Source organism: Girardinichthys multiradiatus, chromosome 6 (assembly GCF_021462225.1).
Source record: "Girardinichthys multiradiatus isolate DD_20200921_A chromosome 6, DD_fGirMul_XY1, whole genome shotgun sequence".
NCBI classification, from domain to species: Eukaryota; Metazoa; Chordata; class Actinopteri; order Cyprinodontiformes; family Goodeidae; genus Girardinichthys; species Girardinichthys multiradiatus.
This window is the reverse complement of record NC_061799.1, coordinates 991,875-1,063,816: the sequence shown is the minus strand read 5'-3', so window position 1 is coordinate 1,063,816 and position 71,942 is coordinate 991,875. Positions and strand designations below refer to the sequence as shown.

Sequence of the window (71,942 nt, the reverse complement as noted above, 5' to 3'; positions counted from 1 at the left end):
CGCTCCATTGCCGTCAGCAGTGACATTAAGGGAATGTTCCACCAGGTGAGACTGCTGCCAGAAGATAAGCCACTGCTACATTTCATCTGGTGTGATTTGGAACCAGATACCCACCTCAAGGTGTATGAATGGCAGGTGCTCCCATTCGCGACAACATGTTCACAGTGCTGTGCTATTTATGCTCTGCAGTGACATGTGTGCAATCACAGTGCCCAAGGAGATGATGTTCGTGACTCCGTTGAGAGGAACTTTTATGTTGACAATTGGCTACAGAGTTTCTCTTCTCCAGATGTAGCTATGGAGGTTGCGGATAAATTGAGAGGACTGTTATCGTAGGGAGGATTTGAGCTCAGACAGTGGGCTAGCAACACCCCAGATCTTATCAGCCATCTGCCTAAGGAGTTAAGATCAGAGAGCAGCGAACAGTGGTTGAATCACACTGATATGGCTCACCAAGAGTTCCAAAGTACAAGTTTGGCAAGGCAGTGAAAGAGGCCAAACAACTGTACTCTGAGAAGCTCCAAAACCAGTTCTCAGCCAACGACTCTGCGTCTGTCTGGAAAGGGCTCAAGCAAATCACCAACTACAAGCCGAAAGCCCCCCACTCCATCAACGACCGACGCCTCGCCAACGACCTGAATGCTTTGAAAGACAAAGGGACAGTCCTGCAACCATCCCCCACGACGCCCCCCAACAGCTGCAGCCACAATCCACAGGGCTTAATGACTTCAGACCCGTCGCCCTGACCTCTGTGGTGATGAAGTCCTTTGAGCGCCTTGTGCTCGCACACCTAAAAGACATCACCGACCCCCTCCTGGACCCCCTGCAGTTTGCCTACAGAGCCAACAGGTCTGTAGATGATGCAGTCAACCTAGCCCTTCACTTCATCCTCTGGCACCTGGACTCCACAGGAACCTATGCCAGGATCCTGTTTGTGGATTTCAGCTCTGCCTTCAACACCATCGTCCCAGTTCTGCTACAGGAGAAGCTCTCCCAGCTGAGTGTGCCCGACTCCACCTGCAGGTGGATCACTGACTTCCTGTCTGACAGGAAGCAGCGCGTGAGGCTGAGGAAGCAGCGCGTGAGGCTGGGGAAGCACGTCTTTGACTCCCTGACCATCAGCACCGGTTCCCCCCAAGGCTGTGTTCTCTCTCCTCTGCTCTTCTCCCTGTACACCAACAGCTGCACCTCCAGTCACCAGTCTGTCAAGCTTCTGAAGTTTGCGGACGACACCACCCTGATCGGACTCATCTCTAATGGTGACGAGTCCGCGTACAGATGGGAGGTGGACCATCTGTTGGACTGGTGCAGCCAGAACAACCTTGAGCTCAACGCTCTAAAGACAGTGGAGATGGTTGTGGACTTCAGGCAGAACCCAGCCCCACCTGCCCCCATCACCCTCTGTGACTCCACAATTGACACTGTGGAATCTTTCCGCTTCCTGGGAACCATCATCTCCCAGGATCTCAAGTGGGAGCCAAACATCAGCTCCCGCATCAAGAAAGCCCAGCAGAGGATGTTCTTCCTGCGGCAGCTGAAGAAATTCTACCTGCCAAAGACTATGATTGTGCACTTCTACACAGCCATCATTGAGTCCATCCTCACCTCCTCCATCACCATCTGGTACGCCGCTGCTACAGCCAAGGATAAGGGCAGGCTGCAGCGTGTCATTCGGTCTGCTGAGAAGGTGATTGGCTGCAGTCTACTGTCGCTCCAGGAACTGTACACCTCCAGGACCCTGAAGCGGGCAGGGAAGATTCTGGCCGATCCCTCCCACCCCGGTCACAGACTCTTTGAGACTCTCCCCTCTGGCAGGAGGCTGCGGTCCATCCGGACCAAAACCTCACGCCACAAGAACAGTTTTTCCCATCTGCCACCAGCCTGGTTAACAAAGCCCGGAAACCACCCTGACACTGTCCCTTTCCCCCACACCCCCCCTTTTTTTGCTGACAGGACACTTGTAACCTGTAACTCTATGCGTTACATTAACGCTCAGCTTGGACTCCTGCTTTACTTGCACTGCCATACTTGCACAATGATCACCTGCACTGTTGTATTGCTCTTGCATCTTATACTGCTCTATATTTACTCTCACTCACTTAAAACTGTGCACATATATTTATATTATATTGTAGATATGTTTATACAGTTTAATTTGTATTGTATTGCACCGACTACGCCAAAACAAATTCCTTGTATGTCCAAAAACATACTTGGCAATAAAGCTTTTCTGATTCTGATTCAGAACCAGCTCTGGGCCTGCGCTGGATGTGCCACTCTGACACTGCAGTACAAGTCCAAGAAAATTGCGAGTAGTCCTCCCACAATGAGGAACATCTACCTGGTCTTGGCGAGCCAATACAACCCACTGGGGTTTCACATCCCCTTCACTACAAGGGCCAAAGTGCTAGTCCAACAGTTGTGGGATAAAAAACGTGAATGGGATGATCAACTGTTGCCAAGTGACCTGCTCTCTGCATGGAATGAATGGGAAGGTGAGCTGCAATACCTGGATAGCATCAGTCTTCCACGTTGTTATGTAACTTCAGACCTGGACAAACCTGATAGTAAGCGAGAGCTGCACATTTTCAGCGATGCTTCTCAACATGCTTATGGTAGTGTTACATACTTACGGACAGAAGATGTTACTGGAAATGTGGAAGTTGCTTTCTTGACCGCCTGCTCAAAGTAGCTCCCAAACGGCAGTTATCCATGCCACGTCTGGAACTATGTGGAGCCTTGATCGGAGGTCAACTTGCCAGTTTGCTTGTGGACAGACTCCACCACTATCCTAACATGGATTCAGTCAGATTCCTGTCACTTCAAGGTGTTTGTGGGAACTCGGATAGCTGAAATCCAGGAACTAACAGATAGCCAATCTTGGCGCTATGTGATGACATCTGACAATCCTGCCGATGATCTCACAAGGGGTAAAAGGCTGCAAGACCTAACCAGCAATTCCAGATGGGCATGTGGACCTTACTTCTTACAGCTACCTCCTGGACAATGGCTACAGTACCCTATTCCATCATGTATAGATTTGACTGAGGAGCGTAGACCAATAACTTGCCTTGTTACATCTATGGACTCCCCCTCCCTGCCTGATATGCGAAAGTTCACCAGCTTTAACAGCCTTTTGAAAGAGACTGTCAGGTGGCTTCATAAGGCGGCTGGTTACAACTCTACAGCAGAGCACTACAAAGAGGGAGAACTTATTCTCCTACAATCAGCCCAGAGAGACAGTTTTCCTGACGAGATTCAGTATTTGACTACCAAAAATCCAGTTCACTCATCCAGCTGTCTGGTCACATTGGCACCAGAATTTGATGAGTCACTTGAACTCATTGTAGTAGGTGGTCAACTTAGACACTGCCATGATTTGGATGCTGCTGTAATCCATCCAGTAGTATTGGATCCAAAACATCCAGTGACCAGACTGCTTATTCAACAGGCTGACAGTGACCTTAAACACCCTGGGGCGGTGAGACTTTATGCAGAGCTAAGGAGGAAATATTGGATTCTGCAGGGCCGTGAAGCCATTAGATGTGAACAGCGTTCATGCCCTGAGTCCCAGAAATGGGGAGCACAACCATTCAACCCAAAGATGGCAGACCTCCCCCTTTCACGCCTTCGATTGCATAAGCCAGCATTTTTCTCAACAGGCATTGACTGCTTTGGCCCAATGCAGCCTGCTCTTTAAATGCTTGACAACTCCTGCCATTCATATTGAGGTGCTGTCTAGTATTAGCACTGGTTAATTTTTGATGGCACTGCGCCGATTCATCTCTTGTCGTGGGAAATAATGAAGCTGTTCCCCAGAACTCCTGCGTGTTTGTTTGTTTTGGAAAAACTAAGTCATATGCTATACTGTTTTAGTAAAACTAAATAATAAAAGAAAACACAGAGACTGCGCAGTTTCTTTGCCCGGCCGGGGAGAGGTTCCAGCTGCGTCACCACAAACACTTCTGATCTTTTCTCCCCAGAACAGGGTTTTTATTCAACAGCAAGGCGTATACATTTGCAAAGAAAAAAACACACATTTTATCGAGTGTCAGTTGAAGTCTTACAGCTGGCATTCAGCTGACTGTCCTTCACACTGTTCAACCTTCACAACGTTTCCTGTTATTCTACTTATGGCTGTTATCTGCAGACATGTACAGAAATATCTTCATTGTTGCAAAGCAGATTATAGCTAAGTCAAACACACACACATAGGCCTGTTTTGAGCAAGCCACTAAGTTACACAATACATTTTATTTCACACATTAAACATAACTTGAGCATAGCAATGCAGACCCTATTAAGTATTTTAAATGTTTTCCAACATTACCCCTTTTGAAGTCTTAATAAGACTTCACCCTAAAATGTCCGCAGATTATATTTTAAGCAACTTTAAATCTTCAGCATGTCTTCCACACTGAACCATCCGATGCAGTGTTGTTGGGAATAAAAGTGCAACACATATCTCCAAACATCGCACAAACGCCCCCTTTTTCTGCTAACAACATATCGAATGCCATTCGGTTTTGCACAGCCATGAGGGAAGTTGGTGCCAATTGTTCAGACAGGCCTTCTACTGCATCCCTTGTTAGGTTAGCTAGACGTAAAACATTGTAATGGATGTGGTTGATGCGGTCAACATTCTTATTTGGGGTCACCAGGAAAAAGGCTGCAATTATTGGGATATTTTCAAAACCTGCTGAGACTTGATCTGCGATTTTGTATTCATTTGGCACTCCCCGAGGTACTCCTATGGCATCAATGTAAGTGGGGGAGCCCTGACTCAGGTCAAAGGTTCCTGCGCTCCTTTTCATAACGTGCCTTCTTCTTCTACGTGTTAACGCCCTGGTCTTATCATGAGTGGTCGTAGCAGATGTTATATTAGGTCCTATCAGGACCAGTGGTTCCTGTAGCCTAACCATGGCACACAATCCTACGGTCTTTTGTGGGATATTAGTGAGCAGTCTATGGTCTCCGCAATAATAGTAGAGTCCTGACCTTGCACAACGTCCAATGCCCCCGCCTGAAGCAGTCCTATTACACCAATCTAAGGGGATCTGTCCCACATTGATTTTAGGGTTTTGAGCAGTAAAATTAAAACAAGTATAAGTGCCATTCCCTTTTTGAGGGGTAAATGGTCCTGTTTTGGTGTTATTGGGGATGGGAGGAAAAAATGCTGGCTAGTGTGGTGCAGTTAGCTGGTGTGGCCTCCTTAGTTAGTTGTATCATACAATTGTAACCCCACGTGTCCTCTGGATACAGAGGGGCGGGATCGGTGGTAAGATATGGTCGGGCCGAGGCACAGGCCACACACTCAGCTTTGCTTTGTTCTTTTGCTGTTTGTGTTATCCACTGAAGCCAAAGGTTATCTTCAGTATATCCTGTGGCCATTTGGATTACCTCTATAGGTATCAATGTGGAATAATCAACTTCCATCACATGGGGTTTATTTTTTGGCCTAACTGTCGGTGGGACGGTAATTGTGTTGTCCTGTTGCACAGACGGTGTTTGAAAATTTATTTTTATTGGTCCCCATGTGTCTGTTCCTGACTGCCATACTGCAAGAGTAAAATACTCTACAGAGGGTTGAGTGCAGCTAACGTACATGGAGAGCATAAGGGGGTTACGTCCGTTGCTAATGGCTCCACCTAGCGATGGATGCCGCGCTGGATGCTGATATTTGTCAAATTACCGGGTATTGCTTTTTTATCAGGAGTCCATCCAGAGCCCGTCCAACTAGTCACCCCGCTCCAAGAGCCACATGGTAGGGGCCTGGGCAAGGAGTACCTCCGTTGTTTACAGTACTTAGACCATCTTTTGTCCATGCATAAATAAATGGCATAACCTTCCCACCCGGTTCCGCCATTCCCGCAATTCACTACAAGACAGAGGTCAAAAGAAAAGGTGGTGGTGACCCCACAAACATAATTGAGCTCTATCCCATTGTTTTTAGCCATACACCAGTCCGCTTTTCCCTTATTGGTTGCGCGTTTGAACATTTTCTCAGTTTGGCGGCTGTCACAGCATGTCTGGAATGGAAGTTCACAAAACAAACCCAAAATCACTGTAATAATGCAAAAAGATATGACACACAAACATCCCATGACCCAACCCTTAGAGGGTTTTGGTCCTACCCTTTGGCTCCCAATGATTATTCCTGGTAATACTTGTGAGTAATATAATCTTTGATACCTGTAAAAAAGAAATTAATAGAGATACAAAAGGTTTAGTTCAGTTTTTTTTAATTCAGTATTTTACAAGTGGGAGGAAAAACTCTACCACTTTCAGTGAGAGGGAAACTCAATCACTGCCGCCTCTTCTCCTGATGTTCTTTCTCCTCTTCAGCTCCCATGTGTAGACTGACCTGGAGCCTTGCGTTCTTACACCTGGGGATTATTCTGCCCCTTCAGTGGTGTGAGAAATCTGATCTTCAGCTCTCAGGTGTAGACTGACCTAGAGCCTTGCGTTCTCACACCTGGGGATTATTCTGCCCCTTCAGTGGTGTGAGAAATGTATCTTCCTTCCCGGTGTTTTCTCTTAGGTTTTCCTGGACCTCAGGATGCCACCAATGTTCGAGATTTTTTATCATTTGTGTGGTCCCTACATGCCCCATGCCATGGGCTTCTTCCAGGGCTGCTGTAGTGATCCCTGGTGGCAGGATTGGACATCCGTCTGGACTTCTCCATAGTCCATTTTGGTCCTCACTGCCTCCTCTCACCTTCCACATCGACTTTTCTTCTGGTGAGGCCCCCTTTTTGTAGTTTCACTACTTCCTCCAGAGTGGGCTCTGGTGTCCACCCTACCTCTGAACACAGCAATATATTTTTTGGTTGATACCCAGCACACTGCTTTGCTGCTTGATCTGCCGCCTGATTCCCCAGTGCTACTCTGGTATTGCTGCTGTCATGTCCTTTGCACTTGATAACTGCCACCTCCTGTGGTAATAGCAATGCTTCAGCCAACCTTCTCATTTCCTGTTCATGCTTAATGGGTTTCTGTCCTGCTGTCCTGAACCAAGTTCTCAACCATTGCTTTAGTTCAGCATGCACTGCACCTGTGGCATATGCTGAGTCTGTGTAAATGTTTACTTTCTGTCCTTCTCCTAGTTCTAGGGCCACGATCACTGCCAAAACTTCTGTTCTGTGTGCTGATTGTGTGTCTGTCAGCCTTTCCGCTTTCACTGTTACAAAGTCCGACCCCGAGTCCTCCACCACTGCATACGCTGCTTTAAGTCCTTGTGTGTCATGTCTGAAACACCAACCATCTGTATACAGATTTCTAGCATCTGTCATAGATGTGCTTTGTAGGTCTGGTCTGATTTTTTCATTAAACTCCACTTTTTCTGCACAGACATGTGATTCTCCTGATGTCATTCTGTCTGCCATGTTTATGCCTTCATGTGTGTATGTGATGTTAGGAGCTTCCAGCACCTTGCTCAGTCTCTGTTGTCTCAGTGGTGATAGTGTGAATGTCTTTGAGTTCACAAAAGCCACTACTCCATGTGATGTGAGAATATGAAGGGAGTGTCCCATAACTACATGGGCTGTTTTCTGGATTATTTTAGCCATCCCTGCTGCATGTCTGGTGCATTCATGATGTCTTTGTGCCATGTTGTCCAACATAACACTTATGTACATAAGCACTGTTCTTATTCCCCCTTTTTTCTGAAACAGCACCCCATTTGCTGTGTGTGCTGTTACAGAAACATCCAAATAGAATGGCAGCATGTAGTCAGGGTGTGCCAAGTGCGCAGCTTGAGATAAGTTTGTTTTGAGAGTGATAAAAGCTTCTTCAGCGTCTGTGGTCCATTCCAAGGGGGCAGTGAGATTTCTCATGCCCTGTTTTTTCACTAGGTCTCTAAGGGGAGCTGTGAGATCAGTGTAGCCAGGGACAAATGATCTACTGTATCCTGTAAGGCCCAGAAATGACAACATGTCTTTCACAAAGAGTGGTTTTGGATGAGAAAGTACTGCAGATTGATGCGCAGGGGACATACCGGTCCCTGGATGGGAGATCACCCTGCCCAAGAAGTCCACCTGTCTTCTGCAGATTTGAAGTTTGGCCTTACTGACTTTGTAGCCTGTCTTGGCCAGATGTGAAAGAACTACAGCAGTAGCCTCCAAACATTCAGTGACAGTGGGTGTGGCCAAAAGAATGTCATCAACATACTGGATGAGTGTAGTATGTGGTGGGAGTGGGCAGGCTTGAAAGGAGTCTTTAAGAACTTGGTTAAAGATTCCTGGGGAGAGAGCAAAACCCTGTGGCAAACGAGTGTATCGGTACCTATGTGATCTATAGGTGAAAGCAAAAATGTCCCTGCATTCTTCAGCTAAAGGCAGGCAAAAGAAAGCATTGGCCAGGTCAATGCATGTAAACCATGCATGTTCAGGATTAAGATTAGTGAGAGCAACATAAGGATTTGGAACAGGGACAGTAGGAGTGGACAGTGCTGCATTAACAGCCCTCAAATCGTGTGCCATTCTCCATTTCCCTGTTCCTTTTTTCTCAACTGGTAAAATAGGTGTATTCCACGGGGAGGAGTCAGCCGACTGTAATACACCGGCATTCCACACACCCTCAATTGTGTCCTTGATGCTCAGTTCAGCAGCGGGTTTATGAGGGTATTCGGACCTCCAGATTGGTTGATCAGAAGTAAGCTGAAAAGTAATGGGAGTACAGTGTATGAGACCCACGTCCGTGGGACCTTCTGCCCAGAAGGTGGAGGGCATGTTTTGTACAACTGCAGCTGCCAGTGGGTGGTCTGATTTTTCTCTACCATGTTGTCTGTCTAACTGTACATGTTCCAGGGTGCCTACATCTGTGGAATGATTAAGAATGCGATGAGTGTTCCCTGAAGGTGAATAGGAGAGGTTAGGAGTAGAAGAGAGATGCCAATCCTGTAGGGAGAGGGAGCGTTTTAACACACCCCCTAACTCACGTGCTTCGTGTCCTGGATGAAGGGCTAAAGAAACATGTGGAACGCCATCAGACCACAGTTTAAACCATCCTTCCTGTTCTTTGGATAACTTTACAGAGGCGACAACACCTTCTGGAGCTACATAAATGTCAGTGGTGACAATGTCCCACGTCTTTCCCTCCAGCTCATCAGCAAAGCTTTCCTGGTAGCATTCACAGTTATTTCTGTCATAAAACAGTGTGACATGTGGTGGGTCAGGGGGAGGGATATAGGGTGCCAGAATGGAGATCCAGGATTTCCACCGAAGGAAAGAAGAGAGAACACCTCTGCATGCTGTGGTTTCTGGGTGTAGCAGGACCCAGTAAATGTCAGCCATAGGATCAGGCAAGGGCTGGATTAAATACTGGCCATGTGAAAAGTGTGTGTTGCTGCCACATGAAAGTTGGGTGCTATTAGGAAGGTGCACCTGCAGTCCATCTGAACCACACAGAATGGTTGCGCCCATTTTGATCAACATGTCTCTGCCCAGTAAATTTACTGGGGTGTCTGTGGACACTAGGTAGCTGTGGTTCAGGGTTTGTCCCCCTATTTTGGTTCTTAGGGGTTTGGTGTAAGGTAGGACCTGTTTAGCCCCAGAAAACCCAATGACAGTGGTAGTCCTTGTGGAGAGAGTGTTGGGAGGGGCTTGTTTGATGGTTGAGCATGTAGCCCCAGTGTCCACTAGAAAAGGAAGACTTTGTCCGTACACTGTCACGGACAGTAAAGGGTCCTCAGTCCCTCTGTCTGGGGGGTTCTGTGGGGACCCTCAGTGGTGGTCCGGCCAGAGACCGGGTTCCTCCTAGGCAGGCAGTTGGAGTGAAGGCTGCTGCTGTTTGCCTCCACGGGGTGGACCACCTCTCCCTCTGCGGGGGCGGGCAGGACCATGCCATCCATATCCACCTTGGTCGTTTTTGTAGGGACATTCGCGGCTCCAGTGGCCTGGCTCTTCACAATAATAGCACACATCAGCATTTCCCCACCGCCTTGGCGGTCCTCGCTGGAATCCCCTTCCCCTGGGCCCACCCCATCCCCTGAAACGACCAGCATGTCCCTGATGAGGTCCAGAGGTCATAGGCCCCTGTACAAACGTGTCCTGGTGGCCAGGAAATGGAAGAGCTCGTGGTGGTTGTGACACAGCACCCTCATAGATTATTTTGGGGGTTTTATTTTCTTTTTTCTTGTCCCCTGCTTTTTGTTTTGCTTCAGCTAACTGCATTTTTAGCAATTGTGTTTGTAATGTTTTAAGTTCTTCCTCATCTTTCTTGTTTTCCTCTCTTATTTTAGATAAATGGTGAATTAAATGGTGATCCCACATTCCAGTATCAGCCCCTGGCAAATCAGGATTGTCTTCCATGTTGGTTTTAACCTGTGTGGGTAAGCCTCTCAGCACAGCGTCTCTGAACCAATCCCTCTGTGAGCCCTCATTGGCTGGATTAGTTCTTGTTTGTGTTTGCCATATGGATTTGCATTGATCCAAATATTCTCTTGGATTGGTGTTTGGATTCCATTCAAATTTAGGGATAGTGCGCCCCCTGGTTACAGGGTATAGGTCCCTTAGCGCATCCCCTATCCACTGGGAATACCGAGTGAAAGGGTCTGAATCTGCAACGTTTCATGCAACGTGCGGCAATTGCCCGGTAATCACCTAGGCCCAATGTAGTGCCTGCCGTCGGGGAATCTAAGGTTTGCAACCAAATTGAAGCACCCTCGGTTATGGGAGGAAGCTTGTCACAGAGTGTAGTCAGATCCCCCAGGGAAAAAGGCTTATATTTGCGCTGACACCCGGTTCCAGGCTGATGGAGCAGGGGCATCTGTTTTCTATAGAACCCAGGCTCCCCTCTTGATGCCACCTGACGGAGGACGCGTGGTTGCATGGTTTGAGTTTCTGGTCGGGGGGCACTGCGCTCAGGTGTGTCTTCTGGTGGTTCATGTAGGTTTGAGACGGCTTCATCATTTTCCTGGGCCTCACATTATACACTAGGAGTGGGTGAAGCCCAAGGAGTAGATGTCTGTGGTGGAAGTGTGGCATCAGGCCGCCAGTCACCATACACAGCAACAGTCACTGAGCCTACTTGCTTAGATGGGGCAGGTGTTGCCATGGTCATGCTTTCGGGTGAATAATCTGTGCAGGGTGAACGGGGTGAGGGATGGTGCTGAGATGGAGTTAAAGGTGGGATGGGAATTGTTACACCATCCAAGATTTCTCGCAATCTCCTTAGCTTAAACTCATCTGGGCTTACTTGAGTATAAGAGCCAACAGAGAGTGCTTCAGAGCAAGCTGGGTCAGTTACAGACAGAGAGTCTTGTGATTCAGATAAGAAAGAAAGTAAGTCCTTTTGTTTTTCTTGTGGAGCTGTAGGGACGGTACAGTAAGTGAGAGCAGTCTGTGGGCTGGGCAAGCCACGAACAGTTACATGCCCTTCTTTGACGTCAAGTACAGGGTACAGCCCTGTGGGAGGAGATGTAGGAGGCGGAGGAGACTGGACAGGACCGGTGGGAGGAGCATATGGTGGTGGTTTTTCAGCTACTTCCTTATTCCTGTCAGTGTGTGGTTCTGTATGTGTGGTGTCAGGTTTATCAAACATTGCATACAGGTCCTTCTCAAAATATTAGCATATTGTGATAAAGTTCATTATTTTCTATAATGTAATGATGAAAATTTAACATTCATATATTTTAGATTCATTGCACACTAACTGAAATATTTCAGGTCTTTTATTGTCTTAATACGGATGATTTTGGCATACAGCTCATGAAAACCCAAAATTCCTATCTCACAAAATTAGCATATTTCATCCGACCAATAAAAGAAAAGTGTTTTTAATACAAAAAAACATCAACCTTCAAATAATCATGTACAGTTATGCACTCAATACTTGGTCGGGAATCCTTTGGCAGAAATGACTGCTTCAGTGCAGCGTGGCATGGAGGCAATCAGCCTGTGGCAATGCTGAGGTCTTATGGAGGCCCAGGATGCTTCGATAGCGGCCTTTAGCTCATCCAGAGTGTTGGGTCTTGAGTCTCTCAACGTTCTCTTCACAATATCCCACAGATTCTCTATGGGGTTCAGGTCAGGAGAGTTGGCAGGCCAATTGAGCACAGTGATACCATGGTCAGTAAACCATTTACCAGTGGTTTTGGCACTGTGAGCAGGTGCCAGGTCGTGCTGAAAAATGAAATCTTCATCTCCATAAAGCTTTTCAGCAGATGGAAGCATGAAGTGCTCCAAAATCTCCTGATAGCTAGCTGCATTGACCCTGCCCTTGATAAAACACAGTGGACCAACACCAGCAGCTGACACGGCACCCCAGACCATCACTGACTGTGGGTACTTGACACTGGACCTCTGACATTTTGGCATTTCCTTCTCCCCAGTCTTCCTCCAGACTCTGGCACCTTGATTTCCGAATGATGTGCAGAATTTGCTTTCATCCGAAAAAAGTACTTTGGACCACTGAGCAACAGTCCAGTGCTGCTTCTCTGTAGCCCGGGTCGGGCGCTTCTGCCGCTGTTTCTGGTTCAAAAGTGGCTTGACCTGGGGAATGCGGCACCTGTAGCCCATTTCCTGCACACACCTGTGCACGGTGGCTCTGGATGTTTCTACTCCAGACTCAGTCCACTGCTTCCGCAGGTCCCCCAAGGTCTGGAATCGGCCCTTCTCCACAATCTTCCTCAGGGTCCGGTCACCTCTTCTCGTTGTGCAGCGTTTTCTGCCACACTTTTTCCTTCCCACAGACTTCCCACTGAGGTGCCTTGATACAGCACTCTGGGAACAGCCTATTCGTTCAGAAATGTCTTTCTGTGTCTTACCCTCTTGCTTGAGTGTGTCAATAGTGGCCTTCTGGACAGCAGTCAGGTCGGCTGTCTTACCCATGATTGGGGTTTTGAGTGATGAACCAGGCTGGGAGTTTTAAAGGCCTCAGGAATCTTTTGCAGGTGTTTAGAGTTAACTCTTTGATTCAGATGATTAGGTTCATAGCTCGTTTAGAGACCCTTTTAATGATATGCTAATTTTGTGAGATAGGAATTTTGGGTTTTCATGAGCTGTATGCCAAAATCATCCGTATTAAGACAATAAAAGACCTGAAATATTTCAGTTAGTGTGCAATGAATCTAAAATATATGAATGTTGAATTTTCATCATGACATTATGGAAAATAATGAACTTTATCACAATATGCTAATATTTTGAGAAGGACCTGTATTTTCCTCCCTGCCATATCAACACCATCTGAGACCAGAAAGTCTCATTTTTTGCTGCCTTGTCCCTTGTCTCTTTGAACTTGCCTTTAAACCGTCCACTGTCTTTGCTTTTCTCTTCTGCCAACTCCTTTTCTTTTTTAGCTTTCTTCATATTCAGCCAAAACCATCTGCCAACACTCTTTCTGCTCTTTTCATCTGTACAATCTCTCTCCAGTTCCTCTTGTATTTTCTGGTTAATTTTCTTAATCAACTTTTCAGCCTGTTTTTCCTCCTGAGTCTGCTGTACCAACTGTCTTACAACATGCACCTGTTCCTTAAAGGTTTTCCAAACCGGTGCCTCTGCACCCCATCCTGAATCATCAGTCTCCCTATCAAACTGTCCGTCCATGTTTTACACTTTTATGTATTGTGGCCAGCCGGAAGATATGGTAGGCTGTGTCCCGAGTTTCCAGCCCCTTTGAGAATGTTCTAATCAGTTCTCAAGACACCACAATGTAATTTACTATATAAAACATTCCGTCAACAGCAATCAATTATCTGTCCTTTGTTAACAACGCTAGGTGTCCCAAACAGAATAATTGCATCCACTCAACCGCTATGAGAGATCTGCCGCCTGCAGCGTTTTCTCTCCGTTCACGCTCTCACTCACTCTCACTTTTCTCTGAAGTCCACTAGATGTCCTCCAAGTCTGATTATTCTTGCTGAAGTATCCTATTTCAGCTCATAATTTTCAGTGAACTGGTCTTGCTACAAATGTTATTTATAACTCACACTCACCCCTTACTGTTGTTGGTCTTACAGGTTCACCTTCCCTGTTCACAACAACGTATAGCTTCACGGGATTTTACACTATGTGTTTTATGTACTATGACATCTGTAATCTGGTTTTAGCGAGACAAAACTCGACTGAAACACAGCATTCAAACCTCTGTGTTTTGCCCGATCTTAGCTTCTGACTCCTTTAAACATAAAACTCTCAGGGACTCAAACCCTATTTAAAACCACTTTCAGGATTCGGAGTTGCCCAAACTCCGGGCCTTTAACCCAGCAAAAATCACGCTTTTTCGTCAAAAAACATGTGGAGTTGCCAAACTCAGACAAAAGTCATTTCTTTATCCCTTAACAGTATATCAGTTACTCTTCATCCTTTCTTTAAACATCATTAAGTACTAAATTTTGCAGAGTTTTCCACTTACTTGGACATCAGACACCATTTAATTTAGTCCTATTGAAAATGTCAAACGCAGAAGTTCGATTAAAACAGGTTTCTGCTTACCTTATTATGCTGTGATGGGTACCCGGTGTCAGATGACCTAAGCTTCCTCAAGAAGTACAGTCTGCTCTGTCCCTGCTTAAGTCCTGCTTAAGGGAGGTGTCTGGATTTGGGGCATTTGGGGTGTCTCAACATTGGGCTCGTTGGGGGATCTGCCGCCGGGGGCTGTGGCCCCCACCGAAGTGGCTTTGGTGGCTCTCAGGGATGACATCTGGGGGCTGCAGGCGATGCTTTTGGGGGGCCTGTGCCGGCGGACGTAGGTGTCTGGCCTGGTGGCCGTGCTGCTCCTGGCGGGGTCTGGGGTGTTCCTAGGGGCTTGGGGTTCCTGGGGCGTGTCGCCCCCAGGTTGGGGTCCTGGCTGTGCCTGGGGGGCTTGGGTTTGGGCGGGTATGTCACCGGGGTTTTGAGCTGGTGCCTGCACTGGCACCCAGCCCTGGCCCGGGGACCTTCGGTGCATTGGTGGGCTTAGGGGCCTCCTAAACTGGTGGGCAGGTACCATCTCATTGCAGGTGCTCTCTCCTTCAAGGAATGCATTCTGCTGGCAGGGCGGAGGGTCTGTGGGAGGGGGTGGGGCAAAGCCAACCTGGGTGAGTACTGTCTTATGTGTTATGGGAGTTGTTCGAATGTTTGGGTGGGGGATTAGCTTGGGTGTGAATAGGCATCATTTGGATCTGGGTGCTTCTGGTTTGGATTCTGGTTCCTTGCTGACTCTTTGCTGTGTGGGCTGTTGCCTTTCTGTGATGCTCTTCGGCTTGCTGGGCTGGTGTCTTTCCCTTGGGCACGGTGGTGGGCGGGGTGGTGCGTTGTGGGGTCTGCTTGACTTCCGCTGGTGGTTTGTTTGTCTATGGAGAGGTGCATGTGCCTATGCTGGCTTGGGGCTCGCATTTGGGTGGGCCTGCTGTTTTGGGTCGGGTGTGGCTTATTGGCAGCCTCGGTGTTGGTATGGGTTGTGTTTTGTTGCCCCGCTGGCCTGGTGGTGGCTGCGGTCCGGTGCCGGGCTGGGCAGCATCGGGTACTGGGTGCTCTGTTGGCTCTGCCCTGTGGGTGGTTGGGCATGTTGGTCGTGTTCACTCCATTGTGTGGTGTATTCATGTTGCGCTGGGTCGGCTGATTTGTTTGGGTTTTTTTTGGAGTGGAGCTGCACTTATGGTTGTCGCTGCGCCCTTCCGGCTGGCTCCTCTTCGTTGGAGGATGGTAGCCTCTTCGGGCGGAGGACTGAATGTCGGGGCAGGGAAACGGGGTTTGAGAGTTTGGTCAGTTATGGGGGGAGGCTGGGGTGGTTGGTCCCGGTTTTCGGTTGGTTCTCAGGGCCCGGTGCCTGTCCCTAGCCTTAGGCCCGGTGGATGCGCCTGTGCCTCCCTCCTTTGTTGGAACTCTGCAAACGGAGGTGCCTATTGGGGTCAGCCGGAGAGCTGGCTCACTGGGAAAGCACTTTGCCCCCTCAGTCCTTCCCTCCCCATCCCCGGACACCTGCCTCCGCCCGCTCCATCACAATACCACTAGTGTAGGGCCTTGGGGTGCGTCATTGTAGGGTCGCAAGGGTTTTCCATCTACGCAGTCCCATGGCAGCCTGGGCCCGAATTTTATTGTACAACTTAGACACTCTCACTTATAACGTTTTCCTGACATGCACCTGTAGGGCCTCTGGGGTGGGCATGCTCAATGGCATCAAGAGGGAGTGTACAGCATTGATTGGAATGTGGCTTCGCTTCTGCGGAGGGGCTGGCCGGCCGGCCTGCTTGGTGCGGCGGGATATGCCGTGCGTGAGTGTGTGTGGTTGACATGCTGGGCCTCCTCTGGGGTTGAGGTGTGGGGTTGGTGCAGAGTCCTGCACTGGCAGAAAACATTCAGCTATGGGTAGAAAATTAAATGGTATTGTTTCACGGGTATGGGCATGGGTATAAATAAACAAAAAGCAGGAGGGTAGCATACAAGGAGTTAAGACACGAATGAATGTTTTTATATTGTATTATTTATTAACTCTACATCTTAATGAGCAAATTCATTCAAGTATGACTGCATAATGGCTATTTTCTAAGCATGCAACAAGGCAACCTTTCACCTCTTACATCAACCAATTAGGCAGTGGCAGTGATGTGTTTATGTGGTTGCAGGCGCATGCCGCTGGCCGGGGACTCGGTGGTGTCTGCTCTGTTGCTCATGTGGGCGGAGGCTGGGGTGACGTTGCACGGGACCCTTGCCTTGCCATCGTGGCACACAGTGTGGTGGGTGGCAGGATGCGGCAGAGGTGTTTGGAGTGGGGCCGTGTGTGGAGCTTGCGCTGAGTGGGTGTGTCTTCATCTGCTTTTTGGGGGTGGAGCTCATGTGTGGGGTCTGTCCTTGTGGTGAGGGGATTCGTGGTGTCTGGGTTCAGGGGCATTTGTAAAATATCTATGTCCTGGTTGGGGGTGGCCCTGTGGGGAGATTCCTGTTGGGGTTCATGGGGGATGGGGGGCTCATGGGGTTGAGATTGGAATTCGTCAGGGGGTCGGGACTGTTTCATGCTGGGACGGCTCTGGTTGGTGGGCTCATTTGAACCAGGTAGATACCTCTTTTGTACATGGCCTCCAACCTGGATGGGGACGGGGGTCTAGGCCTTCATTGCATAGTTGTATGCGGTGTGTTAATTTAAGTGAGTTTACATAACCAGTCTGAAGCAATGTGCCAGCATATTTAGATATACATTGTATTTAAGTACAGCTTAGCACAGCTTGGATGTTTATGATGCGGTTTAATTTGTAATTCCGGGGGATGTTGGAGACATAGAGTCCGAGTGGACCATGTTCTCCGCATCTATTGTCGATGCTGCTGGCCGTAGCTGCAGCCGTAAGGTCTGCGGTGCCTGTCGCGGCAATCCCCGAACCCGGTGGTGGACACCGGCAGTAAGGGACGCACGCTGTCAAGCTGAAGAAGGAGTCCTATTGGCTGTGGTTGGCTTGTGGGACTCCTGAGGCGGCTGACGGGTACCGTGAGGCCAAGCCTGCTGCGGCCGGGCTGTGGCAGAGGCAAAAACTCGGGCCTTGGAGGAGTTCGGTGAGGCCATGGAGAAGGACTACCGGTTGGCCTCAAAGCGATTCTGGCAAACCGTCCGGCGCCTCAGGAGGGGGAAGCAGTGCTTCGCCAACAATGTTTATGCTGTCAAGCTGAAGAAGGAGTCCTATCGGCTGTGGTTGGCTTGTAGGACTCCTGAGGCGGCTGACGGGTACCGTGAGGCCAAGCGTGCTGTGGCAGAGGCCTCGAAGAGATTCAGGCACACCGTCCGCTGCCTCAGGAGGGGGAAGCAGTGCTTCGCCAACACTGTTTACAGTGGGGTGGGAGACTGCTGACCTCAACTGGGGACATTATTGGGCAGTGGAAGGAGTATTTCGAGGATCTCCTCAATCCTGCCATCACGCATTCCCTGGTGGAAACAGCGGCTGGGGACTTGGGGTTGGACTCTTTTATCACCCAGGATGAAGTCACCAAGGTGGTTAAAAAGCTCCGCGGTGGCAGGGCTTTGGGGGTGGATGAGATCCGCCCTGAGTACCTCAAATCTCTGGATGTTGTTGGCTGTCATGGTTGACACGCCTCTTCAACATTGCGTGACAGTGCCTCTGGACTGGCAGACTGGGGTGGTGGTCCCCCTTCATAAGAAGGGTGACCGGAGGGTGTGTTCTAAATACAGGGGGATCACACTCCTCAGCCTCCCTGGTAAGGCCTACGCCAGGGTAGTGGAGAGGAGAGTCTGGCCGATAGTCGAACCTCGGCTTCAGGAGGAGCAGTGTGGTTTTCGTCCCGGCCGTGGAACACTGGACCAGCTCGAGGGTTCATGGGAGTTTGCCCAACCGGTTTACTTGTGTTTTGTGGACCTGGAGAAAGCATTCGACTGTGTCCCTTGTGATGCCCTGTGGGGGGTGCTCCAGGAGTATGGAATCGGGGGACCTTTACTAGGGGCCATCCGGTCCCTGTACGAGCGGAGCAGGAGTTTGGTCCGCATTGCCGGCACCAAGTTGGACCTGTTCCCGGTACATGTTGGACTCCGGCAGGGCTGCCCTTTGTCACCGATTTCTAGGCGCAGCCAAGGGCCGGAGGGGGTCTGGTTTGGGGACCAGAGGATTTCGTCTCTTCGTTTTGCAGATGACGTGGTCCTGCTGGCCCCCTCTAGCCAAGACCTACAGCATGCGCTAGGGCGTTTCACAGCCGGGTGTGAAGCGGCTGGGATGAGGATCAGCTCCTCCAAGTCCAAGGCCATGGTTCTCGACCGGAAAAGGGAGGCTTGTCCTCTTCAGGTTGGAGGGGAGTTCCTGCCTCAAGTGGAGGAGTTTAAGTATCTGGGGGTCTTGTTCACGAGTGAGGGAAGAATGGAGCGGGAGATAGACAGACAGATCAGTGCGGCTGCCACAGTAATGGGGACGCTGTGCCGGTCTGTTGTGGTGAAGAGAGAGCTGAGCTGAAAAGCGAAGCTCTCGATTTACCGGTCGGTCTACGTTCCTACCCTCACCTATGGCCATGAACTTTGAGTCATGACCGAATAAACGAGATCCCGGATACAAGAGGCTGAAATGAGCTTCCTCCGTAGGGTGGCCGGGCACTCCCTTAGAGATAGGGTGAGGAGCTCAGCCATCAGGGAGGGGCTGCGAGTAGAGCAGCTGCTCCTCCACATCGAGAGGAGCCAGTTGAGGTGGTTCGGGCATCTATACCGGATGCCCCCTGGACGCCTTCCTTGGGAGGTGTTCCAGACACATCCCATCGGGAGGAGGCCCAGGGGACGGCCCAGGACACGCTGGAGGGACTATGTCTCTCGGCTGGCCGGGGAACGCCTTGGGCTCCCCCCGGAGGAGCTGGAGGAGGTGTCTAGGGAGAGGGACATCTGGGTCTCTGCTGCCCCCGCGACCCCGTCCCGGATAAGCGGAAGACGACGAGTAATGGTTAATTTGTAATCATTTGTATTATTATGCTTTGTTTACAGAAATCACACACACCCTAAAACTCAGAAGAACCAAAAGAAGAGAAGACAATGTTAAATAGAGCTATGCGTGATCGGATACTCCCACTGCAGTCTGTCAGTTTACCTGCTAAACTGAAAAAAAAATCCGAAAGTGTAAAAAAAAAAAAAACTTCACAAAATTTGTTATGAGCTCATGTTTTCAGTTTCGAATATTTGAATTCTTTTTTTCACACAAAGTTTTTTTTTTCAAACAAACTTTATGGCCCCAATTTAGCTACATTGTTATCCAATAATACAAAAATGGAGATAAGCAAGGGTCAGTACTGGGTCCTGAGTTCTTGATAATACACTACAGTCAAAAGTTATAGAAGACCTTTCTCACTTAATGGGTTTCTTTATTTTCATGTCTTTTTAAATTGTAGATTCTCACGTTCTAAATCGTTTGACCGGTAGTGTTAATGCAAATGACATACACCTAAAATAATGAAGTTTGTATTATTTGCCGATGAACAAACATTTTATGTGTTGTAAATAATGTAATTGTAGATTTGAATATATTAAAATCATGGTTTGATGGTAATAAATTGTCTTTAAATCTGAGCAGAAAAGAAATGTTATGTAGAAAGTGTAGTCCAAACATGAAGCTCAAAATACAGATAAATGAGATGAATAGGGTACATTATAGGGTACATGAAAACAAACTTCTGGATTTTATCATTGATGACAAACTAAACTGGAAACATCACATCAATTATGTTCAAACTAAACTATCAGAAAGCATTTAATTGGGGAAACAATTACAAAACTGCAAGAGTCATGAATCATTCTTCAAAAAAGAGCAATAAGAATAATTACCAAGGCTGGGTACCTAGAACAGACTTACCCACTATTTATACAATCAAAATGATTAAAATTCACAGATATAATTGAACAACAAACAGCACTAATTATGTTCAAACCCCCACCCAAAATAAACAGCTACTAGAAACATTCAAAAACCTTAAGAAAAGGGAGGATATGGGCCCTATATGGGCCAATCTCATCACTTATCTGTTATGTTAACATAAAGTATAGACCCCGTGCTGTAACAGATCAGGGAGGAAGTGACCTCAGAACTGCAAGACTGTTTCAGGCATGCTCAATGAAGGATTTTCAAGTCAGCAAGCTTCCCAGGGGAACCATGTACATTTATCAATGAGTATGCTGAGGTACTAACTGGCTACATTGCCATGTGTACATGGCAAGGGCTGTGCCTACAAAAAGGATCAAGAAAGCAAGACACACTTATGCAGAAAGTGGCAGGAAATACTTCATATTATAGGCCTACTTTAGACCCAGAAAACTCTAGGTCTGAATCCTTAATGTATAAAACACAGACACAAATACCGTCCATCTTTCCATTGCTTTGCAAAGCAGATATGAAGTTTTAATGCATACTTTTCTAAAACAAGAAGAGCAACACTCTAAAACAGATGTGCAATTAATTTATGCATGATGGCATGATAGAAACCCCTTTCTTAAAAGTGATGTCATGTGGATGTGTAACTGTTTAATTCTCATCACAGAACAAGTTGACAGAGTGAGCATTCTTGCTTTCCCTAAAAGCAAGAATGTCTCTTTGCAGCCTGCAGGAACGTTTGCTGTACGTTTTATTGAAATCAATAGTTGAGAAGAATGGACTTCTTCTCTCCCACCACAAACAGTCTCTCCATTGGAAACATTTCTCTTTACATAATTGCTTGAATTGAAGCTTGGTTTGAAGGCAGAGGACAACCCAAAGCTTAGAGATAGGCTCACCACAGTTCAGTCCATGGTGACGGCAGTAGTGAGCCGTCCAACAAGGTGATAATGGGTGTTATGAGCAAAATATTTTTCTGCTAGAAAAATGGGTTGCTTTATTATGCTTTTTACTTTTGGGTCCTTATTACTAACCATCTACTGACATCTATGGATTTTGCATGTTTACCAATGATTAGCTGTAGCAAGACGATTGTTTTATTTTTTTCAATTGTCTGAGCCAAACAAGCAAGAGAGCATTTGACTGTAGCAGTCACATAATTGGATATCAGTATTTCGACTTTCTGTCCAAGCCAAAATACTTTTTGGCTTTTAGGGCAAGTAGGGAGGCGACTGTGGGAACCTCAGTAGGAAGAGTAGTCGTCTTGCAATCGGAAGGTTGTGGGTTTGATTCCAGCTTCCTCCTGCTGTATGTCGATTAAGTGCCCTGGGCAAGGCACTTAACCTCAAGTTGCCTACCGATCTGTGTATCGGTGTATGAATGTGTGAGCGTTAGTGAGTGCGATTGGGTGAATGTGGCTCTAGTGTAAAGCGCTTTGAGCGGTCTGTATGACTGGAAAGGTGCTATATAAATTCAGTCCATTTACCATTTAGATAAGAGCAAACCAACTGACGGACATACAGAATTTGCCTGACATAAAGGTTCCAAGTTACATTACTGCAGTGCAGTCAAAACCTTACTAGTAAAACACTGTTATGCTGCCAAAAATTTTGCTTTTTAAATTACAGTTTTTGTCCCAAGTTAATTCACCACTGTGAGGAATTCTAATTTGGCTGGGTTTGCCTCAGAGTGCTTTTTATTTCCTACCCTCCCACAGTCCTGGCTAAGCACTAGTACCGAGCGAGGCAGAGGTCACTCACGGAGGGTGCCAGAAAGAACTGCACGCAGGGTTGCTCTGATCCCCACAGGACCAAACATCTAGGGCAGTGGTCGGAAATGTGATGTGGAGGGCTCCCTGCAGCCCAGCGTGTGGGGAAACCACGAAAGAGACGGGAAAACTTGAGTAGCGCACAAGGGGTCCGTGCGATCCCTCCAGGACTGAGGGAGGGTTAAGTATCCCATCTGCTGCCTCTCAGAAAGCATTTCTCCTGACTTAAGAATCTCAACTTTGCCAAAAACCTTTAATTGGTAATCCTCATATGATACAGTACATCTCGAAAGTTTTCACAGAGCTGCACTTTTGACACTTTGGTTAGGTTACAGCCTTATTCCAGATAGCACCAAATTAATCTCTTTACTCAAAATTCTATCTTCAGTACCCCATTTTGACAATGTAAAAGAAGTTTTTTTGGAGATTGTTGCAAATTTATTAAAAATAGAAAGCTACGAAATCACATTTACGTAAGTATTCACAGCCTTTGCTATGAAGCTCAAAATTGAGCTGAGGTGAATACTGTTTCCACTGATTTTTCTACAGCTTAAATGGAGTCCACCTGTGGTAAATTTAGTAAATGGACATGAATATGAAATGCACACTCCTGTTATATAAAGTCCCAACGTTGACGGTGCATGTCAGAGCACAAACCCCAAACATGAAGTTAAAATAATTTTCTGTAGATGTCCAAGACAGGATTGTCTTGAGGCACAAATCTGGGGAAGGAGACAGTAGCCTCCATCATTCATAAAAGGAAGAAGTTTGGAGCCACCAGGACTCTTTCTAAAGCTGGCCTACAATCTAAACCGAGTAACTGGGGGAGAAGCGTCTCAGTCAGGGAGGTGACCAAGAACTCTATGGTCATTCTTTTAGAGCTCTAGCGTTCCTCTGTGGAGAGGAGAACCTTCCAGAAGGACAACTATCTCTGCAGCAACCCATCAATCAGGCCTCTATGGTAGCATAACCAGATGAAAGCCAATTCTTCATAAAATGCACATGGCAGCCAGTCTGGAGTTTACAAAGAAGCACCTGAAGGACTCTCAGACCTTGAGGAACAAAATTCTCTGGTCTGATGAGACACTCTTTGGTGTGGATGCCGAGTGTCATGTTTGAAGGAAACGTGGCACTGCTCATCACCAGGCCAATACCATCCCTACAGTGAAGCATGGTGGTGGCAGCATCATACCATGGGGATATTTCTCAGCAACTGGAACCGGCAGACTCGTCAGGATAGAGGCAAAGATGAATGCAGCAATGTACAGAGACATCTTGGGTGAAAACGTGCTCCAGAGCGTTTTTGACCTCAGACTGGAGCGACGGTTCATTTTTCAGCAGGACAACAACCCAAAGCACACAGCCAAGATCTAAGGAGTGGCTTTGGAACCATTATGTAAAATCCCTGGAGTGCCCAAGCCAGAGCCCAGACTTCAATCCGATTGAATATCTTTGGAAAGATGTGAAAATGGCTACACAGGCGTCACCCATCCAACCTGATGGAGCTTGAGATGTACCGTGAACAAGAAAAACTGCCTAAAGACAGTTGTGCTGAGCTTGTGGCATCATACTCAAAAATACTTGGAGGCTGTAATTGCTGCAGAGTTAGATCAAGAAAGTATTAAGCAAAGGCTGTGGATTCTTACATAAAATGTGATTTAGAAATTTTCAACAATCCTTTTCAGATTGTCATGATGGGTTATTTTGTGTAGAATTTAAGGAAAGAGATTAATTTGATACCATTTGGAATAAAGCTGGAACATAACTAAATGTTGAAAAAGTGCAGCACTGTAAATACTTTTGTTAGTGTGTGCTTTTACAACCACAAGACTGTGTGACACATACCATCTAATTAATAACACAACCCAGTCATTATGCAACTTTTCTACAATTTGATTTTTTCCTTTTCTGTTTTTCTGGATATTTAGAAGCAAACACTTATGTCTAATTTTAAAATAAAAAGTTAAATCTGCTCATCAATCACTAGAATTGTATCCTTATAAAGATATACATACAGCAATATGCTGAATAGAATCCAGATTGGTAACAAGAAGTATTCTCCTCACATGGCTGATTTTTGTATGAACACATCTTTAAAATGTCTCTAAAGGTGTTTCCACTATGGGTTCCAGAATGTGTTTTATCCTGAACTTAATTTACTAGAAAATTTTATCTACCCAAGCTGTTTTCTGTGAGCGGTTTCCATTGTGGGGTCTGAAAGCCGAGCCGTGTATATAGATGATGGCACAGAGCAGGTCCTTCTGCAGTGCACCATGCCGCTGCTGTCTGGGGCCACAGATTTCTGCCCATCACAACAGAACAGTCCAGAATGAGAATTAAAACAGTGACTAATCAGACTAATGCTGGAGACATTCGAACAATGAGAAATGTTTAGCATCCTTCCACCTTTAGTTAAGCTGGTGATTTGAACTTGTCATGGTGCTATGTAGATACCTACTGTTGTAAGTCTGAATTCTACCAACCAGCCAGTGTTTGACATGTGTGAGCAGTATCCTTCTCAGTGACATCACTGAGGTATGTGCCCAAGGAGAGACAAAATTGATAGTGTGTTCTTCAACATTTTATCATTTATTTGTTTACAAAAATTAATTGTTAAAATGTTCAGACTGATCGCTGAAAAAACTGCTCCCACCAAGCCCAAGGCAAATATCAACCACTACAGCTCGTCGTTTGGCTGTCGGTCGTCTTCACAGTAATCTGCAAAAAAAGAGGAAAAAAGTCTACGTTCAGCCAAATGATGGAGAGATACAGAAAAACATGGCTTTCCGTTAGGTCAACTTGGACAAGGGACAAAACATTTGAGGAGCTGTCGCAAGGTTTGTACGGGTTTAACAACACATTTAGCTCAGGAAATGAGACAACAAACAAGACTGGTGAATGAGTAAAGATTTTAAACTATTTTAATAAGACAATATTATTTCAAAATACAATTAAGCATCCGAATTATTTGCTTACACAAGGTGAAGGTGCTCTTAGTTTTTTGCCACATGTAGCGCTTTGTATGTAGACTAAAATGACATTCTCAGATTCTCATGAGCTGAGGATCTCATCAGCTCCTCCAAAGTTCTGTAAGGCTCTCTAAGGAACTCTTGGTTATTTTTCTGATTAATATTCTCCTACTGCCGGTGGGCTGCTCAACTAAACAAAGATTGTAGTTAAGACTGACCTCTATTCACTGTTGAGTTTAAAAGGCAAACTGTTGCACTGAAATTCACTTAGGGCTATAAGAGTTAAAGGGCCTGAATACATATGCCCAACATGTTTTACAGGTTTAATAGGTTAAAAAAAGTAAAGGTGTAATGATAAAAATAAAAACCTATCATGCACTACTTTGTGTTGGCTTATCACATGGAATCCCAATAACAGGCATTAATGTTTGTGCTTGAAACTTGACAAAATGTGGGAAATGTAACAGGTATGAATACTTTTGCAGGTTTTTATATTTTATATTTGTTCAGGGTACAACAAAATGTTTTTGTCCTGTCTGTCTGTTTTATTTCTATTTGGTATATAAAATGCTGCTGCAACTAACATTTAAATGTGGGACAGGTTACTGCTGTGCTAATTTAGACAGAGTCATCCTGACTGTAACAGGAGACCGAAAAAAACGAAACATTGTGACATTTTAATGTCTCAATCCACAAAATCCCAGAACACCTTAACTAAAATGTTCTTGTTATCAAACTTTGAAAATAGTCAAATTTGAAACAATGTTCTTATTTAAACGTAAAGCTGATTGTATGCCACAGAGATTAGTGATTAAAACCAACCCAGAAAAGAACACTTCTGTTAAAGCGATGTTTAAATAGAGAATATAAGTTTAGCCAAAAAAAGACCAACTGTAACCTTTTTAAGATCAAACCAAATTTAATATTCAATTGCAAGAAATACCCAAAACATTCATCCAAAAGTAAAACCTTAAAGTTGTACTCATGGGCAAAAATGAGATTATTTAAGGTCCCTTTAATTTACTAGATTTGAATAAACTGTTGTTTTTACCCAGGGTGTATTATTCACAAATAATTCAGGTGCATTAACTTTTACAAAGAAGACATGTATGTACAAGTTGGAGTTCATGCTTGTCACCACACAGAATGAAATTATAAATACATGCTGAAATAAATATACACTCCCACTAATACACAAAACTGCCAAAAGTATTCACTCAGCTGTCCAGAGGGGGCATCTCCAAACTGTTCAAATTGGGAGCATGAAATGAAAATATCTAGTGTGCTGAAGCTTTAAGAGTTCTTTACGCTAGAACTAAGAAGCTGAGCAAAAACATCTTCTCATCATAATCCCACCTCCACCAAACCTGACATTTGACACAGTGCAGTCAGACAAGCGCCTTTCTCCAGACAGAGAGGCATGATTCATCACTCCAGAGAAGACATCTCCACTGCTCTAGAGTCCACAGGGTGTCTGTACACTACTTGGATGTAGCTGCTTGGACATCCCATAAAGCTCTGAATGTGAAGGCCACATAACGTTTGGAGGTCTGCTGCTATTGACTCTGCAGAAAGCTAGTGACCTGGGTGCACCGTGCAACCTTGTGTATCTGGTTAAGTTTGATGTAGAAATCTTTTCAAAAGTTTTCTACATCATAGAGCACACACACACAGCAGAAAGAAAAGGTCATTTTATACTCACATTTATTTCATTGCTGACCTCTGAGCGTTCCATCTTACTGACACTGTCTGGCTTAAAAGGCAATGGGAAGTTTAACAGCAACCAGGGTGACAGGATTGTGACTGTTGAGTACATGCTCCGGTACAAGGCGAACAGATTCTATTGGGGAGAGCTACCTTGGCATGACACCTGTCTGAATCATCAACCTAGCTAGTTCTCATTGAGAAATGAACAACAAGAGAGGCAGCAGCCAATAAACGTTCTGTCTAAAACTGACTGGAGTGGGAGTGGGTGAGGAGGCATGGAGCCTGAGCACAGACACAGCGATGGCAGAGAGACGCTTGTTTAAAGCTGTAGAAAAAGTTTGGGTTTTAAAACACCTACATCCTCCATGGAGGTGACACATTGACCCTTTGTGGAGTCAATGCACAACTAATTCAAACTCTCACCCCATCTGAAAATCACTGCAGTTGTATGATGTATGATCATTCCACCCTGGAAAGGAATGGTCCATATACATCATTTAAAGGCCTTCATGTCCAGTTGATGGAAACTTCTAACCAGAACAGTTCTTTTTGTGATTGGTTCACTTTGCTTGACTCCACATATGAAAATACAGGGAAATTATTTTTCAATTCAAAGGTTTTACTTTTGAAGTGACAATTTTTGTCGGGTTGATTTAGTTTTATTTATTTATTTTTATTGTTTTACTCCGCACTGCGAGAAACAGCCAGAAATCTTTAAATCTGTTGTTTCTTTAAAGAAAAGTCCAAAGAAAATATTGACACTCAAAATATAGTAAAGATAAACCAGCCAGAAATAATAATAAATAATAACCGTCACCCCTCCTTGAACCGTCACCTTAACATGGTGGAGGGGTTTGAGTGCTCAAATGATCCTAGAGGCTATGTTGTCTGGGGCCTAAATGCCCCTGGTAGGGTCTCCCATGGCAAACAGGTTCTAGGTGATGGGTCAGACAAAGAATGGTTCAAGAACCCCTCATGAAGAACACAATATCGAGGCACGTGACGTCGCCCGGTACGGCGGAGCCGGGGTCCCACCCTGGAGCCAGGCCTGGGGTCGGGACTCGTCGGAGAGCGCCTGGTGGCCGGGTTGCTCCTTGCAGGACCCGGCCGGGCCAAGCCCGAACGAGAGACGCGAGGTCATCCCCCAGTGGGCCCACCACCTGCAGGGGGAACCGTGAGGGACTGGTGCAAAGAGGATTGGGTGGCGGACGAAGGTGGAGACCTCAGCGGCCCGATCCCCGGATGCTTAGGCTGGCTCTAGGGACGTGGAATGTCACCTCGCTGGGGGGGAAGGAGCCTGAGCTTGTGCGGGAGGTCGAGAGATATCGACTAGAAATAGTCGGGCTCGCCTCCACGCACAGCGTGGGCTCTGGAACCCATCTCCTTGAGAGGGGTTGGACTCTCTTCTACTCTGGAGTGGCCCACGGGGAGAGGCGGCGGGCTGGTGTGGGTTTGCTTGTTGCCCCCCAGCTCAGCCGTCTCGTGTTGGGGTTTACCCCAGTGGATGAGAGGGTCGTATCCCTGCGCCTTCGGGTTGGGGAGAGGTTTCTGACTATTATTTCAGCCTACGGGCCGAGTGGTAGTGCAGAGTACCCGGCCTTCTTGGCGTCCCTGTCGGGGGTGCTGGATAGTGCCCCTCCCGGGGACTCCATTATTCTGCTGGGGGACTTCAACGCCCACGTGGGGAACGACAGTGACACCTGGAGAGGCGTGACTGGGAGGAACGGCCTCCCCGATCTGAATCCGAGTGGTGTTTTGTTATTGAACTTCTGTGCTAGTCACGGATTGTCCATAACGAACACCATGTTCAAACATAAGGGTGTCCATCAGTGCACTTGGCACCAGGACACCCTAGGCAGGAGGTCGATGATCGACTTTGTTGTCGTATCATCAGACCTTCGGCCGCATGTTTTGGACACTCGGGTGAAGAGAGGGGCTGAGCTGTCCACTGATCATCACCTGGTGGTGAGTTGGATCCGCTGGAGGAGGAGAAAGCCAGACAGACTTGGCAGGCCCAAGCGCATAGTGAGGGTCTGCTGGGAACGCCTGGCGGAGCCCTCGGCCAGGGATGTATTCAACTCCCACCTCCAGGAGAGCTTCGACCAGATCCCGGGGGATGTTGGAGATATAGAGTCCGAGTGGACCATGTTCTCCGCATCTATTGTCGATGCTGCTGCCCATAGCTGCGGCCGTAAGGTCTGCGGTGCCTGTCGTGGCGGCAATCCCAGAACCCGGTGGTGGACACCGGCAGTAAGGGATGCTGTTAAGCTGAAGAAGGAGTCCTATCGGCTGTGGTTGGCTTGTGGGACTCCTGAGGCGGCTGACGGGTACCGTGAGGCCAAGCGTGCTGCGGCCCGGGCTGTGGCAGAGGCAAAAACCCGGGCCTGGGAAGAGTTCGGTGAGGCCATGGAGAAGGACTACCGGTTGGCCTCGAAGCGATTCTGGCAAACCGTCCGGCGCCTCAGGAGGGGGAAGCAGTGCTTTGCCAACACTGTTTATAGTGGGGGCAGGAGACTGCTGACCTCGACTGAGGACATTATCGGACGGTGGAAGGAGTACTTCGAGGATCTCCTCAATCCTGCCATCACGCATTCCGTGGTGGAAACAGAGGCTGGGGACTCGGGGTTGGATTCTTTCATCACCCAGGCTGAAGTCACCGAGGTGGTTAAAAAGCTCCGCGGTGGCAAGGCTTGGGGGTGGATGAGATCCGCCCTGAGTACCTCAAGTGTCTGGATGTTGTAGGGCTGTCATGGTTGACACGCCTCTTCAACATTGCGTGGCGGTCGGGGACAGTGCCTCTGAAGGGGGACCGGAGGGTGTGTTCCAACTACAGGGGGATCACACTCCTCAGCCTCCCTGGTAAGGCCTACGCCAGGGTATTGGAGAGGAGAGTCCGACCGATAGTCGAACCTCGGCTTCAGGAGGAACAGTGTGGTTTTCGTCCCAGCCGTGGAACACTGGACCAGCTCTATACCCTCTACAGGGTGCTCGAGGGTTCATGGGAGTTTGCCCAACCGGTTCACATGTGTTTTGTGGACCTGGAGAAGGCATTCGACTGTGTCCCTCGGGATGCCCTGTGGGGGGTGCTCCAGGAGTATGGAATCGGGGGCCCTTTATTAGGGGCCATCCGGTCCCTGTACGAGCGGAGCAGGAGTTTGGTCCGCATTGCCGGCACTAAGTCGGACCTGTTCCCAGTGCATGTTGGACTCCGGCAGGGCTGCCCTTTGTCGCCGGTCCTGTTCATAACTTTTATGGACAGGATTTCTAGACGCAGCCAAGGGCCGGAGGGGGTCTGGTTTGGGGACCAGTGGATTTCGTCTCTTCTTTTTGCGGATGACGTGGTCCTGCTGGCCCCCTCTAGCCAAGACCTACAGCATGCGCTGTGGCGGTTCGCAGCCGAGTGTGAAGCGGCTGGGATGAGGATCAGCTCCTCCAAGTCCGAGGCCATGGTACTCGACCGGAAAAGGGTGGCTTGTCCTCTTCAGGTTAGAGGGGAGTTCCTGCCTCAAGTGGAGGAGTTTAAGTATCTCGGGGTCTTGTTCACGAGTGAGGGAAGAATGGAGCGGGAGATCGACAGACGGATCGGTGCAGCTGCCACAGTAATGGGGGCGCTGTGCCGGTCCATTGTGGTGAAGAGAGAGCTGAGCCGAAAAGCAAAGCTCTCAATTTACTGGTCGGTCTACGTTCCTACCCTCACCTATGGCCATGAACTTTGGGTCATGACCGAAAGAACGAGATCACGGATACAAGCGGCTGAAATGAGCTTCCTCAGTAGGGTGGCCGGGCACTCCCTTAGAGATAGGGTGAGGAGCTCGGCCATCCGGGAGGAGCTCGGAGTAGAGCCGCTGCTCCTCCACATTGAGAGGAGCCAGTTGAGGTGGCTCGGGCATCTATACCGGATGCCTCCTGGACGCCTTCCTCGGGAGGTGTTCCAGGCACGTCCCACCGGGAGGAGGCCCAGGGGACGGCCCAGGACACGCTGGAGGGACTATGTCTCTCGGCTGGCCTGGGAACGCCTTGGGCTCCCCCTGGAGGAGCTGGAGGAGGTGTCTGGAGAGAGGGACGTCTGGGCGTCTCTGCTGAGTCTGCTGCCCCCGCGACCCGGTCCTGGATAAGCGGAAGACGACGAACGAACGAACGAACGAATAATGCGATAGTTTTTCATGACATTGAATCAGACAAGCACTCTACTATTTCCAACGCTGTTCCAAAACGTTTCCCCTTCATAAAAAAAGGGCAAGAGGGGAACGCTAGCACGAATAAAGAAAATATCAGCTACCTGAGACTCTGTTGCATAACTCCTCCTTCACATTTCCTTCATCCTGGCCGAGCAAAGAGATGATGTCGTCCTCCAGCTCCTCCACCAGTGTTTCACACTGCCAAGAAAAACACACACAGAGGGGAGATCTGACTCAGTCTGGGAGAGACACTGAGCTGAGTTAGCTCAGTCATGCAAACACACACACACACACACACGCTTTAATATTCCTTTATGCACAATGGAGACATGGTGGTGCCCATGTTTCCTGTCTGTTTCCCAATCTGTTCAGTAATTTTAGCATTTGGTAAAGATGTGGTCAGCCACCAATACGATATGTAGATGTGGCTCCGAGTCTTCTTTGTAGGTTTGAACAGAACCGTTTAGACCAAAACACAGACAGTTGCCCTGGCAAATAGAGGGCATGATGACAGTTTTCTCAGTTTTTTTATACTTTATGTCAACTTTACTAAGACTAGTTAAATTAAAAGAAAGAAAGAAATCCCAATAACCTTTGGACTATTAGGTTAAACAGCGCACTGCTAACAGCATCCAATTGATCAATTTTACACATTGCTGCTGTCAGAAAGCCTTCATCTGCAAAGATGCAACTTTTTGGGAAATGAAAAACACATTTATGCTTTTCACAGAAAATATAAACCACACATATGAAGGGTAATCAACAGAGCTGATTCTTGCTAACAATGGAGATACAACGTTTTTGTCACTGATTTTCACACTTTTTTTTTAACCAAATAGAAATAAGAAGTTAACATCCTGGCGATTAGCAGGTATGTGCAAAACATAATTTCCTCATGATTTGAGGATACATAACATCTTTGATCTTAAAAATTTGTCACACTGACAGTTTTATTTTTAACATAACGTGTGAAAATATGTACCTATAAAGAAAAGAGGTGACTAATATTCTGCCACAACAGAAGAACAGGCTGGTTTGTAGCTTGTGCTGATAGTATGACTGTTAGTGTACAGTGAATCACTATTTTTTTCTAATCAAACTGTATGAGTTAGGCTCAGCTAATGAAAAACATACATAAACATTTTGTTTAGAACTTTCAAACTAAAATTAGTTCAGGGAGACACTGATCTCAAAGCAGACGGCTGCTGTTAAAATCTTTTCCTCAACAGATGAACCAGTCTAATCTGCTTGAATATAACTCTGTCACTACTATTTAGTCTTCAACAGTTAAATGATACTGTTGTGTACTTACTGCAAATTTCAGGTTATTGGATGCCTCGGGTCCATCAAACTGGAAGTTTTTAAAGTCTGGAAAGTTTCCCGAGGATCCACTGCTTCTTGGAGCAAATCTCCTGTACTGCTTGTGGTGGGTTTCCGGGTCCACATAGAGGGCATAGTCATTCATGCTGTTGCACACCCCGTCCAGGAGCTCACTGAGATGTGTTTCCGAGCGAGCAAACGGGACCTAGTAACAGAAAAAGGAGGAGTAAATTGTGCACACATGAGCTGACTGCCTCACAGATACAGTGTTGTTTCCTGGCTCCAGCTGGATATTATTCTTGTGCAGTTATACAATATGTTCCTCTTAGATCAGTGGTGTCCAAACTTTTTGCCACATGCAGGTCATAGATATAACATTTTTTTTATTAAATGCAAAAACAATTTACAAAGTGATTTGTTTTTACTTTTTCTATTATTCTATATATAGAATATTTTTCTGAAAGAAACAAAGAAATCTAATTTTAGTCAAAAATAAATCTGTTATATATGTTCGATCCAAAACATAGAAATGCTCTTACACGTCTGCCTCATTGAAGGGCATATTAGACTTTTTGTTTTGTCTCAGCAACATGAACAGGTTAGGACTCACTTTTTCTTCAAAAATGTTTGCTGCAACTTACCAAATGTCTGTTGCTTTCTGTGATATTTGTACCATTCTTGAATCGCAATCGGGGGTCGCACAAAATTATTCAAAGGGCCACAAACGTTGTTAGACACTGCCTATCTAAGATTTTCAACAGGTTCAGATCTTACTTAAATGTGTGAAAGGTGTGGTACACACTGAAAATATACTGGTGGAAAAAAGGCAACTATACATCTAAACATGGTGCCCGGATGAATCCAGGCTAGTTAAATGTTGGCTTATGTTGAAGAACAAAAGCAGCCATATTGGCAGTTGTCACTCTGGTCTGAGCTGACTCAGAGGCAGCAGAGCAGCACCACAGGGCTTTGAGTGGGTCATCAGTTGACCTTTTGCTTCCGCTCTGTTTTATTAGTTGCATGGTAACAAACGTCACCCTGCAACTCTGACTTTTAACCCGCCTCCCCACAACTCCACCATGGTCCTCTTCCTCCACTGGTCTCTTGTAACAAAAAAGGAAGGCAGTGGTGTCTAGACAGGTCAAAATAGGTGAGGTTCCCCAATCTCAGCATCCTCGGAAGTATATGAGGTGACAGGGTGACACCCAGGGGGTTAGGGGGCAAGAACACGGCTCACAACAGGGCAAAGCAGAGGGGGTAGGTCGGTGCTCTTAACACCTCCAACTGGGTTAAAAAAAGGGGGGGAGGGGGAAATCGATGGAGATGGTAGCTTTCAGGAGTCAGAATAGGAAGAGTCTCATCTTGCAAAGATGTCCACTGTCTATCACTGATATTCATCTAACTCTAAAAAACTGAATCTGACTAAATCAGCAATACCTTTGTCTTTATTATCGAGCGTGGGCTGCTGAGATGAGGACGAAGGACATTCAGCTTACTCAGGTCTAAAGGTTGGGTAGGCTGTTGACAAGGGGATGCTGACCAATAATGATGGGATTTACCCATCAGTCAATTTTGGCTTGTGAAGACTTTGGCAGGTTTTACTAAACCAAAGATTGGTTGCTTAGAGTTAGACTAATATTTCATCTGAAGACATGTTTCTGTATAGCGGTTTTCTTAATATGATTTACCTTTTCTTTTAATGATCTAAAGCCAATTCACATCTAATGCATTTTGTTACAGTTATTATTATGTTCACATATAGATGTGTAATTTATCTCTAGAAAAGAAAGTGTTTACTTACATATAAGCACTCAGACAAAATATGATTAAAAAAAAATGAATTCTGAGATTTCTTGCATGTACAGCCTGTTTCAAATCTCCTCATAGTATTTCAGTGAGATAAAGGTATAGGCTTTGACTAGGCCCAAGGCTTTTTCTTCTATTTTTTTCTGAACAGACAGTAGGTGGCCCAGGGTGGCAGTAATAGAAGATATTTTCACAATTCAGACGAGTTATATTTCTGGTACTGACCCCCATAAAATGAATGAGATGCAATATATAATACTTTAAGATAAACCTACTAGTAAATAGGGTTTGGTAAGTGTTGACTGTATTACTTGTTATACTCATGGTGAGTATTTGGAACATTTATTTAAGGTTGTGGGTTTTTTGTTTGTTTTGGATTAACTTCATTTAGCATTTTGTGGTCTGCTTTCAGGGTGAACTTGCTTGGACATCCAGACATGCTAGCAGTTGTTTTGAATGACAGATTTATTCTGAGTCCTCCCTAATTGCCTTACCAGAGTCATAAGCTGCTACAATCTTTTCTCTGAAGGCCTCAGACAGCTATTTGGATCTCACCTTGGTGTTCACTCTGACTTCAACACTCGGGTGCACCAAAATAAATGAGGCTTAAACGGGGCAAATATCCCCTCAAAATGATGAGTAATAATGTTCTCATCATGTCCACCTGATGTGATGTGCCTGTGTGTGATTTTAGCCATTTTAAGTGGGGATAAACCCAGTGGTTTCCAGATTTCTTTCTCACCAGAAAGTGCATTTTTATTACATTTTATAGGACATTTTAACAAATCCTTTCTTCAACTTTTTGTTGTTTAGATTACTAGAACTTTTTCAGTATTGTTTAAATCAATATTAAATGCATGTGTCAAATTAAAACCTTACTTTAAAGAGTTGCTAAATGTTTTTGCAAACAGTTGAAGATAGTCATGTTTTAAAGTGTAATCCCTGCTGGGCGTAAAAAAGCTCGATAAGACTATATCTGGATGAATGTAAAAGGTTTTTGTTTCATATTCCTGCTAACAGAATATCGCAGGTGTAGGTAGTGTTGGTATCTACGTTGCTACTAAAAGCAACTCTTAGTGGGCACAAAAATCTTAAGAGGTTTAAAGTGACTTTTCTCCTGATTATTACTCTGTGTGATGATGCATACTACTTATTCATCAGAAATTTGATGCAACTTCAATAATTTCATAGAGAAACTTCTAAAATCTATACAGCTGCATTATTAATATAGTGTAAAAGGCAGGATAATCTCTGTCCAATAAAACAGCTGCTCATCTCTCCTCATTAAACAGAGATGAACATGAAAATGATTTTAATTTTCATTAGTGATTTCTTCTGCCATTTGACATGGCATTTCTTATTATACAATTGGTGTTTGAAATGTAAACAATTCCACAAGCTCATCCAAGCTAAACGGCACAAAGACAAAAAAGGACCCGTCTTCCTCTACTGGACAATAAAAGCACGTATGTCCATCTCAACCCATAGGCTTAGGTCTCAGTCATTATCAAGCCATGTTACAAAATGGATTGGAATTAAGGCCCTTCCTCGGCAGCCAGAGCCCTGTGAAAGGGAGCTGTCAGTCACAGTGTTGTTTGAAGAATGGGGCAGGGTGGGACCGGTTTGGCCAGAGAGAATAGGCTTCCCAGGGATGCTATCCTCCATTCAATTCCCATTGGACAGGGAGCCATTACTGAGCCACTGTGGGCAGGAGCTTTTCAATTCCATTGTCCTGCTCATATGGGCCAATGAAGACCCATAAATTAATAATATTAATAATATAGTCATGAAAGCTGTGACTGTAGGAAAAGAATACGAATATATATTTGAGCATATTCAAATGTAAAGCTAGTATCATCTATCAGTGATAAAGTCATGAGTAATAAAAACTCAACTTGTCTTTATCCAATATTAAAATGTATTTGATGATCTGAAACATTTAAATGTGACAAAAAAAAAAGAACAGAAGAACACTGAAGGGAGCAAAGACTTTCACAGCACCTTCTAAAAACATTAAATTCTAGCCTAGGGCACGATAGTGACGGAGGATGAAAACCAGATAGGCAGAGTACTGTCCAGTTAGGCTGGTAAAACAAAAAGAAAAATGCTGGTTACTGGCAATAGGAATACATATCACATCACATTATTTTAAACTTCTTTCAAAATGGAAGAAGTCTAACGCAAGATCTCGGCATTACTTCAGAGTTAGGACAACATAGCAAGAATAAGAGGGGATTGGACAGCTGATTCTTTCAAAAGAGAACATGAAATGAGGAAAATAAGTTACATTATTATATTGTGTGTTGCAAAGGAACTGGCAGTAACATTGCATGCCAAATCACTTCTCTCCCTCCCTTCTAATTCTAGGCCATGTTATACTACGTCACTGCATCAGCCTACCATTGTGCATCCTCTCATTCTCAATGCATGACTTCCCACTGGTCAGTACGAGATCAGCTCACTGCTCCATCTAAGTTCAATGTCTTTGGATGCCTTAAATGTGCCATTGTTACGGCAGGCAGGTTTAACCTTTGAGCCACAGAGCAGCTCCGTGCCCCCAGGAAGTCCTACTGTGAGGAGGCCAAAGAGCAGACTTAAAACCTGAAAATCCTCCACACTGATGGCATCTACACTGTGACATCCCATCCTCTCTGATTCACACTAGGTCAAAAGCTGCTGAAAAGGAGGCCGACCAGAGGGCATGGGATCAAGGATTGACTGCTTCTGTGGCTCAGGAACATTTGAATGACGAAACAATACAACAGGTGGAGGTTAGTGCCATCTGAGGGTTGAGGAGGAGCCAATTTTTGACATTAAGGGCTGAGGACTAAAATTGTAACAACCTCAATATGTTTTCAGAAGGAAAAACGCATCCAGGCCATCATACAGTTCTTTAAAACCACTAAGACAGTCACCAGAGATTCTCACACTTTTTAAGAAAAATTAGGGGTTAGGATCCAGCTATTAGTATAGTAATCAAAACATGATTAATGTTTACTCCCATCAATCTGGTCACTGAATAAAGAGGACTAATCTGAAACGGGGAAGATGTCTCAGTTTAGACCAGTCTTTTCAAAGTGAGCACATCTGCAATTCCGAACGGAGTCCTTTTGCTTTTTTTAAGCAGAACAGTAACTTAAACATATAGTTTTAAAATAAAAATAACATAAAACATTTTTGTTAAAAGGTCAAACATATCATTTTAGAACCTGAAACCTAAAAGTCTTGAAAGTCTAAAAACTGCCTTTGTTATGATTTTTTTAAATAAATCATTTTAAAATGCACTTCTGTGACTCATTTGAGTGATGCAATCCAGTATACATACCCCTAGCACCATCCACATTCCTGTCAGAGAACCTTGACAAAAAGTATTTATGGATATATAGTTATAACAAACGTATGTTGCTTACCGATACCACGATAAAAAGGTAGTGAGCACTTTTGCTACAAAAATCATGAAGGCAAAAAACCTGGGAGTAAAGGGATGAAAATGATGTATTTTTCCTCACCCAACAAAGATAATATCTGTTTCAGAAACACTCTTTGCACCAGCTCAAGGAAGAGGACACAACACAGTTCATCCCACAATTAGGGCAGATAGCACTGAATCAACAGCCAGACCATATTGGCGACCATAGGTGAGCATGAAGTTTATATATTTAGAAAATGCTTTCGTTAAGTTATTTTTAGTTTTTGTGTTCTTTGGCAGTATAAAATATCTACACGTGTTACTATATTGCATTAATAACTGCTCTCTCCAAAAGTTCCCTCCATGTTTTCCATTTACTGGCTTCAGTTGCATCTCATATTTATTCTGTGTCTGAGTCACATAAAGGAGAGACAGTTTAACTGCAGTAAAAAAAGATTATGACCACATTTTTTTTACCCTGTGTAAGGATTATTCATATTTATCAAAATTATAATTAAATATCATAATTCAGAAAAATAATGTTCCTCAACCAGAAATCATTACTTATGAATAGAAATCAGAGATGTACTCTGATGTGGTGATTATGGACTCAAAGCAATGAATAATTACAATTGGTTAATTATTATTATTATTAATAATTGATATTATTAACCGAAACCACGCTAAATGTCACTGTTTAAATCAACCGTTCCACCGATTGGCGGGAAACACTAACCTTATTTTGACAGATAAATCACTCTTGCTCCAAAACAAACATTTTTTCTTTCTCTATGTGAATATTTATTAACTCAACAGCCCTGATACACTTTGCTATTCTGATTCAATAATCTTCACCTAATCAAGCATGCAAAACTCTACACAAAAAGGGTTAAAACAACTAATCAAACAAAGATAAAACAACTTTGAGTGTCTATGAAAGTCAAACCAGCAGTTTATGGGCAAAACTGGTAATGGAACAAAGGTTTGGGTTTACTTGGAATGTGGGACATGTAACCAGGAGACAGCAATACGTTCACATAGGCAACCCCTTATGGAGCGGCCTCCACCAGCCTGCAGCCACAAAAGCCCCAAAGTGGGAGCTCAGTGTAACACAATGAGTCGTAACCTTTCGGCAGCAACTAGTGGAAAAACACTAAGAGTGAAGACACTGGAACAGTGAGTGTTCCGCCATGAGGTTCTAGCTGCAGCTTCAGGGCTTCTGAGAACCTCTAACAGTCCAACTTTTAAGTTCACTTGAGTTCGCTCTCAGGCGTTCACAACACTGAGTGTTGGGCCCCAGCCATTACACCATTACACCATTAAAAGGCCAGTAAGACCTTTTCTGGAACTTTCAAATAAATCGCATTAACCTACTTCCAGCACAGCTAGGAACAAGAAGGGAGTAACAGCAGACTTCCCTTGATATCACTGTTGGAATAAAAAAACTCTGCGCGGCAACAAACTGACCTCTTCCACGCAGGTCCCCAGCGGAACTGGAAGGAGAAACACAGCGTGCAACGTCTCTTTGCTCGCAAATAGACATAACTCTTCAACCTGGATCCAAGAGTGTCATACGATCACGAGATCATATGCACTGAGTTAAGTAGGAATTAATTGCTGTTTGTGTATCCGGTATCATTCATGAACGGGGTAATTAAGGTGCAAGGGTGGCTTGACTTTTCTCTCTGAGGTCTACAAAAGCAAACTGTGTTCCAGAGAGTTCCCAGCAGGGACCCTGTCTTTACAACGCCGAGTGGAACAGTTTTTCCCGGTCTGAAGGAAGCATCACCGTGGCTACAGCAGTAACGTACAGTTCAGCCGGCCCGGCAGAACAAGCCGCCCCCCCGATGCTAATTAAACACACGTTAAGAATTGGTCATCCAGAAGGTTGGTTTTATTCAGCAAATCATTCTTTAAAATGTTTTATCAAAATAATATTTGATCTAATCTTGCATTGTGAATGGTTGTCTAAACGTTTGCTGATTATTGGCTAAGTTGGTTCCAAGACTAACTTAACTTCATTTCCAGATTCTTCAAGATAATCCTTGGTTCTCAAACATAAACATTGCATGGTAACATTGCATCACTCTTTTGGTCATGATTTTCAATAATCTTTAATCAACTTGTTTATATTGTACATAGCCCATTAGTCTTTCTTATTCTTTAATTCTGCTTGGCAGTTTAGTTGGATTGTTTTAGCATAGTAAAGAGTTTGTTGATTGAAATATGTTTGACTTTGAATTGACTTATTTTTGTTAATAAATTCTTGTATTTTAGGAAATTGTATGAATTCATTCCATGTGTGCAGAGTTTTGCTGTTCAATAATGTCAGAGCTTGGCTCATCCCTTTCGATCTTGTCCTAATACCACAGTCTTATTGGGGTGGTATTCACAGGACAATCCTTAACAGACCGAAATATTATTTAATAAAATATTAAAGTATTAATATTAAATATATTTATATTCATAATCACAACAGTGAGACATACACAGCTTCAAAGCTTTCAGAGTCCAACAGCTGTCAAAGCTACAATAAGACATCGCATGCACATACAACTTAGAACACATTGGACTAACACATCGCCCTAAAATCCTACTCTATCCTGCCCAAGATATTTATATCGTACTAACAGAAATAAAACAAGAACAGAATTACTTGGTGTCGTTTTCTCTGGAGCAGCGAGTAGAGGAGAAGGGGGGGCAGTTGTAACACGTCCGATAAACTGAAGGGTGGTCGGCTTCTCCTCCTTTTGGCAAAAGGGGAAAAATATGACGGATCGTCAGCAGTCGACTGGCGCAAAAACAAAGAGGAAAATTTCATCTACTTCGAAAACCTCCATGGGTTTTTCTTGAGTTGTGTATCATGTCCACATCTTTGATCGGAAAGGTAAACCCACTGGTCTTCCTAACCCAGTAAGCTTCAGCTCATTGAGCTTCTCATGAGTTTGGCTAGTGAGGAGAATAAATGAAAACCCACGTGTAAATTTCTTTTCCAGAATGATGCGCGCCTCTGTTGCGTGGAAACCGCTCAGTTCCAGCGGGAGAAAAAGCAATGGTGGAGCGTCTCGTGTGTTCTTATATAGCTCACTGTGACATTAGAGCTGTGACACCCACTTCCTGTTAACTGCAATTCATGCTGGGAGTTGTAGTAGCAGACAATGGTCCAACACCTGTCAGTTAAAATGACCGACAACAAAAAGCTTGTAAACTCATATCTCTATGGACCTTGATTGTATGTATGATGTGCAGCAATGTTGAAAAAGAGAACAAGCAATTGCCTAACTGTTCCCACAAAGTTGAGAACATAACATCATTCAGAATGTCTTGGAATGCTGCAGCATTCAGAGTTCCTTTCACTTGAACTAAGGGGCTAAGCCAAACTCATCAAAAAGAACCCAACACCACAATACTGTCTGACAAAACTTTATATCTGACACAGTGTAGTCTGGGGGTCTCCAACTTCAGTCCTTGAAAGCTACTGTCTTGCAACATTTGGATTTATCTCTGCTCCAACACACCTGAATAAAATGGTTGAATTACCTCTTCAGCATGCCATCAAGCTTGGCAAAGGTCTGGTAATGAGCCATTCTTTGATTCAGGTGTGTTAGAGCAGGGGATGCATCTGAAAGCTCCAGGACAGTAGCTTCTGAAGACTGGAGTTTGAGACCACTGGTGTAGTCAGACAGGCTGTTGTCTTGGCAAAAGCCAAACCCAGACTCTAATGAGTTGCCAGACAGAAAGGCATTACTCTTTACTACTGAGAGCACGTCTTCATTATGCTAAGGTCCAGTGGGCTTTAGTACAATTAAATAAAGTGACTTAATTGGGGCCAGAAGAGGCTCTTTAGTTTTTTAGAACCAACTTGCGTTTCTACTCTGGTTCCATCAGCTCCCTCTCTCTTGGCAGGAGGGAGGTCTGCTCCACTGCTCCACGGTTTGAGCACGATGCCTGTGTGACGTAAATATCGTAATCTGAACCTGCCCACTGGGGTCTGCTAGGGGGCTCTGCAAATGTCAGCATACAGCTCATATTTTGTGACTGTGCCAACTATTTACAATGACAAGGACAATACTACTGCCAGCCAGAGAGTAGCACCAAACACACAGCAGAAAAAAGTAAACAATGAGTCAGATTATAAAGAGAAGAAGAAAAACAAGATTCTTGTTTTTAAGAAATATAGTGGTCTGCTGTTCTTCCAGTGTGGTAATTTATCTCCTTAATGAAAAACAAGAATACTTCAAGAAAAACTTCATTGATATTCTAGTAAGATATCATTTTAATCTTTCTTTTCATTTATCCTCTTCTTCCACCCCTCTGAGAAGGGAGTATATAAACCAGCCCCCTAATAAGGTGTAGTAAACATTACACATCGAGAAGATCTACAGAACTTTATCTGCAAGATAAAATATCATTTTAGCCCAGTATGCAGTCAGGATCAAGGCCTTTTGCAAAGCCTTGATGAGAGCAGTGAAATGTGTTAAATGCACATGACAAGTCAGACAGAAGTTACTACAAACAAATGTTTGGCTCTACCTTTTTGTCTGTCATGGTTCCATCAGGGTTGAGTCTAAAGCTCCCTACGTTAATGGTCATCTTTGGGTCCACTTGACTGATTGAGTGGTTCAGTTCATCCACAATTGCCTTGCATGCTGGGAAAAAAAAAATGTTTTAAATCACAAGATGACAAAGTTGTAGTTTTAGCTAATGAAATGTGTTTGTGTTTGTATAGTGCTTTTGAGTTATGAGTCCAGTCCAGTTTATTGTTCAGATGAACCCCAAAGAAGCTATAGTTCTACACAACCTCAATGTCCATATCTTGGATGTTCAGTGGTTGCAGTAGAGGATGTTTGTGATAAGGCCAACAACTGAAGACTCATCAGACAACTTGAACCAATATCAAAGAACACAGCAATAAGCAAATTACAGTGGATCCATAAAGGGGCTTATTTGCTTACTTAGATGAATAGCAGTATCCCCAGGTCTTTAATGATGTGTGATGTTAGGGCAAGAGGTCTATAGCCATGAGGACAGATGTAGGGTAAGCTTTTTATTAGGTAGGGATGGGTACCGAATTCAGTACTTTTATAGGCATCGACCAAATTCCGTTGGTACTTCAGTGTACTGATTCACGTAAAATCAAATGGTACAATGTTTCAGTACCTAAACACATCAGTGTGACACTGAGGGAGTGGAAGAGTGGGTAATTTTCCATGCCGGACATAAACACAGCATTGCACGCACAAGAGCGTAATGACGTCAATAGCCACTGGTTTTATGACGTGAAGTGCAAGGCCAGCGGCAGGAATACTTTTAATCTGAGGAAGCACTTGGTTAAGAACCAGATTTGAAGAGTGCACAACTTTCGTCAGCCTCAGATCTACGGCTACAACTCCTGCATTCAACACTGTTAGCGACTCATCTTCTGCAGCCAGCAACATGGGAGAAGAATTGTTTTAAACAACTGAGATGTTCCAATACAAACGGCTGGATGTTGTTTTGATACATTTGTTAAAGGTTCTATATTGAGAAACAAATGTTAAGATGAAAAATTTTGAGATTTTATTATTAACATTTATTACTACATAAACAAACTGGTACCGCTGAGTACCGGTATCGATTCCCAGGTACCGGGTATCGGTACAGTATCTGTTTAAATGTGAAAGGTACCCATCCCTACTCTTAGGCAATGGGATTAGGCAACAAGTCTTCCACAGCACTGGTAAACATTCCCTAGGTAGGGCAGAAATGGAAGAGGAGATGCAGAATCCAACATAGCTGGTTTGCATATGCCTTTAGGACTCTGTGACTAACACAATGTGGAACTATAAGCTTTGTTCTAATTCAGTCTCTTTAGCTGCCTCTTAATCTGACCTCTAGAGGCAGACAGGCAGGACAGGGAGAAAGGGGGAACACCGGCATATCCTGCTCTTATTGAACAATGTGATAGAGCAGCAGCAGGATCCATGACTAAGGTAGAAAATAAAATATTAGAGGTGTGACAGAAAAACCTTGTGCTCAAAGGACGGTAGAAAATCTGATTGTCTCTTGACAGGAAAGGAAGGTGCCGAGCTTGTTCCAAAGCCTAACCTATTGAAGAGTGTGTTCAGTTATTTGGCCTTATCCAGACATCCATTGATCTGATCCCACTTCTGCTTGAAGCCTATGATCCTCTTCCTCCATGACCACACAGGTCTTTAAATGTTGTGCTGGAGCTTGCTCTCCAATTTCTTTCTATACACCTCAGTGTTGTCTGTAATTTTGACTTTAAATTGCTTTTGTATACTCCTTAATAATTCCTTGTAAAAATTATCTTAAGGCTGTTTTTACTCAATTCAATTATTTATATAGCGTTAAATCACAACACATGTCATCTCAAGGCAGTTTACAAAGTTTATAAGCTGTTCCTTCATGTCACAGGCAATCCAGAGCTTGTTTCTGGGAAAGTCTCTCAGGTTTGCTCAGGCAGACAGACACCCCAGTGCATACACAGAGGTACGAGGGGCACCAACCAACCAACCAACCCTGGTGAGCTAGCCAGGGAGGTCCAGAGGGAGGGATCACACCAGAGCCCTGCATAGCCCCTGCCACCCAACGGGAGCCCACCCCTCTAGGATGTGGCCTAAGCAACCACACAAACAACACCCGACCAGGGGTAACAGACCCCCGCAGCACCCAATAATGCTGTCAGAAACCACAAGGCCAACACCTCCAATCCATGCCGAACCAGCCGTGGCAAGAGCAAAAGACGACCATGCCATGACTGTTCAAGCCCAGCCCCTCCACCACACGGTAGCTGCATGCGTTGGTGGTAATTTCAAATGTTGCGATGAACTCAGATGTGAAGGCGGTTGGGGCCCAAAGCCCTATGTGTCTATAGTGTATTAAAAATGAGGTGCAGGATGGGGCCGAACATAGCAGAGGAGGGGGCACTGCATGGTGCCCCCCCCCCATGCCTGCAAGCTCCATTGTCCCACACATCAAGGTCCTTCGGATGTGTGGTATTACATATGTTAGGAAGGAGGAGACGGACACCAAGGCACCTGCACGGATACTCCAGGGGTCCAGCTCCCCAACTGACCACCAAAGATGCCAGGGGGGGAAGTACCCACTGAGCAGCTGCCCCCTTGGACAGGAGCTGTCCAGGGGGAACCTGGACCAGCCAAGGGAAGTAATCCCACTGCCAGCAGCCCAGCACCCAGAGACCCACCCAACAGACCAGGAACCCAGGCACCATGCAGGTTCTGGAAGGTGCACACAGCCTCCAAACCCCCACCGTCTGCCCACGCAAAACCCAAATGCCTTAACCACCAGACAACCTCATCTCCTTGACTACTCCTCAAGATCATCTAAATGTACAGGTCCTTCTCAAAATATTAGCATATTGTGATAAAGTTCATTATTTTCCATAATGTCATGATGAAAATTTAACATTCATATATTTTAGATTCATTGCACACTAACTGAAATATTTCAGGTCTTTTATTGTCTTAATATGGATGATTTTGGCATACAGCTCATGAAAACCCAAAATTCCTATATCACAAAATTAGCATATTTCATCCGACCAATAAAAGAACAGTGTTTTTAATACAAAAAACGTCAACCTTCAAATAATCATGTACAGTTAGGCACTCAATACTTGGTCGGGAATCCTTTGGCAGAAATGACTGCTTCAATGCGGCGTGGCATGGAGGCAATCAGCCTGTGGCACTGCTGAGGTCTTATGGAGGCCCAGGATGCTTCGATAGCGGCCTTTAGCTCATCCAGAGTGTTGGGTCTTGAGTCTTGAGACTTCTGGCATTTTGGCATTTCCTTCTGCCCAGTCTTCCTCCAGACTCTGGCACCTTGATTTCCGAATGACATGCAGAATTTGCTTTCATCCGAAAAAAGTACTTTGGACCACTGAGCAACAGTCCAGTGCTGCTTCTCTGTAGCCCAGGTCAGGTGCTTCTGCCGCTGTTTCTGGTTCAAAAGTGGCTTGACCTGGGGAATGCGGCACCTGTAGCCCATTTCCTGCACACGCCTGTGCACGGTGGCTCTGGATGTTTCTACTCCAGACTCAGTCCACTGCTTCCGCAGGTCCCCCAAGGTCTGGAATCGGCCCTTCTCCACAATCTTCCTCAGGGTCCGGTCACCTCTTCTCGTTGTGCAGCGTTTTCTGCCACACCTTTTCCTTCCCACAGACTTCCCACTGAGGTGCCTTGATACAGCACTCTGGGAACAGCCTATTTGTTCAGAAATTTCTTTCTGTGTCTTACCCTCTTGCTTGAGGGTGTCAATAGTGGCCTTCTGGACAGCATTCAGGTCGGCAGTCTTACCCATGATTGGGGTTTTGAGTGATGAACCAGGCTGGGAGTTTTAAAGGCCTCAGGAATCTTTTGCAGGTGTTTAGAGTTAACTCGTTGATTCAGATGATTAGGTTCATAGCTCGTTTAGAGACCCTTTTAATGATATGCTAATTTTGTGAGATAGGAATTTTGGGTTTTCATGAGCTGTTTGCCAAAATCATCCGTATTCGGACAATAAAAGACCTGAAATATTTCAGTTAGTGTGCAATGAATCTAAAATATATGTATGTTAAATTTTCATCATGACATTATGGAAAATAATGAACTTTATCATAATATGCTAATATTTTGAGAAGGACCTGTACACTACAGACAAGAGCAGAGACAATGGGAAGCCCTGGCATTCATGGTGGTAATTCTTTTGTTTGTCTTTGGACCTCAGTCTTTAAAAAAGAAACTTCTTAGTCAATCACTTAACCTGGATAGCATTAAATTGACCTCCGGTAAAAAAGTAAAAAACCTTGGTGTTACTTTTGACCAGGACATGTCATTTAAATCCCATATTAAACAGGTTTCTAGGATTTCCTTCTTTCACCTCCGGAACATTACCAAAATTAGAAATATCCTATCCAGGAGTGACGCTGAAAAACTAGTCCATGCATTTGTTACTTCAAGGCTGGACTATTCTAATTCTTTACTATCAGGATGTCCACAAAATGCAGTTAAAAGCCTTCAGCTGATTCAGAATGCTGCAGCAAAAGTTCTGATGAAAATTATAGAGAGAGATCATATTTCTCCTATTTTAGCTTCCCTTCATTGGCTCCCTGTTAAATCCAGAATATAATTTAAAATTCTCCTCCTCACATATAAAGCCCTTAATGATCTAAGGCTTTAAGGCTAGGCTTAAAACTTTCCTTTTTGATAAAGCTTATAGTTAGAGTGGCTTAGGTTATCCTGAGCTATCTCTGTAGTTATGCTGCTATAGGCTTAGGCTGCTGGAGGACATAATGACCACTTTCACCCTCTTCGCTACATTCTCACACTACTCTCCGATTTTGCATTATTTGCTGTTATTTCAGCTTTTAACTTTATGTTCTCTCTCTTTTCTCTTCCTAGAAGCTACACCTGGCCTGACTCTGTGTCTCCCTGTGACACCTTTCTGGAGAGGGGAATTGTCCGAGCTTCTGCTGGCAACAACTTAATGCTCACCCTCTACCGATGATCCACATAGCCCTGTCTTTCAGTGTTTAACCCTTTCTCTCTCCTAGACATGGCTACTGACTGAGCTTCTACTGTAACTAACTCTATGTGCTCTCTTTCAGACTCTAACCTTGAAAACTGGCTCAGAGTTTATCTGTTCTTTCTTTCTAGATGAAACGACTAAAGGAGCTACATCCATTAACATTTACTTTTCCTTCCCATAGAAAGTACTCCTGGATCAGTGCTTCTTTGTTCTCTTTGTGTCTCTGCTCTGTTCTCTCAAACCCCCAGTCGGTCGTGGCAGATGGCCGCTCACACTGAGCCTGGTTCTGGTTCTGCTGGAGGTTTCTTCCTGTTAAACGGGAGTTTTTCCTCTCCACTGTCGCTACATGCATGCTCAGTATGAGGGATTGCTGCAAAGTCAACACCAGTGACTGTCCACTGTCTCTACATGCTCATCCATGAGGAGTGAATGCTGCAAGTCACTGACTGGATGTAATCTGCTGGGTTTCCTTAGATAGAAAAACTTTTTATCCAGTTTGAATAAATAACTGAATCTGACTGAACTGTTCAATGATTACGATTAATTGGAATGTATGAACCTGACTTTGTGAAGTGCAGTGAGACAACTTGTGTTGTGAATTGGCGCTATATAAATAAACTGAAGTTACTTGTGAATACATAAATCTCTAGTCATCTCATAGTACAGAAAAATGTTCAAATGTTTTTAAATATCTGCCTAATATATTAAATTTACAAAAATGTATTATTGCAAGGGGACTGAGGCGATGCACTACTGAGGTGCCAAAGATTTCAAGTGATACACATATTTCATGTCAACAATACATTTGGCTACCTAAATAAACCGAACCCCACATCCACCCTTGTTCCCAACACCTGATGCAAACTTTATTTACCTAGATGCTAAAGATCACAAGCAGTGGTGGGGGAATTGTATTATTGTGTCTTACCGGAACAGTAGAGCAGTTTGTCCCTCTTACTCTGGCTGCTGCTGATGAAGGTAGACAGCACCATTACAGACATGTGGAACATCCACGATGCCATTGTGATACTCTAACAATACAAACAAGGTTAGAGAAAAGCACATCAATGTCAAAGGAAAGATGTATAAATCTGAATTTGTCAAGTCCGGATTTCTTGTGGTTCTATGTAAATAAAATACAGGATTATTTTATTTATTTGTTGAAAGAAATACAAGTCAAGTTATAGGCAGCTGAAAATGGAGCTAGTGAAGCAACTACCCCCTTTTTTTTTTCTTTTTTTTTTTTAAATGGGGGAGCAAAGCTAGGTTTTTGTCTCATAGAAATCGGATAACTCTGCAGTCATACAAATTTATACATGTTTTGGTAATTATCATTATACTTTGTTGAACTCATAATGACAAAATATTATACAACTTTTGCTCAATTTTAGTCCTGCTGTCCCATCAGAGTTGGTTTGATTTAACTTATCCTATGTGCCACACCAGTGACTTTGTTTAAACACAATCTGCTATAGGCTTAGGCTGATGGAGGACATAATGACCACTTTCACCCTCTTCGCTACATTCTCACACTACTCTCCAATTTTGCATTATTTGCTGGTATTTCAGTTTTTAAACTTTATGTTCTCTCTCTTTTCTCTTCCTAGAAGCTACACCTGGCCTGACTCTGTGTCTACCTGTGACACCTTTCTGGAGAGGGGCATCGTGAGCTTCTGCTGGCAACAACTTAATGCTCACCCTCTACCGATGACCCACATGGCCCTGTCTTTTAGTGTTTAACCCTTTCTCTCTCCTAGACATGGCTACTGACTGAGCTTCTACTGTAACTAACTCTATGTGCTCTCTTTCAGACTCTAACCTTGAAAACTGGCTCAGAGTTTATCTGTTCTTTCTTTCTAGGTGAAACGACTAAAGGAGCTACATCCATTAACATTTACTTTTCCTTCCCATATAAAGGACTCCTGGATCAGTGCTTCTGTATTCTTTGTGTGTCTCTCCTCTGTTCTCTCAAACCCCCAGTCGGTCGTGGCAGATGGCCGCTCACACTGAGCCTGGTTCTGGTTTTGCTGGAGGTTTCTTCCTGTTAAAAGGAAGTTTTTCCTCTCCACTGTCTCTACATGCTCATCCAGGAGGAGTGAATGCTGCAAATCACTGACTGGATGCAATCTGCTGGGTTTCCTTAGATAGAAAAACTTTTTATCCAATTTGAATAAATAACTGAATCTGACTGCACTGTTCAATGGTTACGATTAATTGGAATGTATGAACCTGACTGCTGTGAAGAACCTTGAGACAACATGTGTTGTGAATTGGAGCTATATAAATAAACTGAATTGAATTGAATAGATTTATAGTCACCTGGTGGCGTTGTCATGTAGAGCTGTGTATCATCTGCGTAGTTATGGTAACTTATCTTGTTGTTTGTTTGTTATGATCTGAACTAGGGGGAAGGATGGAGATATTGAATAGGGAGGGTCCCAGGATGGAACCTTGAGGGTGTTGCTGGAAGGGATACGATCCAAGGTTTATAGAGCAGAAAATCATAATGAGAAACATTTTTAGGCAGAAAACTGTCTTTAAGTCTGTTTGAAGATCCTTTTATTTAAGGCCAATTTCAAAATAAAACTCAATAAATCTCAAAAACAGATGTAGTGCTTGTTCCATTTTTGTAGTAATCTGGTTTGGAAACTCTCCCACAAAGTATTGCGAGATAATGCAAAGACTATTGCGTGAGAACGCAAAAAGTATTACTTGGGGACACAAAAGAAAAAAATTACCCCATGTTCCCTAGCAGGATCCGTAGAAGGATTTGTGAGCAAAATAAATAAAAAAAATTTTTTAAAAACAAGAATGTTAGATACTGTTTGTCCATTATTTGGATGGGGATAAAAATTATGACAGGGTCAGCCTGACAGTCTGTTTCCACCCAGTATAGCTGTGGGAAAGCTGTGAGATGACCCTGTGCAAGATTGGGGAAGAAAGATTTAAAAAGACAGAGAGCAGTAACTAATCATAATCTTAAGGATATTAAAATTAAAATACTAGATAGGTGGAGGTGGAATGGGGAAACACATTCTGGCAGTGTAGAATGAAATAAAAATGTTCGAATGAAAATGTTACACTGTGCTTAAGATTATGGTGATGGCAAGGAGGACTTCCAGCCTGAATGGCTATGTGGTCTAAAGACAAATGTCAAAGCACCAGTGGGAACATGCAAAAAGCTGGTTAACACTTATAAAATGGTTTTCAGGGCTCTAACATCAATAAACGATTTTTCATTGAATATTGAGAAGACTACAAATACTTTTCTACATTTACATTTTATCACAATGTATATTAAAAACACATTATACATATACATTGCAATATTTTTCCTGCGGAATGCACGGTCCCGATGCCGGGTGATATAGTCTGTCGGGGGATAAGTACCTTGGTACAACACCGGTGTTACGTCGATTCACGGTTTCACATCAGATATTGTTCCCCCTTTCTCAAAGCACCGCCCAGGCAGCAAGAAATGCGCGTGCTTGTTTCGGGCTACTAACTGGCATGCTGTACTCATGCCACAATGGAACTACGGCAACCGAGAAAGCTCAAACATTGCATTTTGGCAAAGTTGATCCACTTTTATTGAGCTAATGTGCTCTCATCAGATAAACTGATATGTCAGTTTATAGATAGCTTGTATGTATGCCCAAACACACGATTGATCGATAGAGACTGTTCCACAAGCATTCAAAAGGTGAATATGGAACATCTCTGTAATGTTCAATGCTGACTTGTCAATGCACAGTTGTGTACTTATTGACATTTTCAGTATTGGACATTAGTATCCATTGGGTCTATACACCCATCAAATACTGTTCCCATTTTATTAAAATGTTCATATACAATGGTGTGAAAAAGTGTTTGCCCCTTCTTGATTTCTTATTGTTTTGTATGTTTGTAACACTTAAGGGTTTCAAATCATCAAACAAATTTAAATATTAGTTAAAAGACAACAAAAGTAAAGACAAAATGCAGCTTTTTAATTAGGTTTTTTTGACAAGGGAGAACAGTATCTGACAGGTTGTTTAGAACCATCAGATACTAATGTCCAATATTGAAAATGTCAATAAGTACACAACTGTGCACTGACAAGTCAGCATTGAGCATCACAGAAATGTTCCATATTCACCTGTTTAAAGCCTGGGAAACCGTGTGTGTCTATCATATATACAGGTTATCTATAAACTCCTCCCACAGTCCAAAGACATGCCTGTTAGGTTAATTGGTCACTCTAAATTGACCGTAGGTGAATGAATGAGTGTGTGTATGGTTGTTTGTGTGTTGCCCTGTGATGAACTGGCGATCTGTCCAGGGTGTATCCCGCCTCTCGCCCATAGACTGCTGGAGATAGGCACCAGCTCCCCCGTGACCCACTATGGAATAAGCGGTAGAAAATGACTGACTGACTGATATATCAGTTTATCTGATGAGAGCACATTAGCTCAATAAACGCAGGTCAAATTCGCCAAAATGCAAAGTTTGAGCTTTCACTGTGGCCGTAGTTCCATTGTGGCGCGAGCACAACGTGCCGGTTACGAGTCCAAAACAAGCACGCGCGTTTCTTGCCGCCTGGGCGGAGCGGAGATGAAGCGCGGGCAGTATCTGATGGGGAAACGTGAACCGACGTAACACCGGCTTCTTTAACACTAGGTGTGCATCATTTGTCACACAGCAAGGCCAGCGGTGCGTCGGACGAGAGTTGTTTAAACACTATTTGAAAATTCTGGATTGTGTCTCATAACGTCATCCTTGGGAGAAAACACGTTTGCCCCAATTTAGAAGGTAAAGTCCTCCCACTGTCTCACCCCTGCTCCCCCATCCTGCCCCCTCCCGGCTGATTGAAAAGGAGTGCGCCTCTTGACTCTTTTTGGACTAACTTCTAGCCTTCATCTCTTTATTATTTCCGCCCTATGGACTTTTAACTGTTTTTGCAGGAAAGAAATCCTAATAATTAGGTCCATCCTTTCAGCTCGGAACTTTAGCTGAAGTGAATTACACATGAGGTTCTGTGTTCTAAGGTCGGGCTGTATCATTACTGAGAACATTATGGTGAACTACAGGCTGCATTAAATCAAACTGTAAAATGTCACCGTTGGAAGAACCATCACTCATACAGAATATTCATTTAAATGGCCTCATTTCACTGGCAAACACTGCGCATCATGAAGCATGGCTGCTCTTACCTGGACAGAGGACAAACCGCAGCAGCTTCAAGCAGACAGACTGTCACTCGGACTCAAACCACAAAGTGTCACAGTTTCAGTTCCTCCAAACAGCTGTCGGTCCTTCTGTCAGTCCTGGACATGCTTCCCTTAACTTTGGGTAAGTGATTAGCCTATGGAGCACTTATACTATCATAGAGCGTTTCAAGTTCCGGTAATGGATTTCAAATTAACGTTTCTGTATCCTAAATCATCTCTTTTAAATATGACACTAAATATCATTTAGACATTCACAGCAGAGCAAAACTATTTACCTTAAAAGATTTACATGAAAGTACTCACAAGTGTCATGTTTTTCATTTGAACTAGCTTTGGGCTTTAATTTTGAGATCTCTTCCTCTCTGATTTTACCACCTTTCCTCGAAATTGACTGCTGGCGTGTGTCTACGTGCCCCACTGTAGAGAAGCCACGTTCAGCCGAACATCCAATCACATTTCGTAGTTGAACTAATTATTTCGGTACTCAGAGTATATCTGGATTTACTTAATGAGGTATGTTAGACTATTTTCAAAATGGGATTTTCTCGTCATGTTTATTTCATGATCTGTCTTGTTTTCAAGAAACAGTATTACAGTACAAAGGCTTTCTTCTTGTAGAGCCTAGAACTACTTTATTTGCAGCTCATTTTGTTTAGTAATATCTGGCGTGTAACTCCTCCCAAATGTTGTATCTTGGGAAGTGTTGTTGTTCCATAAATTACCCTCGTATAAAAAAAGAAGTCTAAATTATATTAGTCGGCAGTTTACACGTGTATGGAAATATAACCATCTTTAAAGCATTTAGAAGGAAAAAAAGTATTTATCCTTTGTTTGCAATTTAGACATGTATGATCTGTCTTTCAGCTAAACCCTTAGTGGCAGTTTTTATAATAGGCTTTATACCAATTTCTCAGTCCATGGTGTGTTTAAAAAAAATCAAATTCAGTCAAATGCTAAGTTATTCTATCATAAACAGTATATTTTGTTCTAAACACTGTATCAGCATCAGGTATATGCAATGCATTTTGATAAATATTCTGATAAATAGGTGAGAATGAATTAGAATCATTCTCATAATGTTCTTTGGAAATTACAAGGAAAATTTAAACTCAGTAATAAATGTTGTTGATATTGATACCGTGTCAGGAATAACATTTTTGAGAATAACTATTGACAGCAAATTGATCTGGAAACCACACATCAGACACATAAAAAGTAACATTTCGAAAAGTATCTCAATTTTAACAAGGTTAAATACTTCATGGAATATAATGCTCTGCAATTATTGTATTGCACATTAGTTTTGCCCTGTTTAACCTACTGTAAAGAAATGTGGGGTAATAATTATAGAAGTTTAGTACATCCCCTCTTTATACTCAAAAAACCTGCTGTGAGAGTTATACATAAAATATGACTTTATTCTGGCAGTTTAAATTGTTAAAATGTTCTTGATTTAGTATATTTTTATACTGCACAACTTCTATATAAAGCCAATTAAAAATATATTACCTACTAACATCCAAAAGCTCTTTAAAAAGAGAGAAGGTGGCTATTATCTGATGGGCTGTGGTAGCTTTAAGGTCCAAGCAGTGAGAACTACTAGGAAAAGTTTGTGTGTGTGTGTGTGTGTGTGTGTGTGTGTGTGTGTGTGTATGTGTGTGTGTGTGTGTGTGTGTGTGTGTGTGTGTGTGTGTGTGTGTGTGTGTGTGTGTGTGTGTGTGTGTGTGTGTGTGTGTATGTGTGGGTGTGTGTGTGTGTGTGTGTGTGTGTGGTGTTAAACATTGGCACCAATTGGGATCGCAGCTGAAGCAATGTCGAAATATTCATCAATTTAAATGAAGATATAAAGAAACTGTTTGGTCACAACACATGGTTATTGGCAGGGGGTCTGACTGGATCTGTAATGTATATTTGTATATTGTGGTTATAATAACTATATATTGAATTTGTTGATTCTTTTATTTATGTATATTGTTATTGATGTAATATGCTATGTTGATATGGCAGTGAAGATTTAGTTACTAAACTGTAATGGCAGCACTCATGTAATTTCTTAAGGAATGAGAACGGGGGTGGGACTAAAGTTTTTCTTCATCTCACTCCTTTCCAAGTCATTCTTAGTATTATTATTATTGCTATTATTATAGTTATAATTATTTTTGTGTTGTGTAGTACATTATACTTATTTGATTTTTGTATTATATTCTTACTGGCTTGGAATAAACTTTTAAATATATAAATTCTGCGTAGTTCTTAATAGAACATACAACATTCAGCCATCATTGTGTGGTTTGGCTGAGCCACAAGACAGGAAAGGTCCAAACTGCAACGAACAATTAGGTCTGCAGAGGGGATCATAGGGGCTGGCCTTCTTCCCTCCATCCAGGACTTGTGCAAGTCTTGGGTCAGGCAAAGTGTAGCTAACATCTCTGCAGACCCCACACATCCTGAAGACAAACGGTTCAGACTTTTACCTTCAGGTTGGCTGTACAGAGGGCTATTTGCAAAAACCAGCCACCACAGAGGCAGTTTCTTCCCTCAGAATGTCTCTCAGAAGAACACAACAAAAAAACACCTTAAAGCCTGAGTAGTCAGCCACTCTGCAGTGAAAACAAATTAGCATATTTGCACTATCACAACCTGCCTTTCTGTTATTTTCTTTATATAAAAATGCCTGTACATACTTCATGATTTATTTCCTCTAAAGTTTATATATTTATTTGTAATGTCTGTAAGCTATGAGCGCTTGAAACCAAAGTCAAATTCCTTGTTTGTGCACACAATCTTGGCCAATAAAGCTGGATTCTGATCATCAATTTATTTAAAATACATACATACATAAATTATCAGGTACCCAGTGTAAAATGGGTATAGTTTCAGTATATTACAATCAAAAAGTAAAATAATGTAACAGATGTTACTGTCAACAGAATAACTACCATTAAACGTGTCCTCTCTTTATTTTATCCACCCCATATACACAGTCTTCCAGGCCCATTAAATCTCTGATAAATTCTCTTTCTATCCTGCAAAAAAAAAAAAAAACATTGAGGGAGCTTTCATTGCTATAGTGCTGTGTGCTCTTTGTTTCCTCTACAGAAAAATACACCTGGACCCGTGCTTCTGTTATGATTTGGGGTTGTTTGGTTTTTGGTTTCGGGTTTTTTCTTTATATGTTATTTCACAGTTGAAGTTTTGAATCATGTTTCTGTTTATTTTTCTGGTCATGTTTTAGACTTGTTCATGTTTTGTCAAGTTTGGTTTTTGGATCTGGTCATGCTTTAGTTTCATGTTCTAGTTTCTCTTTGTTTGTATTCAAGAGTCTGTTTTGCTCCAGCCACATTTTGTTCTGTCTGTCAATTATCTTTATTCGGTTCACCTGCTCCAAGCTAATCTGTCTCCTTGCTCCACCTGGTTCACGCTCCATAGATACACACCTGTTCAGTTACACATCATGGAAACATTTTCAAATCATGCTCATGTCTTGCTTTCTGGATCATGCCATACTTGTCTCACCAGCCTGTTTATTGTTTTGGTTCCTGCCTCCTCCTGTGAGTGAGTTTTTGTTTTTTGCTCATTAAATCCTTTCTTCACTTACCGTCTTGCTGCCTACTAGTCTGCATTCTGGGTTCCTCCGTTGCTCAAGTCCTGACAGCTTCTGTCCCCTCAGCTCCCAGTCAATGAGGGCAGATGGTTTCTCATCATGAACCTGGTTCTGGTCCTGCTGGAGGTGTCTCCCTGTTAAAGGGGAGTCCTTCCTTCATGGCCACTACATGCTCATGCAGCAATCTGCAGAGCAGATTGGCTTGTCTGTCCTGTGCCTGTAATCATTAAAATCCATTGTTACTGTCAGGTGCGTCTCAAAAAATTTGAATAAAAAGTGAATGTGTTTTAGTAAAACTTGAAGCTTTTATAATACATGGATTCATTACAGATCAAGTAAAAATATTTCCAGAGTTTATTCCTATTACAATTGATGATTATAGTTTGTGAAAACTAAAGACTTTTTTAGGATATTAGAATCGTACATCAGACTAATAAAAAAACATTCTTAATACAGTTATATACTGTTATTATGACCATGGCATGGCCTACAGATCATGGGGAAGATTGCTGACCTGACAGTTGTCTGTGACACCCTGACCTGACAATATGGTGACAAATAAAACTGCATTATACCATTAGATCAATGTCATTACATTGGACATCTTTTATTTTTTACCTGTTAGATTAGCTCAATCCTAAAATAGCACCAGGGTTGCTGACAGTTACACATGATCAATCAGAAGGCTCTAAAAATGGAACAATTCAGTTCTAAAATATTCCAGAAATATATTTTTCCATGTGGAAAGTTTGTTTGTTTATTTAATTATTTTACTGGTTCCTAAAAAAAACAGTCCACTGGAACTTCTATTGTTGGAGAAAGTTTCTCAAAAACCCCTCCATGAATATCTTAAATTTTTTTTGGCCATCCTTCTAATATATGCCGCTCAGATCACTCAGCTACTTACCATATGCTCACCGGCCTGTCCACCCTCCAGAGAAACCTACTCCCCCAACGCCATTCCTTGAAAGGAAGAGCAAACAGAGATAGCACTACCTAACCACCATTCACCACCACCTGTCAAACAGACACTGTGGATTTGCCTACCTCCTCCTGGACCTCCTTTACTGACAACAGTAAGAATCTTTCTGCCACTTATTTTATCATTACCTGTCATTTCATCATCCAAACAATAACCATTGCTCATCACTGCCAAACCAGAACCCCACTGGAAACCCAGAGGTTTCATTCAATAAATCTTTCAAACCTTCATGTTGTGTCTATAATTGTTGCCACCACTAGAGTCTTCTACAACCCAAACATGACACATTATGACACATAATTTTGGACCAGAAGACTAATGACCATGACAAGATACTGTTGATGAACCATGCAGCACATTGCATCCTCCTGCACACACACACCGCACACACACAATTGTCTTACTATATGTTGTGAGGACCTTGCATGAACTTCCATTGATTTCCATTCACTTTCAACCCTTTCTATGGCCTAGTACCAGTTTCTACCTGGCCCACACACTAATCCAAACTGAATTTAAACTTCAGTACTAAGTCTAAGCACATTTTCTTTACATGTAGTTTCCTTTCAATGAAATTTTCATCTCAACAGATTAAAAGCTCAATTTCAGTGTTTTTCTGGTTCAAGTTACACATAATTCATTCAGTCAGTCATTTTCTAGCGCTTCTTCCATAGTGGGTCGCGGGGAAACTGGTGCCTATCTCCAGCAGTCTACGGGCGAAAGGCGGGGTACAACCTGGACAGGTCGCCTGTCCATCGCAGGGCAACACACAAACAACCATGCACACACTCATTCACACCTAAGGGCAATTTAGAGTGACCAATTACCGTATTTTCCGCACTATAAGGCGCACTTAAAAACCATTAATTTTCTCAAAAAATGACAGTGCGCCTTGTAATCCGGAGCGCCTTATATATGGATCAATTGGTTAATTGGTTGATCCATACTGGTTGTACACGGCGCTCTGTCAAAATGTTTCAGTACGACTGGTAAACTACAAAGCCGCACCGCTTGCAGCATTACGGCTACCGTAGTCAGGGGTGTCGCCGAAGTAATAGCGGTAAACACCTGTACTGTGCTTACTCCTAGTCCAACACCACTTGTGTGTGTATAACGACCCCAAAATTGCACCTTTCAAGAGACACGCTTACGATGCTGAGTTCAAACTCAAGGCTGTCAGCTACGCAGTCGAACATGGGAATAGAGCAGCAGCGAGAGAATTCAACAGTTAACGCTACTATATTGTGAATGTACTAACGTTTGATTTAGTGCATCAAACTGTTTCTTTTACATGTTTACTGAATTAGGGAAAAGTTCCCTTTCACGTTTTAACTAACGTTTGATTTCAACTTCAACTTCATAGACTCCAATGCATTCCTAACGTGCGGTTGGCTCTATTCAATAGAATTCTATGTAGAGGAGACCTTACCATGAGAGTGAATGGAGTTATCAGAACGCTGGTTTGTAGTGTATTAATAAAGTTTGACTGACTGACTTATCTGACTGTTTTGTTGACATTCTCTTTAGCACAGCTCCATCTAGTGGATGCATAACGCAACCCGTCAAACATTTGACTGCAGTAGCTTCTATTCTATGCGCCTTATAATCCGGTGCGCCCTATATATGAAAAAAGTTCTAAAATAGGCCATTCATTGAAGGTGCACCTTATAATCCGGTGTGCCTTATAGTGCGGAAAATATGGTAACCTAATAGGCATGTTTTTGGACTGTGGGAGGAAGCCGGAGTACCCGGTGAGAACCCACGCATGCACGGGGAGAACATGCACACTCCATGCAGAAAGACCCCCGGCCGGGAATCGAACCCAGAGGGTAACCCTAACCCTAACCCATTTTTGCCTCAAGGTTTCTACGTACCAATCACAAGTAACCTGTGCCAGACCATAAAAAACAGTCTATGTTCTGGGTGATTTTAGATGTGAAGGGGTCCCCAATGACCATCACTCAAAACTACCACGCTATATCGCTGTAAATTAATGTTTCATATTATTAGATTTATTTCAAACTGATATTACTCAGTGAATGAACAAAAAAGAGATAGAAGCAAAAGAATGATTAAAGCCTGACATTGATAAACAACAGCAAGTGTGGGCTGCTGCAATGGAAGAGCTGCCAAATATGTTTATCAAAAATTTCACATATTACAGCTTAAAAGATAAAACACTATTTTATAAGTTTCATGCAACATCAGATTTACTCACTCCTTTGCTTTTACCATACTATTCTCCTTACACTACATTCACGGTGTAAACATATGAAGCAGCAATCAAAACTAAAAGTGTCATATAACACTGGAACAAAAACGACAGGCAATGTCCTTAAACATTAGGGATTCTAAATTAAAGCCGTGCAACTGAATGTCAGGATTGATTTAGCCACTGATGCCACATGACAATTTGAATTGGTGCTTTTGGACATTTGCCCAGTGAAGACCCCTGTCATACATGCTTTTAACCAGTCAGACTGGCATGAGCTGGGTGACATTTACTGGGAAAATTTGGTTTTTTCCTAATAAAAAAAAGCTCTTTACCATCAATATTACATTTTTATCTGTATGATTCGATTGAATTGACTTTGTTAAGTGAATTGAGACAAAATGTGTTGTGAATTGGCGCTATATGAATAAAACTGAATTGAATTGAATTGATTTTTTTCTAATACAGACATAAAACATAAAAAAAACATTAAATTGGGGGGGGGGGGGGGGGGGGGGGGGTTATGTTTTTTTTAAGTTTTGGATTGTTTATCATGAAAGTCTTTCCATATTACATCATTCATTTGTGTTGAGTTTCTTAGTTATCTCCTGTGTTTGGCTCTCAGCACATTTTGGTTAAAACCTTTCTATTGTTTTAGTTCTTCCCCTCTTGGTTTGTATATCCTTTTGTGTTTTGGTAAAGCTGGGGACACACTACACAGTTTTATTAGGCCAATTTTACCACCAATTCCCAGTCGGAGAAAGTCTTTATCAGTCTGCTGCGGTCAGCCCGCAGGGTGGAAGATCCAGTAGTGCGACATGGGGTGAAAGCTGGAGACTTCAACTATGTGAGGGGAACCAACCCGACCTCAGTCGCATTCAAATAAACTTGTTTTAATTTTTTTAGGCGGATCTAGATGCAGTTGGATACCTACTGTCTACTGACCCAACTACAAACCCGTGTTGCCAACAGCCAATGAATAAAGAGCCTGGGACAGACATCAGTTAATAATTATAAACGCAAAACAATAATAGGCATAAAATCTTCAACCTACTAATTACCATCATGTAGTGATAAAAAAAAGAAGCACAAAGAGAGAGACAGAGAGATAATCTGCTATTTAAGACTGAAATACAGAAAATGTTTAAATATTGAATATAAAGTTAAAAATGCTGTTACATAAACGAGTGTCAGTAATTAAGAAAAAAACTATGGTTTAGTTGGGATGTAATTTAATAAAATGGTATTTCTGAATAAAATATTTTCCAATTAGAATGAAGTTCTTTATCATGCTGAGAAGGTGATTGGCTGCAGTCTACTGTCGCTCCAGGAACTGTACACCTCCAGGACCCTGAAGCGGGCAGGGAAGATTCTGGCTGATCCCTCCCACCCCGGTCACAGACTCTTTGAGACTCTCCCCTCTGGCAGGAGGCTGCGGTCCATCCGGACCAAAACCTCACGCCACAAGAACAGTTTTTTCCCATCTGCCACCAGCCTGGTTAACAAAGCCCGGAAACCACACTGACACTGTCCCTTTCCCCCACACCCCCCCTTTTTTTGCTGACAGGACACTTGTAACCTGTAACTATGCGTTACATTACCGCTCAGCTTGGACTCTCTTATACTGGACTCATCTTATACTGCTCTATATTTACTCTCACTCACTTAAAACTGTGCACTTATATTTATATTATATTGTAGATATGTTTGTACTGTTTAACTTGTACTGTATTGCACCGACTACGCCAAAACAAATTCCTTGTATGTCCAAAAACGTACTTGGCAATAAAGCTTTTCTGATTCTGATTCTGATTCTGATTCTAAATTCTAAATGTATATTTATGCAATCCACTCCTAAGATAATAGTTTGTTAAGGTAGAAATAATAACATTTTTAGAATAAAACCCAACATAGAAAGTCATTTCAAAACCCACTAATACATGAAATAAAATTATGTTCCAAAAACCTGAGTTTTACAAAAGACAGTGAAATGAACAACAGGTGCACTAAAGGAGCAACAATGAGACGATCCCAAAAGCAGGACTGGTTTGGCAGGTTGAGGCCACAGACATTTTCTCCCTCCTCCAGTGACGATTTTAGATCCAATTTACCAGGGGGGCCATATGTGTTTTCATGGGGGCACAGAACCGAAAACTGAAACAAAAACTCAGGGCAACGTTTGAGGCTCTGGAGCTGCAGGTTTCCGACCTCTGATCTAGCAGATGGAAACTGTGATCCTATCTCAATACGGCTGAAGCTAAAAGTGCAACAACTAGATTTTTAATTAAAACTGTAAAGGTAAAAAATTTAATTGGTCCAAGGGACCAATCAGTTATGGTTTCTGTGCCAGCGCATATCATCATAAGAAATGGATTTAGTATTATGTCTGTTAGGTAATATTCAGTCAACTCAGAGGTAAGAACGATACAGAGTCAGTTTTACTTGCAGCAAGGGTAGCTCACTTTGCAGTGCAGCCTACAAAGTATTTACACCCTATCTCTTTATTTATATGCTGTGGTCCAAACACAGTTCAACAGACAGGGTGTGTGTGTCTGTGTGTGAGGCTGAGAAGAGGCTGGTTCTCACGGGCCTCTGGTGTGTGTGTGTGTGTGTACAAATAGATAACGGAATCCCACACACACAGGGATGGCTGCATACCAGAGCATGATACAGAGCAGAGTGCAGCTGCACTACAGCACAAAGTTTTTACATGAGTGATAACAAGTTTTTGCACCCATCCAACAGTCCCTCCTTTCATCACAAGTAAAAACATTTAATATAAAAACGAATAAGAAAAATACTCTGTATGAGCAAAAACCCACGGACGGTAAACAGATTATATTTTGTGGGAAATACTCATACGGCCCCGCCGCCCTCGGCGACCATTAAGTTAAATGTTGATCAATACTTGAAATCATAAAAATAAAAGAATAATACATGATGGAAACATAATAAAGGAATTAAAAAATCTGCCCTGTTTATGTCATCATTGTACTTTTTCTCATTTCACTTAAACAACAACTTCTTTCGATTTTCTGCTGTAAGGTCATTTTATGAAATACAATGTATGAGTACACTCAGGCTTTCGATGTGATTTATTTACAACATGTCATCATAATCATTCCCTTCATTTTTGTGCATTTCTACCTAGTTCAGTGTTGCATATGCCACCGTGAACGATACCAAAAATTCTGTAGGAATGGATGTGCGTCATGTTCTTCCATCAGTGTTCTGAGATGCATTCCGTCAGATGTCCATCTCTTCTGGTGCGGTATCGCCTCCTGTGGATCCTGCTTTAGACAGAGAAAGAGTCCTGCTACCAGAATTAAGCTAAGGCTTATCAGTCCTGTCCACATGTTACAAAGAGCCATTTTATAATTGGGCGCAGATCAGCTGTTTTCTTCACCGGTTTGAGACGCTGGGCCCTATGGGTCCTCCAGTCCCTTTGTAGCCGGCTTCCTCTGCTACCCCGTCGGTTGATCTGGCTCCTGTAATGGTAATACTGGCTTACAGTGGCTTGTATGGATCCAGGAAGGCCTCTCTGCTATTTTCAGAGCTGTGGGCGATGTCAGGTGTACTTGAAACGGCCCTTCCCACCGAGGAGTGCTCCAATCTTTCCTGTGGAGTGTCTTAATCAAGACCAGGTCTCCAGGCCTCAGGTCATTCTGTGGGATAGGAGCAGAGGTTATCGGCAGACCACTGGACATTTGTGCTTCTTTTACTTGTAGCATTTCATTCATCCATTCAGCATGTGATGTTTCCTGCTGTGCTTTTCCTATGTCATCTATTTCTGATGGCAGTGGAAAAGGCCTCCCATGTACTATTTCAAATGGAGTGAGACCAGTTTGATTTGGAGTTATTCTCATCCATAATTTAACCAGGGATAGGCATTCGGGCCATGGCCTCCCTGTTTCTTCCATTGTTTTCCTTAATCTTTAACTGAAAACCTAATGCTTTAGAACACAGTTCTATTACACTATTTACAAAATGAGTTCCATTATTCAATTCAAATTCACAAATACTTTATTAATCCCAAAGGGAAATTAAATTTTGTTATAGCTCATATTATGAAGGTTTCCTCAAAGAGCGGTTGTAGATGCTGATGGCTGTGGGCAGGAAGGATCCCCTGTAGCGCTCCGTCTTACAGCAGATCTGAAGAAGCCTCTGACTGAAGGCACTCTGTTGTTGTAGGACAGTCTCATGAAGAGGATGCTCAGGGTTCTCCATAATGTTCTTCATTTTATGAAGAATCCGTCTGTCCACAATGATCTCCGGAGGTACAAGAAGATTCCCCAGAACAGAGCCAGTCTTTTTTATCAGCTTGTTGAGCTTTTTTACGTCCCTGGCTCTGATGCTGCTTCCCCAGCAGATGATGGTAGAAGAGACCACACTCTCCACAACAGACTTATAGAAGATATGCAGCATCTTGCTGCAAACACCAAAGGACCTAAGCTTCCTCAAGACGTACAGTCTGCTCTGTCCCTTCTTGTATATGGCTTCACAGTTGCATCTCCACTCTAGTCTGTTGTCCAGGTGAACACCGAGGTATTTATACTCCTCCACCACCTCCACTTCTTCTCCCATGATAGAAATAGTTTTTGACTTATTCCTGTTTCTCTTAAAATCTACAATCATCTCCTTTGTTTTAGTCATGTTTAAAATGAGATGATTGTTTCCACACCATGCCACAAAGCGGTCCACCACCTTCCTGTACTCAGCTTCTTGTCCATCTCTGATCCACCCCACGACTGCAGAATCATCTGAGTATTTCTGCAGATGACAGGAGTCTGTCTTATACTGGAGGTCTGAGGTGTACAGAGTGAAAAGGAATGGTGAGAGTACAGTCCCATGTGGTGCTCCTGTGCTGCTGACTACCTGGTTAGATTCACAACCCTTCAGTCTCACAAACTGTGTTCTGTTTGTCAGGTAGTCTTTGATCCAGGAGATTGTTGAGGCCTCCACCTGAGTCTTCTGGAGTTTCTGACAAAGCAAATCAGGTTGGATTGTATTAAATGCACTGGAGAAATCAAAGAACATGATCCTCACAGTGCTACTGGCTTTGTCCAGATGACAGTGGGTTTGTTGAAGCAGGTGTATGATGGCATCTTCAACTCCAACTCCACAGCGATAAGCAAGCTGAAGGGGGTCCTGATGGTTTACTGTTTGCTTACTCAGGTGGGCCAACAGGAGTCTCTCTAGGACCTTCATGATGTGAGATGTCAGGGCAACAGGTCTATAGTCATTGAGGACTGATGGGTGAGTTTTCTTTGGTACCGGAACAAGACAGGAGGTCTTCCACAACACCAGAACCTTCTTCTGGGCCAGGCTAAGGTTGAAGAGGTGCTGCAGAATCCCACAGAGCTGCTCTGCACAGGCCTTCAGGACTCTAGGGCTGACATGATCTGGACCTGCAGCCTTATTCCTATTCAGTCTCTCCAGTTGTCTCTTCACCTGACTTCTTGAGACACACAGGTGGAAGGGGGAAGCAAAGGAAGCATCAGCATCTTCTGATATGGTTGAAGGCAAACATTTAGAAGCAGACGGGTCTAGGGCTGAGGTGGAAGATAAAAAATGTGAGGTGTTACTGGACAGCTGTGGGTCCTGTGGGTCAAAGGAAGATGGAATGTCTGTTTGGCTGTGAGCAGGAGAGGAGGATGCGAAGCTTGTTTCTGAACTGAACCTATTGAAGAATGTGTTCAGTTCATTGGCTCTGTCCAGACCTCCATCGGTCTGATCAACCTTCTGCTTGAAGCCTGTGATCTTCTTCATCCCTGTCCACACATCTCTGATATTGTTTTGCTGGAGCTTGCTCTCCAGCTTCTTCTTGTACACCTCCTTGCTGTCTCTTATCTTGACTTTAAGTTGCTTCTGTATAATCTTCAATAATTATCTGTCTCCCTCTCTGAAGGCTCTTTTTTTCTTGTTAAGCAGGTCCTTCAGGTCACTGGTGATCCAAGGTTTGTTATTGGGGAATCATGGCATTGATGTCCTCTCCATGTGGCTGGCACAGTGCGTCCCAGTCTGTAGCCTCAAAGCAACCTTGCAGAGCTTCTTCAGCTTCCTGTGACCATTTTCTCACAGTCCTCTTTATTACAGGTTGCCTCTGAACAAGGGGCTTATATTTCGAGCAGAGAAAAACAACATTGTGATCTGATTTGCCTAGAGGAGGTCTTGCTGTAGAGATGTATGAGTCCTTGACATTTGCATAAGACAAATCCAATGTTTTGTTTTCTCTGGTAGAGCAGCTGACAAACTGTTGAAACGTTGGAAGTGTAGCAGAGAGTGAAGCATGGTTAAAATCACCAGAAATTGCCACAAAAGCATTGGGGTTTTGTGTCTGTAGCTTAGCAACAACTGAGCTGATGGCATCACACACAGTGTCGGCAACAGCGGAAGGTGGAACGTAAACTGTTGCCAAAATAACACTGGTGAACTCTCTGGGTAAATAATATGGACGAAAACTTACTGCCAACAGTTCAATATCTGGACTGCAGAGATGACACTTCACAGTAACATGTCCGGGATTACACCATCTGTTGTTCACAAGTACTGCCAGTCCACCTCCTTTCCATTTATCGCTCCTCCTTAAATCTCTGTCTGCTCGTATGGTTAAAAAGCCCGGCAGAGAGACGCTGGAGTCGGGGATATGATCCTGCAGCCATGTCTCAGTAAAACACATGATACTGCATGCCCGGTACTCTAGCTGGGTCCTTTGTAGGGCTTGGAGTTAATCCAACTTGTTTCCCAATGATCTCACATTGCCCATCAAAATCGACGGAAGAGATGGTTTGAACTTCCTCCTTCTCTCTCTTCTCTTAGCTCCTGCTCTGCATCCACGGCGTCTCCTTTTCAACTCATCAGGGATTTGGGGTTGTAGCTGAAGTATTATTTGAGCTTTTGAGATATTAATCAGCTGCTCCCGGTTGTAAGAAACAACCCCGTTGCCATGGCAATGCATCATAACAAATGTCCAAAAATAGAAAGTATTAAGAAAAATCCTCCAAGCTGCACAGCATCCGACACTGGAGTGGACAGTCATCCAAAAAAAATCAACTGTATCCACCACAAGAGGAAAAGTTCCCAAAAAAGAATAAATCAGAATCAAAAGTAACAGAGCTACTCCAACCTGCTGCCACCTTGAGTGGCGCAATTCTAGAATATCTGACCTTATCTGACCTTATAATCTGTGGGGGAGAAATGTGTCACTAGGTTCTTAGTGTCAGGTTTAAACAACCTAAAATACTTATAACATCACAAAGAGAAGAGAAAGACAAAGAATTAGTTATTTCACTCGCCGCGAGGAGAACGGACAGAGATGTGCTTTCAGTTACAAATCTCCTACCGCTCTGAAAACCATCTGTCCGCACCTCTCTTTTTATTATTTTTCGGGGGTCCCTAGTTACAAAGAACATTGCTCTCTAAGGATGGGAAAAACAGCTGCAACGTAAACAGGTCATAAACGCCATTATCTTGTAACAACACGCTTCCACAGTCTCCCCATCTTAGGATCAGTGTCTCTTCTGTTCAGCACAATCAGCCTTCATCTTTATGACCTCCTCAACTGCGACTGCTTCCTTCCCAGCTCCACTTTTGATGTTTGCCTGCAGACAAACTCATTACATCCTTTACTCACACAAACATCATAAAAGGTTATAAAATCAAAAAGTCAAGTCAAAGAATAGGAGAATATATAAGATAAATCTATATTCAATTATTCCAACACTTAGCTACTGTGAGTGCATCACAGTGTTTTGCAGGGTATATTTCAACCCATTTAGAAAATGCATCTATTACCACTAGGCAATATTTCTTCCCCTGTGACCATGACAGTTCGATGAAATCCATATGTATGGTATGAAATGGGTGTGCTGCTGCTGGGAACTGTCCTCTTTTGGGCCTCATGTTGCCCTGTGAGTTATGTTTGCAACAAATTATGCATGATCTGCAAAAATTCTTTGCATAGTCAGAAAAAATTTATAGTGTAGAATTGATGTTTTACCAGATGTGACATATTCCCCCATGACACGTGGGTCTTTCCAATGTGTCACTGTAGCCGCTGTGTTGTATAAATCTTTTGGGAAGATTGCTTTATCTTCTATCTGATAGATGTCATCTTTTTTCTGTGCTCCTCTCTTTAGCCAGGCCTTTATTTCTGTCTTGGTTGCTGACTGTTGGGCGTCTTTCAGCACGTCTGTGTCTATAAATAGCAGATCTGACATTTTCTCTTTAATAGGTTGAAATGAGTTAGTTCTGTCCCTGATGATGTTTTAAAACCTCTATTTTGCCAAATCTTAGCATGGTGATGTACTGATCCGAAAACGTATTGGCTGTCTGTGTATATAGTAAGTATTTGTCCCTCATGTAGTTCACATGCTCTTACTACAGCATATAATTCTGCTGTTTGGGCTGAGCATGTATTTGGTAGAGATTTAGCTTCTATTATTCTGTCGATGGTTGTTACTGCATAACCAACTCTATTCTTTCCATATTCATCTTTAGATGCTGAGCCATCTACAAACACAACACATGAATCTGGTATAAGGGTTTCAGAAATATCTTGACTGGGTTTTGTGTCTTCTTCTACCTTTGTTTTACAGGAATGTGGTTTTCCATCTTCTGCAGTAGGTATTAGAGTACTTGGATTTAAGGGGCACATCTTTTTAGAGTTATGTTTGGCTGTAATAATAATATCCAGGTTCATTTTATGTCTGCAGACTTTAGCCAATTTCTCTTTTTTTTTATACATAAAGATCAAGATTCAAAACATTTTCAAAAGGCAGATTGTGCCAGAATGTAGACAAAACTGCTTATTGATTGACCAAATAACATTCAAGCACACAATCACCATATCAAAGGCTCTACTTCTAGAGAATCACTAAACGTCTGGGGTCCGGTTTTGGCCCGCGGACCTTGAGTTTGACACATGCAGGGTAGAGTTACAATCTTCATCAGACCTTTCAGCAGAGACAGACTTCTGCTGTTTGCAGAAGTTTTATCTTTGTTTTCAGGCAGCTGCATCTCTTTGTCAAGGTCGTTTCACAGAGCTGAAATTTAACTTCTCTCAAAGAGGAGAGAATCAAGAATGCACACAATCTGATCCAAATATGGAATTATTTCCCTGTAAAATGAATCTTTTGCATTTTATCATGGTGTCGTTGGTAGTATAACACCATCATAATTTGGGGCTACCTTGATATTCTAAACTGGGATGGGTGGCAGTCCGCCCCCCTTATTTATTTTCAGTTAAGATGAAGGTTTTTCCTGTGCTTTTCTTTAGGCCTCAGTATTATGGCTGTGTCAGTTAAAGGCTGCTCTTGTTTTTTTAATTCATCTTTTTGTTTTAATCTGATTATCAACTGTGTGTACTCAGGGACTGAAAGGATTCCTTTGAAAGTATAATCTGGCAAGGTTTTTATTGTCTCTTGAATCTTTTGAATGCATAATCTCCAGTTTAAGATCCCCGTGTAGTTTTAGGATTTCAGTGATAATTAAGTTACCTGAAAATCCGTATTTTTTATGCCATCGTTTACATATTTCTTCGGCCCGCTTCACATAATTTTCCATAAACTTTACATCTCCTTTTAAATCAGAGCTTTTGTTCTGTCCCTTCCCCATTGTTCCTTGTTATTTTTCTTCAAACTATGAATGTCCCAGATAAAAGTTCACTGGCATGAGACTTCTGGAGAGGAAATTAACACACCCTTCTACTGCGACTAGTCCGCAGCGGTGTTAATTTTCTGGAATGAAATCCGACCTGAATCCCCAAAGTCACCAGTACGTAGTTTTAATCTGGGCAAAAGAAAACACAGGACCAGCAGAATCCCGCTATGATTCTGTTAAAATGCTTAGTCCTCCATACACACACAACACAGTCATACAGTTAGTATTTTAAGTACTTTGTAATTTTTTCTAAGTTAACTTGGTGTATTTTATGAGCTCATTTTATTCCGTTCTTTTTACTTTTATTGCGCTTATTCTATTCCCTCGCAGGGTAATAACCCTTAGTCGTTTTATTTGGCCCTCTTCCTGGCGGGGCCTTACCTAATTTATCGCTATTCCCTTCACGGCAGAATAAAAACCTTTCCAATGCAGTGTCCTTACCGACGACACACTACCAACGACTTTTTCTTATCTTAGCGCTTAGTTGACTTTTTGGTGACTCTCTGGATCTTCTGAGAGTCACCCGGCGTCGAACAAGACGATAATCCACCGGCCTGATGCAAATCTATACACCGGGACTTTCAGCCATCCAGGCTAAGGGAGGCCGTGCGGCAGAGTTCACTCAACGTCAGGCTTCCCCCACGGATCCCAGAGTCACCGTTAAAGCAAAGAAAATTCAATTCAATTCAAATATACTTTATTAATCCCAAAGGGAAATTAAATGTTGTTGAAAAAATAAGGTTATTGAATCTTTCCGGCTACGAAGGACCAAGTAAATGTTAGGTATTATTCAGTCAACTCAGAGGTAAGAACGATACAGAGTCAGTGTTACTTGCAGCAAGGGTAGCTCACTTTGCAGTGCAGACTACAAAGTATTTACACCCTATCTCTTTATTTATATGCTGTGGTCCAAACACAGTTCAACAGATAGGGTGTGTGTGTCTGTGTGTGAGGTTGAGAAGAGGCTGGTTCTCACGGGCCTCTGGTGTGTGTGTGTGTGTACAAATAGATAACGGAGATCTCACACACAGGGAGGACTGCATACCAGAGCATGATACAGAGCAGAGTGCAGCTGCACTACAGCACAAAGTTTTTACATGAGTGATAACAAGTCCTCGCACCCATCCAACAATGTCTTCAATACAGGGGCAATAACACAGGCAAGGACCAGTTCTACAAGGGTACTGGCCCCTCTTGGCCCCTCTCTACATCTGCCCATGCCCTGCTCATTTTTCTTTGACTGCTTTTCAGTAGGTCTATATTTGTCCAGGGCCAGTGTCACTACTGTTAGCTTGAGGCAATACCTGGACACTACAGAGGTTGCAAAGGCAGTCCAATTCCATCAGGTTTGCTGTGCCTCTTAGCAGTCTCGAACCCATGTAGGAGTGTTCAGGAGACAGGCAACTCGAGGAGAGCTGGACAGGATTGTTGGAGGTCCTTAACCAAATAGCAGAACCGGTACCTGTTCCTTTGTGCAAGGAGGTACAGGATGAGTACTGTCAGAGCCCTACAAAGTAACCTCGAGCAGTCCACTGGTTAGAATGTCTCAAAAAAACATTAGTAAGAAAATGTATGAGGGTGGCCTGAGGGCCAGGGGCGGACTGGCATACGGAGCAACCGGGAATTTCCCTGGTGGGCCGGTGGTTCAGACAGTGCTAGGCTCCTTAATCATGCAACACGCTCTTGTTTTGTGGCACCACAATTCCTTAAAACTTCTCTACTTCTCCTCCCTCCAGTCTAGCAGATCTGCTCAGCACACTGTTGCTGACAGTGAAGAGCGGAGATCAGAAAAACATGTCCGATAAAGCCCAGTCTGCGAAAACAAATAGCCTTTGAGGCACAGTCCACATTAGCAATGAAGATGGAGAAGTGAAAGCAAACTGGCAAATGTAAAACTTGTGCTGAAACCCATCAAATTCAGTTGCCGTTGACCTCCAAGAAAGAAAAAAATCATTGTCCCAATCCACTATGAGTACAATGAAGGCAACAGCTTTATTATACAGTGTAAACTTAGTTTACCTAAAGAGGTTAAACAATCCCTTTAATTAAAAACTGTTTGACAAAAATATCTTCTCTTTTCCTTTATGAAATGCACGAGAGAGACTTTCTTTTGCTCATAAAAAAGTAACTAAGTAACTTTTACTTAAAGTAAAATTTTAGTGAGGTACTTTTTACTTTAATTTGAGTAACATTTTACACTGGTAACTTTACTGGTATTTTAGTTAGATTTTATTAAAGGAACTTGGGTACATTATTTTTGTACTCTTTCCACGTCTGAAAGCCAGATATACTGAAGATGCTGCAGAAGTTACTCACAGAGAGAACAATATAGGTGAACAAATAAAGCAGGTTTCCAGTGTAACTGTAAGTTATTTTGTTGAAAGGCAAGAGACTGTGTGGCTCTGTTATGGTATACCTTATAGGCTAAATATGCATAATTATATATTGTTGCTGTAAATTATATTGGCTATCTAAGAATAAAAATTGTCACATTAGCACTGTAATTGTGTGTGTATATATATATTTATAGGTGTTTAATTTTTATGAAAATTTTAACCCAGATGTTTAAGTGGGCCAGTCTGTCAGGAACTCCTGGGCCACTTTTTGTCTCCAGTCCGCCCCTTGGGCCAGCCGTCCTCTCAACTGGTATTTCCCAGAAAACAGTACAATTTGCAGGTTCAGCAAAAATATTAAAGTCAAAAACATTTTGGCAAAGAAAAAAAAATTGAGGTGTATGAATGAGTGTACATGAGGTGTACATAGGTGTATGAATGAGTGTGGGCATGGTTGTTTGTGTGTTGCCCTGCGATGGACTGACAATCTGTCCAGGGTGTACCCTGCCTCTCGCCCATAGACTGCTGGAGATAGGCACCAGCTCCCCCGCGACCCACTATGGAATAAGCGGAAAATGACTGACTGACTGGGCTGCACGGTGGCACAGTTGGTAGCACTGTTGCCTTGCAGCAAGAAGGTCCTGGGTTCGATTCCCAACCAGGGGTCTTTCTGCATGGAGTTTGCATGTTCTCCCTGTGCATGCGTGGGTTCTCACTGGGTACTCCGGCTTCCTCCCACAGTCCAAAGACATGTCTGTTAGGTTAATTGGTCACTCTAAATTGCCCTTAGGTGTATGAATAAGTGTGTGCGTGGTTGTTTGTGTGTTGCCCTGCGATGGACTGGCGACTTGTCCAGGGTGTACCCGGCCTCTCGCCCATAGACTGCTGGAGATAGGCACCAGCTCCTCCGCGACCCACTATGGAATAAGTGGTAGAAAATGACTGACTGACTGACATTTTGGCAAAGAAAAAAAAATTGAATTGGAAAACAAAAAA

At 43.5% G+C, this 71,942-nt stretch overlaps 1 protein-coding gene across 4 annotated transcripts; it reads right to left on the bottom strand.

The window, feature by feature from the left end:
* Positions 1 to 24,593: 24,593 nt before the first annotated feature.
* cnpy1 (canopy FGF signaling regulator 1) lies at positions 24,594 to 52,290 on the bottom strand. 4 transcript variants are annotated; one of them, XM_047369409.1, is made up of 7 exons: positions 52,138 to 52,288; positions 49,265 to 49,346; positions 47,874 to 47,976; positions 41,948 to 42,063; positions 32,192 to 32,404; positions 30,981 to 31,077; positions 24,594 to 24,743 (listed from the first exon to the last, which is right to left on the bottom strand). In XM_047369409.1, exons 3-7 carry the CDS (start codon positions 47,965 to 47,967, stop codon positions 24,703 to 24,705), a joined length of 561 nt encoding a protein of 186 aa, XP_047225365.1. In that variant the 5' UTR covers positions 47,968 to 47,976; positions 49,265 to 49,346; positions 52,138 to 52,288; the 3' UTR covers positions 24,594 to 24,702. The 4 variants fall into 4 exon arrangements, with proteins under 4 accessions (XP_047225365.1, XP_047225366.1, XP_047225367.1 ...); XM_047369410.1 differs by having other exon boundaries at positions 49,265 to 49,408; positions 52,138 to 52,273; XM_047369411.1 differs by having other exon boundaries at positions 49,265 to 49,341; positions 52,138 to 52,272.
* Between the last annotated feature and the right edge of the window lie 19,652 nt (positions 52,291 to 71,942).

Coding starts and splice junctions, on each gene's coding strand:
- cnpy1 (XM_047369408.1), bottom strand. CDS start 47,967: ATGGCATCGTGGATGTTCCACATGTCTGTAATGGTGCTGTCTACCTTC. Junction 42,064..47,873: donor CAAACTGCTCTACTGTTCCG/GTAAGACACAAT, acceptor TTTTTTTCCCAG/CATGCAAGGCAATTGTGGAT. Junction 31,078..32,191: donor CCAATAACCTGAAATTTGCA/GTAAGTACACAA, acceptor TTTTCTTGGCAG/TGTGAAACACTGGTGGAGGA.